This window comes from Salvelinus fontinalis, chromosome 4 (assembly GCF_029448725.1).
Source record: "Salvelinus fontinalis isolate EN_2023a chromosome 4, ASM2944872v1, whole genome shotgun sequence".
Lineage (NCBI taxonomy): Eukaryota > Metazoa > Chordata > Actinopteri > Salmoniformes > Salmonidae > Salvelinus > Salvelinus fontinalis.
This window is the reverse complement of record NC_074668.1, coordinates 68207123-68268070: the sequence shown is the minus strand read 5'-3', so window position 1 is coordinate 68268070 and position 60948 is coordinate 68207123. Positions and strand designations below refer to the sequence as shown.

Below are 60948 nucleotides of genomic sequence, written 5' to 3'. Positions count from 1 at the left end.
GGACCCCCACCACTTATAATTGCTACAGTTAAGTGCTTTGAGAGGAAAATGTACAACTCTGAATACACCTCATTGTCAGCTGGAAAGCTATCATGTTATATAATCTTTAGCTAGTTTTAGCGAGTTCACAAAAATTATATGGGCCTTGTGGGTGGGCTGAAAAAGGCTTCATATGAAGAGAACGGAGTGTATGTGTGGGTGTCAAATGATTTTAAAACCTGCCCAACACTTGTTGATATTCAGATCATTATAGCATTAGCTATAGCCCTTGTATTGGTATTAAATAGTCTAAAACATGCTGGTTTGTATGTGTGTGTGTGAGAGAGAGGGTGCAAGAGAGAGGGGGCGGAGGTAGCAGAAGGATGAGAGAGAGAGAGAGAGAGAGTATTTCCTGTTATTTACAAGAGTAGCACTGCCTGCGATTAATCTCCATTGTTTCTCCATTAGAGCTCAGTGTCACTTAGGATCCTTAGCTGTCTGGCCAGCCACATCAGGGCGCTCACACACAACATGTTGTGCCATCACCTGAGGATCTGTCCAGTTCAATATCTGCTGTCTGACTGTCAAGTGTCTCCTCCTGTGTTTCCTGGGGTTGTAATTATTGAGCTCTGTGAAAGACAGCAGTCCTTTCACTGATACTAAAAGTCATATCTAGCCACTGGAAGTAATATAATTACATTGTGTCATACTAATAGGCCTATTACTGGAGGGAGAGACTATGTATCTCTTACTTGATGTAATTGAGTGAATATTTCTGGGTGGATTGCAGACACTTATTTTGCCTTTGAGGTGAGCAGATATGATCTGGCAACGGTACTATCTTGTAGAGTTTGATATGCAGAGACAAGCCAGTAATACAAATGCAAGCCATTGGAATTTATTGTGGGGGAAAAGCCTCACATTGTATACGGACAGTATATGTAGCCCATTAGTGTTGAGGAAAACATTTGTGGTTGTATGTGTGTAATCTGTATGCTTTTAATTGTCTGTTGGTCACTGTATTTTATTTGATCTATAGCAGATTAAATCAAAAGGCTAATCAACAAATGCATAAATGCTCTGGTGGTCAACTTTAGCTAAGGCTCATGTGAAAATGAACAGAAAGGTGAGATGATTAGTGTGGAACAGCCGACAAGAGTGTTCTTGTATCGCTATTGTGAACCGCTGTCGCACCTCTACGTCTCCCTCTAGCGAATTCTGGTGACATTGCGAGCTTTATCGGTGTGGTTTGGCAGATCCACTCCCTCGCTCTGCTATCACACACCCCTTGCTTCTACCACTTTCCCTCCACTGTTCCTGAGTTTCGGAAAATCAAGCAGTGTGTTGAAGGAAAGGTAACAACAAGTGTAAGTTCAGGGGACCACGTCAGGTAGGAACAAGCAACAAGAGTTTGGATGTATTAATTTGAAGCATGTGATGCAAGTTTCTGAATGATTGAGGTAATCGAACAAAATAATGTTATTGCAGAGTATTTTTGGAATAGTATACGTTCCTGTTGTATTGTTATATCATTCATTGTGAAATGCTTGGATTCATTCAGAGGTTGTGGAGGTGCATTGATAAACGACCAGTTTAGCCAGTAATGTAGATCAGTTTATATATATTATGTGACGAAAATTGAATGAATAAGGCAGCTGCGCTTCTCTGTCACCCTCAACAAATCATGCTATAGTTATCGTAGGAAATAATTTAGGTTGAGACCAAAGTTGAGAACAAAATCTGTATGAGTTGCTTAGTTGGTTAGAAGTCATCTCAATTACAATTGTACAAGTCTTGAGTAGTCATTTATCAAGCTTAGCTGTCTATAACTGACTCTCTACCAGATATAACACAGATGTATACTAGATAGACACAGTATATATGAAATGCACGTGCTACGCCCGGTTTAACATGACCAGGGAGGGGTGTGTGCCCATGCAGTTGTTGGTTCATTTGTCGGACAACAGGTTGTAGACATATAGGTTATGAGAATCTCATCTTCACATTTTATTTTTTATCTGTAACATTTATAGATCAGCACTCTTATTTTTTGCATTTATCTTCCACCATCATATTAAATGTCATTGCAATATATTTAAAAAATAATTATAAGAACATGGAACCAACTGAACGTTACAAGTGTTGGGCAGATTATTTCGAACTAATTATAACTCTCGGGTTATTGGTTGTTTTATAGTAGCCAATAATCTCAATATGTGTTCTATTTTATGAGTCATATGAGCCCTTATCATTCGTTCTTATTGTTTCTAACTACCTCGTCAAACACTTATGATTGCTGCCAAGGGCGCCTGATCTAATGTAACATAATTGCTTCAACCGAGCCTCACCCCACTGAAGAGCAGCAGCCGAATGACTGAAGGTCGCTGTTCATTGGCGCTGGTGCTGAAATAGGGCAATGTGGATTCTTGCGCCTGGGCAGGCTTTGTCAATATTATCTTTTTTTTACTGAGTAGCAATTCAGCTGTTATTATTCAATCACCTTCATAGCCTACCTCATATGCAAACTTCTTCTGGTCTGAACTTGGATTCTGCTACTATTTATTTGGGTATCTGTAATTTGCTCCTTTAAGATTAGGATGATGCTAAGGTTCAATAACATGTTGTTTGTGGATATATGCTATTTTGCAGATACTTAAAGGCCCAGTGCAGTCAAAAACGTGATTTCCCTGTGTTTTATATATATATTCACACTATGTTGGAATAATACTGGGACATTTTGAAAATGATTATGCCATTTTAGTACAAGAGCTGTTTGACAAGACCGCCTGAAATGTCAACCTGTTCTGTTGGGATTGAGTTTTGGTCTGCCTGGTGACATCACCAGGCGGTAATTAGCCCAATAAGAAAGACAGTTCCAAACCTCTTTGCCAATAATAATCTAGTTTTCAGTTTTCCCCATTCAGACCACTCCCAGACAGTCCTAGCAAAATTATTGCTTGAGAAATTGCTCTTTGTTAAAAAAAGTATTTTTGACCATTTTAATTGAAAACAATCACAGTAAGGTACTTTATTGTTAGTCAGAAATAATTTGATTTTGAGATAAAAACATCTGCATTGGACCTTTAATTTGTGTTTTCTTTACATAGGTACAGTACCTGTGTGGACTTTGAAGAGAAGGATGATTGGGAGCATACTCTTTTTTAACCCAGTTGTGATGCTCATGGACAACTTTTTCATGAAGAACACATGAAAACACACTTTGGCAGATCCTGAATCGTAAATGACTCTCCACAGCTTTCTGGTCATCTAATCAAGACTCCCCAACCTCCATCCAGCTCGGCCCACCCTGTCTGTTATCTCTGCATACATTAAAGGGCACCTGTCTTCATCTCAAATACAGACCTCTGAGAGAATCCATTCTTCTCTTCTATGTATCTAACTCTGTGAGATTTCAGTGCCTCGCTCGGCTTGAATCCCTTAGCCATCCCTAGTAGTTCCCATTACTCTGAGCTCTCGGCAGCACTCACCCTCTCTTGCTCTTTATTGGTTGACTCCTTGGGTCCTGAGCCAGGATGAATGACGTCCAGGATGCTACCTCCCCAGGGGCCGCTCTAGGTGGCCCTGTCACCTGCGTCTCCAAAGTGGAGCTGCGCGTCGCCTGCAAGGCCCTGCTGGACCGAGACACACTGAACAAGTCTGACCCATGTGTCATACTCATGGTGCAGAACCAAGGACAGTGGACGGAGGTGAGTACCCCCCATCCCCTGTATGTCCCCAACCTACTGGCCGGGTAAAGTCTTAACTAACATTGTTCGCTCCGTAATGTACTGATTGTATGAACAATAAGCAATGGATGTTGATGCTAAAACAACTAAGCCTGTGAAGCGCAAACGCCAGTAATGAGCTGCATAAGTATCTCTATGATGTTGACATGTAACATTGGGTAGTATGACCCCAGTTTATTAAAATAACAATGATTCCGTGTCTGACAGAGTTGGATAGCATGAGGCGAACCAGAGTGAGTGCTTGTTTCTACTGAATGGAAGGCATTGTCACCTAGCAGGATATGGCCGGCACAGTGGGAGGGGCAGTCCTCTCTCCCCGCCCTCCATTTCTCCATATCAAAGCTGAGCCATATTTAGAGAAAAAAAGTATTATCTGGAACGGCAGTGGTGGCTTGAAGACAGGAGTGAGATTTAAGGAGTGGGCTGTTTGTGTGAACGTGTCAGACTGAGGATGAAATCTTAATCTTGCTCCCATTATCCCAACAGCTGGGCAGTGCACCAGATCACAGAGAACAAAGTAGAGCCAGGGAGAAGTGACTTATCTGGTGCTGGCTTGGTGGTATTGCTGCCATCTTCTTTTCTTTTGAAATGGATTCTGATTTATAGAGTAGCTACCTGAAACTGAATTGAAATTGTCAAACAGATCACCGCGAACATTGTTCATAGGATAAGGGAGTGGGACAGGAAATCTTACTTTCCTTTTCACGCTTCTTCCTCTACTCTCCGTATCTCTTTCTCACTATTTCATTCTAAGTTGCGGGTCATAGTTTCTTGTCTGCCTTGGAATTACACTGGTACACTATCTGTAATATGAGCTGGGGGTGTGCGAGCTATGAATAGCATATTTTCCATGATGCAGTACTCCACTATATATGACTGATAATCTGTATATCTATAAGGCAGTTCGAATAAAGGTGGTTGCCAAAGAAATCCATCCATCTTTGTTCCTTCCCATTTGAGATTGGGTGATTTGCGATTGGATGATTTGAGATGGGATTCCAGCCTGGCACTGTTCCAGCCTGGTACTATGAACATAAATGCAATGGTTCATTGGATCAGTCTAAAACGTTGCCATCTCAGTCTAAAACTCAGTCATACACTGCTGCCATCTAGTGGCCAGAATCTAAACTGTGCCTAGAATCCTATGTCATATATTGGCCTTTCTCTTGCATTTCAAAGATGAAAATAAATAAATAATAATAATAATTTTTCTTTGTATTGTATTTGACCAGCTCTAATGTGTTATATTCTCCTGCAATAATTTCACATTTCCACAAATTTCAAAGCGTTTCCTTTCAAATGGTATCAAGAATATGCATATCCTTGCTTCAGGTCCTGAGCTACAGGTAGTTAGATTTGGGTATGTCATTTTAGGCGAAATTTAAAAAATAAAAAAAAGGGTCCCATCCTTCCATGACATAGACTGACCAGGTGAATCCAGGTGAAAGCAATGATCCATTATTGATGTCACTCATTAAATCCACTTCAATCAGTGTAGATGAAGGGGCGGAGACAGGTTAAAGACAATTGAGACATGAAATGTATATGTGTGCCATTCAGAGGGTGAATGGGCAAGACAAAATATTTAAGTGCCTTTGAACGGGGTATGGTACTGCAATGCTGCTGTTTTTTTTTACGCTTAACAGTTTCCTTTAAAATGTATTTATCCTTATTTAACCAAGGTCTCTTTTAAAAGATGAGCCCTGAATGACATATATTACAGAAAATAGACATCAATATAAAGACAAAATGCAGAAAGAAAAACCCGTTCATAAAAAACAAACACATACATCAGTAATACGGTCCTCAATCAGCTTTCTGAATCACCCGAGAGGCACCAAAACATCACATTTAACAACATTTAGAAGATTGTTCCACAAATAAGGTGCAAGAAAACTAAAAGCTGAGTTAGCTAAGTCAGTAGAGACCAAAGACATTTCAAGAGTAAACCATCCCTGAGAAACCTTGTAGAGTCCATGCCCTGACGAATTGAGTCTGTTCTGAGGGCAGAAGGGGGACTCAATATCAGCTCAATATCAGTAAGATGTTCCTAATTTTTTTGTACACTCAGTGTATGTTGCAATTATGCCCCAATGTTTTCACCTCTCCTCCAGGCATTGCCAGATAATGATTAACAGTGACAATGCCAAATTGTAGTGCGTTGAGATGGGAAGCATTTATTGAGGCCCAGTTAATGGTTATGAATGAGAAATGTGTTCTGAGGCTTTGGCAATAATGAAGCTTGGCTGATAGTGTTGAGCACACACTAATCAATTTGTCGCTGTGGTAATGCAATAAAACAACATTTCATGAGGAAACTAACCTGGATTCTCTGCAAGCTGAGCATTTGAGTAGTTTACATAACTCCCTGAATTCAGCTCGAGCATTAGGAGGTGATATAATTGATACAACCTAATGCTCCGAATAACCATATCATCCATGTCAGTGGAGAATGCATCTCAAATTGGAACGCAATGGGCTGAAGGTGGGCTGAAGGAACAAAGATGGATTTCTTTGGCAACCATCTATAATTCAAACTGCCTTATAGATATACAGAATATCAGTCATATATGGCGGACTTCAAATTAGGGAATTCAGCTATTTCAGAGGTATAAAATCATGCACACGGCCATGCAATCTCCATAGACAAACATTGGCAGTACAATGTCCTTACTGAAGAGCTCAGTGATGTTCAACGTGGCACAGTCATAGGATGCCACCTTTCCAACAGTCAGTTCGTCAAATTTCTGCCCTGCTAGAGCTGTCCCGGTCAACTGTAAGTGCTGTTATTGTGAAGTGGAAACTTCTAGGAGCAACAACGGCTCAGCCACGATTTGGTAGGCCATACGAGCTCACAGAACGGGACCTTCGAGTGCTGAAGCGTGTAAAGATCGTCTGTCCTCGGTTGCAACACTCACTACCAAGTTTCAAACTGCCTCTGGAAGTAACGTCAGCACAATAACTGTTCTTTGGGAGCGTCATGAAATGGGTTTCCATGGCTGATCAGCCGCCCACAAGCCTAAGATCACCATGTGCAATGACAGCGTAGGCTGGAGTGGTGCAAAGCTCGTCACCATTGGACTCTAGACCAGTGGAAATGCGTTCCCTGGAGTGATGAATCACGCCTCACCATCTGGCAGTCCGACGGACAAATCTGGATTTGGCAGATGCCAGGAGAAAGCTACCTGACCGAATGCATAGTGCCAACTGTAAAGTTTGGTGGAGGAGCAATAATGGTCTGTTTTTCATGGTTCAGGCTAGGCTCTTTAGTCCAGTGAAGGGAAGTCTTAATGCTTCAGCATACAGTTACATTCTAGACGATTCTATGCTTCCAACTTTGTGGCAACAGTTTGGGGAAGGCCATTTCCTGTTTCAGCATGACAATACCCCCATGCACAAAGCGAAGTCCATACAGAAATGGTTTGTCGAGATCGGTGGGGAAGAACTTGACTAGCCTGCACAGAGCCCTGACCTCAACCCCATTGAACACCTTTAGGATGAATTGGAATGCCCACTGCGAGCCAGGCCTAACTGCCCAACATCAGTTCCTGACATCACATCACACCCCAACACAATGTTCCAACATCTAGTGGAAAGCCTTCCCAGAAGAGTGTTATAACAAAAAGAGGAGACCAACTCCATATTAATGGCCATGATTTTGCAATGAGATTTTTGACAAGCAGGTGTCCACATACACTGCATGACTAAAAGTATCTTAACCAGTAGCGGTGCGTGGGTAAAATCACTAGGGAAGCCAAGCCAGAAAAAAGCCATATTACATCCTATGTGTTGTGATAATTGCGTTGTTTGATCTATAACCTACTAGTTCATATGCCTTGAGACTGTGATATATAAGCCTTAGGCCGAGACAATAAGAAGACACAGTTGCAGAATAAACTGAACCACACCTTTATTTCATAACAAAACCCAAGAGCATCCTCTGTCTGGTCAAGTCCACAAAGCATATTGCATGTAACAAACAGTTACATGACCTACAGCATGGTCAAGAAAGTTCATCTTTCTGACATTTTCAGACTACTAAACAACTACAATCTAGAACCACGGAGAGTTACTGCAAGTCGCAAAGAAAACAGGAGCTGCTGCCACTATTCCAGCACCATTTCAACTTCAGCATTTCAACATCATCAAATCACCTACAGTGACAACTAAAAGATACCAAAAACTATTTAGTCCAATCCATGTAAGGTACATATGACGTGGCTGTCCATGGTTCTGATTTATTTGTGTGTGTATGTGTGTGTGTGTGTGTGTGTGTGTGTGTGTGTGTGTGTGTGTGTGTGTGTGTGTGTGTGTGTGTGTGTGTGTGTGTGTGTGTGTTGGTGAAAGTATTTCATGTCGACTAAGTTTTCTATGACGGTCATACAGTACACTCTTATTTTTTTGCTGTCCTAGTCTACCTGGCTAAAATAATTGGCGCTAGCCCAACTTCCTTTCATGGGCAATGTTAGCCTTCTACATTTAGCTACATATGGAACTTCCATCCTCTCAGTCCAGGGACACAATGTAGTTTATGGTTGGATCATAATTGCCTTTATAATCATTGGCCAGTACAGAGAACTATGTAAAACCACAAGTCCAAATCCCTATCTCCATCTAATTTAGGAAAGGGCCAATTTTAGCTAGCTAGCTAGCCACCGGAGGACAACAACAAAACGAGATACAACAATTCAAGTTGTTTCTATAGATGCCATATTTCTCTATGATAGGACTGAAGCCAAATGCAAACTGGCTTCCCTTGACACTTTATTTTGGTACGCCAGGACCATTCACAGTTGAGTTCAATTCTGATTGGCTATTATTTTATACTTTTAGACCAAACGCTTGCTGGCTTCCCTTGCGTTCAATGCTACGGACAGCAGCAATGTCGTACTCTTTATGACCAGACCGCATCAAATAGATGGCCTACACATACAGAGACAGAGGGGCGCTGTTTCTCTCGCTCTGATGCTTTCTCCGGTGAGATACATTCAGCCTCTTGCGTATTGAAAGTCAATTATGAAACACAGATTGACGAAAGAGACATTATTTTATGTTTTTTTCTTGGTAAATGATTTGGGAAAGCCTGGCTTCCCTTGGCATCCATCAATACATGCCACTGATCTTAACCATATCAGTGCTGTTGATATACAGTGGCTGAAGCCACTTCATAGTTTTACTAAACATAGAATTCAGCAAAACAGAGAGCTGTGTCAAGATAGTTGGGCTGGGGAAGAGGCCTTTGAATGAACACTCCCTTGGGATATGATGTCTTGTACTAATCTGTATTTGAGTCTTTGGTGGCCCACTCATTTGCTCTCATCCATCTGAACAGGGAAGCAACATTGTCATGCAAATAATTTGCTCATCCTGCCGAAGGCTGAGAGAGATCGGGTACAGATCTCGCTTCTCACTCTCCTGCCGAACGAATGGAGCACATTATTTATACATTTTATTCAATATTCTGCCCATATGAATGAATGTATATACAATAATCTGCCACCAGCCAGCCGTCGATCCCCAGCCAATCACGCACGTGTGGCGGGTGTGCAGACAAAAGACTTGCCGACAAATGAAGGCTTCTGCAGCCTTCACTGTAAAATATCATGCGTTGCAGCGGTGCTTCCATGGACACAAGGGAACAAAAAAAACTCATACATTTTTTAGTTGAAGATGTGATTATACTTATTTTATAAAAGTTAGGTATCAAGAAATCGACTCACATTTTTCCTCTCTGAATCCTCCCTCCACCTGTAGCGGTTTTGCATTCTAGTGTTTGTCACTGATACCACCTTCCCTTTATGAAAATGACTTAATGAGAGTCCTCTGTTCTCTGTTGGGTTAAACACATGGTCAAATCATGACATCAGTTATCTTCAGGTCGGGAAGTCGTAGCTCTAGAAAGATGCCCGAGTCTCCGACTTGGAATTCCGAGTTGGATGACCGTTCAAAAAGATTTCTCCCAGTTGGAGCTAGTTTCTTTCTAGAGTTCACAGTTGTTTTGAACGCGGCATTACACCTCTACTCTTACGATAAGTGCCATGGAATTGTTTTATGCCCACAGAGAGTCAGGACACCCATTTTAAAATCCCATCTGAAAGACCCTACTCAGTTCAATGTCCCCTTCACTGCCCTGGGGCATAGAGCCCTACAGTGAGGGTGTCATAATACCCATAAAACCTAGCGGTCAAACAGGGATGAAAGTAGCATGAAAGTAGACGTAATGCAAGACTACAAATCCAAGCTCCTGCACGTCATCTCTAGTTGACACCTTTGCTAACAGGTATTGTGTCAATTTAAAACTTGCACAAGACAGTTCACAGAATTGTAAATTTAAAGACATTTTGCCAAGTTATTCATTCTTAAATTTAGCTAACATTAGATATGTGTTTCTTATTTAACCAGGCAAGTCAGTTAAGAGCAAATTCTTATTTACAATGACGACCTACCCCGGCCAAACCCTCACGACACTGGGCCAATTGTGTGTCACCTTATGGGACTTCCGATCACGGCTGGTTATGATACAGCCCGGGATCGAACCCGGGTCTGTAGTGACACCTCTAGCACTGCAATGTAGTGCCTGAGACCGCTGCACCACCCCAAATTATTCTTACATTTACCTCGATTAGGCAGTCTCGTCCAGATCATCATTTCATTTGTAGTATTTTATGATAGCCACATTAGCAGCTAAATAGCATTATTTAATCCTACACCAAACACAGCCCTTATTTTAAGTATTTCTAAAATCACCTCTGGGAAAAACGATTGGAACCATTTTCTTATTTGTCCGCTAGGTTTTACGACTCGTACTGTGGTACTCTATTGGGAGCTCCTTTGGCCAGAGTGCCCCCTACTGGCCCTCCAACCTCACTTCCAGCAGCATCTGGTCTCCCATTCAGGACCGACTCTGCTGGAAAGCAGGAGAGAGGGAGGAGAGAGGGAGGAGAGAGGGAGGAGAGAGGGAGGAGAGAGTGAGGAGAGAGGGAGGAGAGAGGGAGCTGACTCCCTAGGAACTCAGAGATCCTTCCATACATCAGACAGTCACCTCTCTGTAGACTCTCCCTGCCACCCCAGATGAATGGGCATCACAGGGGTAGGCATCACACAGGCACAGCCCTTCCTCTGTGGCTCTGGGTAGCTTTCTTCACACACGGAAACGAACTTGTCCGTGTTCACAAATATGTCCAACCAGATAGCACAGGAAGAGATCGAGAGAGAGAAAGACTGAGAGAGATGGAGAGAGAGAATGAGAGAAACAGCGAGAGGAGGAGGGCTAGAGAGTCTAATTAAAACATGTCTCAGCTGTTATCTCCTGAGAAATTAACCACTCTTTGTACTGTTTGCAAGGTCAATAATGAATAACAAGACAACCCACCCCCATTCCTCAGGTCACCTGTATCAGTATACTTAATAACATTGTCTTTAACACTCTTGAGGTGTCGCTAATTAGGACGGGCAGAGTAGACACTTTATTCTACAGTGATTGTGAGTGAGAAAAGGTGGATGCTTTCTCTGTTGCTTCTCATCAACCATTGTGAGTGTGTGTGTATGTGCGTGTTCTCGTCAGCTCAAGGCCAACAGCATGAGGCAAAGCAGTAGGATTAACTCCTGAATATCTGAATGTTAACGTGGAAGTGCATGTGTGTACTATAGTGTTCCATGTATGTTCATGGCGTTTGGTGTGTGGGGCCCATGTTGACTCTGACTTTAGAGAGCTTTGACAGAGCTGCTAATCAGGGAGCTTCATTCTTGATTTGCGCTCTATGGACATGTGGGATTTTGCTTTGCTATGGTAAGGTTGTTAGTGAGATTGATGGCTAGGCCTGTATTGAGATTGATGGCAATCTCTAGAGTATTTATTTTTTAGATCAAACTATGGAGATTATGTAAATTTGCCTTTCATATTTAATTACCTGTGTTTGAAAACTTTCTGACTTTATCTTCTGTTTTACCATCACAACTTTTTCCTCAAATTAAATTAAATGGAAAATTAGTAAAACATTTATGGCATTTTAAGTTTCTACCAGATTTAGATTGACAGATGCCTTAGGCTTGAATTATTTTTTAATATGCCTTTTCAATAACTCCAGTTTGAAATCCATTGATTCACTTAAACCATGAAACACTTAAACCATGAAACACTTAAACCATGGTTCAAACACAGCTTTTTAGGTCACTTTAATTTACTGATGGCATCTTTAGGGGACACATGTGCTTTTGATGATGAGTTGACTCCACTCAGAATACCTAGCTTGGAGAAAAATAATTTATCTGGTACTGGACATAACTGGATGCTGGATGCTACTGGATGGGACATCATTTGTCTGGGTGCTAGATGGGTACACTGGCTGGGTTTACATAGGCAGCCAAATTCTGATATTTTTCCCAATTATTGGCAAAAGAGCCGATCTGATTGGTCAAAGATCAGAATTGGGCTGCCTGCGTAAACACAGCCTCTGTGCTCCACTGAAAGCAGGTGGCAATGTGGAGAGTTCAGGCATGAACCAGGTGTATTAGATAAACAGGTGTATGAATGTCCAAGCATGGCAATGGATGAGCTGTGTGTTTGCTGAGCTCTCAGCCCTCAGTCCACTAAAATCCTCTCTGCTGTCACTGTCTGAACAAGAGCTTCACAAGATTTACATTTTGGTCTAATCAATAGGAAAACAAACAAGAACGCCAACAGTGGCTGTAGCGGTGATCCAGGTGCAGATGGGTATTTGGCTGTAGTTCCTGCATTCCCATGTGCCCATGAATGCATCATCATGTCCCATACATTAATTAGAATTGCAAATGAACTGATACAATGTACATTGCATATAAAACTGCACTTTGTATGTTTAATTGGTAGGAAGCTCTCATTAGAGAGTTGAGTTGGAGGTCCAAGTTTCTCCAGTAATATCCAACAACGTGTCCACATTCTAATGCTGTGCCTTTTTCTCTCCTCTTGTCGCTTCAGCTTGACAGGACAGAGGTGATCAAAAGCAACCTGCACCCGGTCTTTGCCAAGGTCTTCACCCTGGACTACTACTTTGAGGAAGTGCAGAAGCTGCGGTTCGAGGTCTACGACATCCATGGCACCCACAGTATTGGCACCCGCGATGACGACTTCCTGGGTGGGGTGGAGTGTACGCTCGGCCAGGTCCTGTACTGAATGTCTGACCCTTCCACTCAGTTATCCAATGTACCATCTGTTATGTCTAATCAAATCACTCACCACACATAAACTGAATGGAACAGTGTGCCGAGTTGCTGCTCACCAACAGAGGTCAGAGGGTAAAGGTTAGAGGTCACCAGTCCTCGTCATACTCTCAAACTTCTTTAATACTTCTCACTGCTTCACTAGTCACCAGTCATTCATAGTTTTCCTGTGTTCCACAGATTGTAGCCCAGAAGAAGATGGTGAAGCCTTTATTCCTAAAGTATGCGAAGTACGCCGGGAAATCCACCATCACGGTAAGTTTCCCCTATTCATCATCCTATTGATCTCGCTCAGCAGTAACAGTGGCAAGCAAAATCAAATGCAATGACTTGTTAAATCAATTCAAGCAAGTAGCTGATGTGAATCCTGTGATATAAGGATGCTTCTCTGTACAAAGAATCATGACTCATATACAATATCTGTCATGACAAAGAGAGGGGGACGTTAAAGCCCAGAGTGTTGTTTCTGTTAGGTGGTCTCAACACCATCTGTCAGGCCAACATTACATTGCCATACAAAAGGGAACAACACAGAGAAATTGTTTAACAAGCCTGCAAATCTGACCTTTAGTGGAGTGGGAGGAAGAGTCAGTGTTCCTCACTGCTCCTGTTAAATCAGAGGTGCAGAGTCTCTGATCTCTCAGTGCCTTCTTCTACTGCAGAGATGAGAGGAGAAAAGAGAAGGGGTTTTAACCAAGGAGTGAATCCGATACCGTCAACAACAGACCTTTTGCCTTATTGATACTTATCTTTATTGATGGTACCCTAACAAACTACGCATTAATTGCCCTTGGAGAGAAGGGCTGAGAATTACTTGCTTGTGATGGAAATGGCCAAAGTAAAGATGGCATTTAAGGATCTTTCCCTTTGGGCTAGTGTTGCCATTATGACCATTGATTGGATGTGATCACATGACGCCAGCTTGCTGTGAGGCGGTTATGGGGGATATAATGGGTTTGTTTAAGCACAGTCCTGTAGCAGTGTGGGCTTAATGCGTTCTAGTGAATTAGTGCTAACCTGTGTCATGGTGTTTCTGAAAATGGCTTTTCCTGATATGATAATGGGCCTGGGCTTTGTCAGGTCTGTCCGTGAGATGGATCCCAATGACATGGCGTCTGCCTGTAATGTGCCTGCAGGCTAATCTGGAAGGTGGCAGAACAACAGACAAGTGTTGTGTTTTGTGTGAAAAATCCCTCCCCAGTGTTTGTAACACATCTCTCAGATGTCCATCATGCATATGGGGACATGGGATGTGGAGAAAAGTTGGTCAAATGGTAGGGATTAAGGTACTGTTGTATGCAGTTACTGTGGCTCCTACTGGCAAGCATCACATTACAATGGTCTTCTGACTGGAACGTTCATTGCCGGGCCACAATCCAATACACATTATGCCTACACAACACTCACCAGGACAATGGCACCATGACATGAGATATAATAAATCATATTAATCCAAGATGCATACTGTACGTACAGAAAGCTTGACAAGCTGCACCAAGTGTTATAGCGTGCTGTGTTGTATTATTGATAAGCTGAGAGACCCATAGAGTTTGTTACTGGGTCATTGCCACACTTCTGTTTGAATGACAGAAACCATACACTGTAGAAATGTTGTTGTTGTTTTGAGTCAACAGATGTTGTTCATTATTGTAGTAGTCGTGCATTTGAACACAGATAAAGTCCTGTTAGATAGACAGCACTTGATTCACTGGCTTACCGGCGTATAATGACACTTATTTAGCAGGTGAGGGGCAGTAAAGGGCCAATACAATTTGTCCTAATGTGTTGAGATGACTTGTAACCTTCTAATTGTTCGTCAGGAGTGGTTCTGAAGGTGAGCAGCACTCACTGTAATGGGCTCATTGTAGTGTATATGGAACTCTTTGGGCTCTGACCACACCATTAGCTATGCAACACTGTGTCTGCTTTTAGTGTCTACTTTTAGAGTGCTCCCTTCTCCCTAAGTTCCTCTCCCCTCTCCCCTCTTCCCTCTCCTTTCTCCCCTCTCCCCCCTCTCATCTCTCCTTTCTCCCCTCTCCCCTCTCATCTCTCCTTTCTCCCCTCTCCCCTCTACCTCTATTCAATTCAAAGGGGCTTCATTGGCATGGGAAACTTGTTACATTTCCAAAGCAAGTGAAATAAACAATAAACAAAAGTGAGAAGACACAAAACAACATCAACCAAAAACGATTAGAATTGAACTGAAAATATTGAACTCAAAAAGGTTTAAAAAAGATAGACATTTAAAGTGTTATGTACAGTGTTTTAGCAATGTGCAAATAGCTGTAGTATGAATAGTAGGGGAAGATAAATAAACAGATAAATATTGGTGGTATTTACCATGTTGCTTGTGCTCCACTGGTTGCCCTGTTTTCATGGCAACGGGCCACAAATCTTGCTGATGTGACTGCACACTGCAGAATTACGCCTAACAGATATGGGAGTTTATCAATGTTTGATTTGTTTTCAAATTCTTTGTGGGTCTGTGTGATCTGTGGGAGATATGTATTTCTAATGTGGTCATATGTTTGGCAGAATGTTGGGAAGTGCAGCTCAGTTTCCACTTCATTTTGTGGGTAATGGGAACATAGCCTGTCTTCTCTAGAGAGCCAGGTCTGCCTATGGTGGCCTCTCACAAAAGCAAGGCTATGTTCACTGGGTCTTTACATTGTCAAGGATTTTCTTAATTTTGGGTCAGTCACAGTAGTCAGGTATTTTGCCACTGTGTACTCACTGTTTAGGGACAGATTACAATTTGCTCTGTTTTTGGTTGATAATTTACAGTGTGTCAAATAGTTCTCTTAGTGTTTTCTCATAATTTGGTTGGGTCTGATTGTGTTGCTGTCCTGGGGCTCTGTGGGGTCTGTTTGTGTTTGTGAACAGAACCCCAGAACCAGCTGGATGAGGGGACACTTCTCTAGGTTCATCTCTCTGTAGGTGAGGGCTTTGTGGTGGAATTTGCGTTGTACACTAAGTATATTTTTGGGCAGAATTCTGTATGTAGAGTCTCAATTGGGTGTTTGTCCCGTTTTGTGAATTCTTGTTTGGTGAGTCGACCCCGGACCTCACAACCATAGAGAGTAATGGCTTCTATAACTGATTGAAGTATTTTTTGCCAGATCGTAATTGGGATGACCGGTTGTATATTCACTTTGATGGCGTAGAAGGCCCTTCCTGCCTTATCTGTTAGATCCTTCACTGCCTTGTGGAAGGTAACTGTCGTGTTGATGTTTAGGCCGAGGTAGGTATAGTTCTTTGTGTGCTCTAGGGCAACGGTGTCTAGATTTCATTTGGATTTGTTGTCCTGGTAACAGGAGATTTTTTGGAACACCATTATTTTTCTCTTTACTGAGATTCATTGGGCCCAAGTCTCACAGAATATTTGCAGAAGATCTAGGTGCTGCTGTAGGCCCTGCTTGGTTGCGGACAGAAGCACCAGATCATCTGCAAACAGTAGACACTTGATTGCTGAGTCCAGAAGGGTGAGGCCGGATGCTGCAGACTGTTCCACTTCCCTCGCCAATTCATTGATATACTGTACACAGATTGTACAAAACATTTCCAGGATATAGACTGACCAGGTGAATCCAGGTGAAATGTATGATCACTTATTGCTGTCACTTGTTAAGTCCTTTCCTATCAGTGTAGATGAAGGGCAGGAGACAGGCTAAAGAAGGATTTTTAAGCCTTGATACAATTAAGACGTTGACTGTGTGCCATATATAGGGTAAATGGGAAATATAAAATATTTAAGTAACTTTGAAAGGGATAAGTGCCAGGCGAACCGGTTTGAGTGTAGTCAAGAACTACAACACTGATGGGTTTGTCATGCTCAACAGTTTACTCTGTGTATCAAGAATGGTTCAGCCAACTTGACACAACTGTGGGAAGCATTGGAGTCAACATGGGCCAGCATCCCTGTGGAATGCTTTCAACACCTTGTAGAATCCATGCCCCGATGAATTAAGATTGTTCTGAATGTAAAATGGGGTGCAACTCAATATTAGGAAGGCATTCCTAATATTTTGTACACTCAGTGTATATGTTGAATAGGGTGGGGCTCAAGATGCATCCCTGTCTCACCCCACGGCCTTGAGGAAGGAAATCTGTGTGTTTATTGCCAATTTTCAACTGAACACTTGTTGTTTGTTTACATGGATTTTATCATCTCTCTCTCTCTCTCTCTCTCTCTCTCTCTCTCTCTCTCTCTCATACTATCTCCTGCTTTTTCACAAATATGCAGAATAATACACTTTTTAGCTATTAGTGCATTCCTTTTGGGGGCCAACCAAACAGTCTTGGGGACTAAGTTTGGACCCAGCTCCTATGCAGTCGTTTGGCCAGCTCTGCATTACAGTAATGGAACCACATCCGTTTCTGGGCTTGAGTGAGCTTTCTGTTGAAGTTTTAAAGTAATAACACTCATGGTCCTGTCCACATGTCATACAACAGGCTGTCTGCCTGCGGAAAATAAAATATTCTCATTGGCAAAAATGTGACTTTTTTCAGGTACATGCTGAAGAAATTTCTGGCAACAATGGATATGTTGAACTGTTCTTCTGTGCTAAGAAACTGGATGATAAGGTAAGGGATTAGGGGCCTTCTCCTGATGGAAATGTCAATATAGTTCATGGGTGAATTTGTGCTTATTGCTGGCTGTTGAACCTCTCTCCTGTAATTGTGATTTCAAGATTGGATCTATCTCTTTTTGACATAATCAGTCATTAACAAGACAAGAAAGATATACAATGATGATATGGATTTTCTACACTTATAAATGTAACATTTATTTAGATCCATATCCTTTACACTGTATTTACTGGAGGATATGACATAAAGGCATACAACATACATTTCAGCATTCGTTCTATTAAGTCTGAATTGAACTTGGCTTTCTGTAAATGCTGGTTCCCCGTTGAGACAAGCATTGTGAGAATGGTGTGTCATGGACCTTTGACAGATAGCCAGAGGAAGATGAGGGTGAGATCAGTGTGTGCGTGTTTGTTTGTGTGTTGGTGTGTGTGTGTGCTAAAGCGGTGTTACGGTGTGGTTCTCTGTTTGCAAACAGCCCCTCCACACAAAGCATCCCACAATGGCCCTGAAGCTCTGCAGGTGTCTGTTCTTCCTACAGCAGCAACAAGCCGTACCCGAACACCTCCACACTTATCCTCTCTCTATCTCTCTCTCCTTGTCTCTCAACTAATATCTCCGCCTTTCTCCTTCTCTTCCTCCTTTACTCTGCATTTACTCTCTCAGGGTCTTCCTCCTTTTCTCTGCATATCTCTCAGGGTCTTCCTCCTTTTCTCTGCATATCTCTCAGGGTCTTCCTCCCTCACTTTCTCTCCCTCAGGCTTTAACATAATCTTAGTGATTATCTGCAAAATATCGTTTCTCCCACTTTTTCCTACCATTCCATTTTTGTCTGTAATTTATGAATTCATACATTTCAAGTATCCCGGCTCTGAAAGGCTGCCTTGCAATATCCAAAGGACATGATCGACCTGTCCTTTTCAACTCTAAATTCCTGCGCCCTAACACAAGATGAGGAAATCAATCCAACACGGGGCTCTCTGTGCAAAGACAGCACAGACAGCAGTAGTTTTTCAATAAATGGCTTGACGGAGAAAAGCTATGGAAAATGCATGGTGAGCGCAGAAAGAGGGCGTTTGTTGTCGGTAGAGCATTTAGGAGGGTTACGAAAGATATTTGGCAGCAGATCTTGGGAGCTGGAGCACTGAGGCACCTACAGTAGAGCTGGCACACCCACACAAGGCTCAAGGCAGAAGGTTCATATCTCAGTCAACAAGACTGGAATAACTCTCTGGCATCATTGATTATAGCAGAAATCTTCTTCCTGCCTCTCTATGCTCTCAGAATGCTACTAAGCAAAGGGTGCAATTGGCCTCTGACTCTAAGCTGTGTTGGAGAAAGTTAACAGGGAGTGGCGGTAAAGGTCTGCTTGGTGTGTATTCATCAGAGCAATTTACAGTCTTTATGATTGGCTGATTGGACCTAACCCAGTAGAAATAGGGTCATGATGAGCAATTCCATGTGGAAATAAAAACAGATTTCCAATTGCACTGTTTGTGATTTAGACACAAGCAATATAGCTAATCGAATCTTCAGTGTACATTGGAGGCAGGGAAACTCATCAATGGTGGTAGGGTGTGCTTTAAAACGTTCTCTTTCCTTTTCTTATTGACATAATTACATTTCAGTTGCCCAACCCTGTCAGCAAACTACTTTAACTCTTAGAAAAAGGGTTCCAAAAAGGTTATTCGGCTGTCCCCATAGGAGAACCCTTTTTGGGTTCCAGGTAAAAGCACTTTTTGGTTCCTGTTGGAACCATTTTTGGTTTTATGTAGAACCCTCTGTGTAAAGGGTTCTACATGAAACCCCAAACAGTTCTATTTGTAACAAAAATGATTCTACCTGGAACCAAAAATGGTTATTCAAAGGGTTCTCCTATGGGGGGCATGGCCACATGCTCAGGCAGATTAATTGCCAGGCTACTATCTTTGTATGGAATCTGTCCGTTCCAATGACTTTGAGGATCCCATTACACTGAGAAATAGTACTCTAATAGACTATGCACATGATCTATACCACACAGGCTATAAATACTGCCTGCTTCACAATGGTGATCAGATGTGATGAGGCACTTTAATATTGTAGTTGATTTACCAGCACAATGGTTGATGGCTCGGACAAAGTACCTTTTCAAAGGTTTACATTTAAACTTCTTGAATGTTTAACCTTTTGTTTTCAAAGTACTCGAGAAGTGAGATACGTAGAAAATATATATAATTGTAGATGGAAAGAGTTGCTGTGACAACCACAGTATGACCAACATGAATCAGGCAATGAAATATCCCCCATTTATTTCCAATACTGTAATGCTGCCTGAAACGCTATCCAAGGTACTGAACAGACTGCTGGAGGACATTATGGAACTTGTAACATTATGGAACTTGTAACATTATGGAACTTGTAACATTATGGAACTTGTAACATTATGGAACTTGTAACATTATGGAACTTGTAACATTATGGAACTTGTAACATTATGGAACTTGTAACATTATGGAACTCAGTAGACCGTGTTGGTCAAAGGTATAGGTAACTTAATGAATGGTGCTGATTATATAAGTGGTGAGAGCTGTTATTGCTGGACAGGGATTAAATGTTGACAGACAAATGCACTTGTATTGCACGTCAGTCCACAGTGACGCCACTGGCAAGGGGTTGCCGTGACAACGATATTGGGGGCTACCTCCCTCTCTTTCCTCCCTGGCTGTCCCTGTGGAGCTGTATCAGGCTAATGCAGCGAGAAATGGGGACATTAAATATCTTGTTTTGTGCCCCCCTCTCACTCTCTCACACACTCGTTCTTTCTACCTCCATTCCTTTCTCTAACACTCTCACACAGATACACTACACAATGTACAGAAATACTGTCTGTTGAGCCCTAAACAATCAATTGACCCAAACAAGCTGTAGTTGCGCTCAGGCTTACCTTGAGACTCAATGTCAAATTACTCTTTCACGCCCTTTTCCTGATTTGATTTATCACAGCAGTGAACAATACACCACATGCACAGGCAGGGGAAAAGCTGTGTCAAATTTAGCACCAGGAGGACCAAGCTAACATGATGACATCTGTGTGTGTGTGTGATTTCAACAACTTGTTTGTTATTTGATTGTCTGAGATAAATGACTGTACATTAATGGCTCAACCAGAATGTGTTTTTTTTAATGTTTGATTGGTTTGTATATTTGGCAGGATCTCTTCAGTAAGTCAGACCCATTTTTGGAAATATATCGAATCAACGATGATGGGACGGAACAGCTCGTTCACAGAACCGAGGTAATAGACACATTCATTCCTCCTCTCTGTATCTACCTCTCCTTCTCCATGTGTGCTGAAAGTTACTCATGTCTAATGTGCTCTTGCTGTTGCAGGTAATCAAAAACAACCTGAACCCCGTGTGGGAGCCCTTTAAAGTGTCTCTCATCTCCCTGTGTAGCTGTGATGAGGACAGGAAGCTCAAGGTAAGAAACACAGGAAGTCATAGTGTGATGGTTTAACATTGCTGCTGTGGTATTGATTGATGAATGAATGAACGGAACTGGTGAATGAAGTAACTTACTGATGAATGAACAGTCAATACCAGAGGGTTCTGTCTGTCACTGTCTGGTTGTGTCACAGTGCCTAGTCTGGGATTCTGACTCCAGAGGAAAACACGACTTCATCGGAGAGTTTTATGCCACCTTCCGGGAAATGCAGAAAATTGGCGGTGGAAGCAAGGTCAGTCGAAAGGAGAGAGAGTGCTGTCAGTCACTGTTGAATGTTTGATGTGTGTCACTGATGTGTCACTCATCTCTGACAAAGACAGAAATAGATTAAAGAAATGTCGCGCTGCTCTTCTATGTTCTGCAAGTCACACCACAGGTCTGTAGCAGAAGTCACGACTCATAACTGTGTTTCTGTATGTATTGTCTACCTCTTGTGTTGAAGGTCACATGGGATTGCATGAATCCAAAGTACAAACTGAAGAAAAAGAACTACAAAAACTCTGGGGTGGTCATCCTCAGTGATCTCAAGGTTAGAGCCAGCCGTTACAGCTCAGCAACTCTCCACTATTGAATACATAGAGAATCATCCCTGTCTCTTTGATATACGGTTCTACTCTCTCACAACATGTACACATAGTGCTGATAAATTAGTACTGCTCCTTTCAGAAATGCGATTATCCTCAGTTTACTGTCCACCCCCGCTACCCAATTCTGTAAATGACTACATCTGTGGGTGGCTGTCACCGTGTTTTTAGTTCGGAGGTCTTTTAAAAATGAAAAGTTTTTCAAATTGGTATAGTTGTTTTGGTGTCTCTCAGGCCTATTGTTTAGGCAGCCTGTCATTTGGATTATTTCATTTGGATTCATTAGTTTACTGCGCCCAGCTCATGTGATTGCTGCTGTGTCTCAGTTTGAATCCTCTGCCGCCCCACTGGGTGTGTGATCTCTAACTGGCATGGAGAGAACACACTGCACATCACAGAGCTGCTGCCTTCAGACTAAATCATCACCATTCTCCATGTTCATGCTACTGAGTAGTGGTTTAATAATAGTTTTAAAATACATACTTCTTCTTTTGTAAATGGAACAGCCATTGTTTAAAACTGGAACTCATCTAAAAACATTGATGAGTGCTCTACCAAGCCCAAACCCCCACCCTCTGGGGTTTAGTTTAAAAGCTTCCTCTCTGTTCTGCAGCTTCACAGAGTGTATTCCTTCCTCGACTACATCATGGGAGGATGCCAAATTCACTTTACAGTAAGTTGAGCAGCCGATGCATGCACTAGCATGTCATCATCACTTAGCAGCATGGTACAACGCTATGCTAACCTTCAAAGGTGTACGATCCACTGACTGCCTACACATTCTATACATGTTAATGGTTGCTTGCCTTCATTAAGGTGTTGGAATAGACAATAGGCGTAGTATTTTAACCTGCCTTTGAAATTTAAACCAGTGTTCCATTTCCAGGCTAAGTGCTGTCATCAAGGCCAGTGTTTCGATTAAATGCTACATTCTCTAAGTGTGAAACATTACATTCTGCATTTTTAAATAATTAAACATTACCCTGCTGACTGGCATTTTCCGGTGTGCCCGGATGCTTTTCTCACTGAAGGCTAGCTCCTTAGAAGGAGGCAATAATGAATATTAATTTAGGGGAACTGCTATGTTAGGAGCACTGCTTCATTGTTGCATAGACAGCCTTAGGTATCACTTTCCACAGATTAAGAACACTATAGAAGTCCTTTGATAATGCACTCATGATTAAAAGAATACCTGCAGAATATTTGTATGATCATTTCCCTTGTTGAGAAGCTGCAGTTCTCCCTGTGCCCGTATCTTTAGCACTGCTGACGTCAAATAAGTGAACTATCTATGTCCTTTGTCACTCCTTTTTACATGCCCTCAATGCATCCTGCACATATGTTGGTCGTATAAATTGCTCTGAGAACATCTGCGCAATGACTGGACATAAAAATAGAAATTTTCAGCCATGTTCATTTACGTATCTTAGATATTTATGTTTTCACCATATATTATACAGATTAATTTGCGTAAGCAGTTATGCAATTATGCTTGAGGACATGATTGCGATGATATTACAGTATTTAAGACCCTGTGAGGCCGCTCCCGGGTTGAAATGTCACTCAATGGCGCAGGCTCCAGACACTTACACAATGGAAGTCAATTGATTTGTCATAATCTTCCTCTATAGAATCACAAGTTTGACAGAGCACTGTACAGAATAGCCTGCTTCAACACAACCTGCATGGACAGGAAGACTCTAGGTCTAGTGTTTATGGTGTTTGGTTTGTTTACAGTCTTCTATGAATCTGTCATTGCTCTAGGTGGCCATTGACTTCACAGCCTCCAACGGAGACCCACGGAACAGCTGCTCCCTACACTACATCAACCCGTACCAGCCCAACGAGTATCTGAAGGCTTTGATAGCAGTGGGGGAGATCTGTCAGGACTATGACAGGTTAGTCAGCACCACGCCTCTCTGCCCAGCCTCATCCTGATCTCTATCTGTAGGGCTGCTCTCTGTATGTCTATCAATGGGAAATGTAACTTTTTACATTCCATTTGGTAGATGTCTCATAATGTACCGAGACAGTGGTCATACTCCATCTAATTCCCAGCTATGAGGAGGTAATGGAAATCATGGAATGCTGAAATAGAATAGAATTCAGAGGATTCTTTCTACAACTCACTGAAGCATGAGTTGGAAAATGAATGACAGAGTTGAACAATTATTACAATGATAAGGCCTCGATTCAATCAGATCGAGTGATAACTCACGGTGTTTTGCCGGTGTTGAAGGTTTAACTGCGGTATGAGCCCGCAAATCGTTGAGTGGCTGTTCGTGTGTGTTACAAATCACTCCCTTCCTATTATCCCTACCGCGTTAGAAGTTCAAAACTGTGATAGAAAGTGTGCATGTTTTCATGTAAATTTGGATGGGGATAGGCTATCAGTCTAATCAAGGTGTAGACAATATAACATCACACGTTTGAGTGTCTGAACTTGTAATGTGACTGCATGAACTTCTAACACGGCTGCATGAGATTTGTCCCATATAAAGTCAGGTGTGGTTTTGCTGCATCCAGTGGCAGTGTCCGAGATAAGGTAACGCAAGGAGATGCTTGTGGATTTGACACTGCCAAAACAAAAAAAACTGTCATTTTCATGCATTAATTAAATTAAGGTCCACCTGCAATTCTCATGCCCACTGCCAACACTTTCATTAAATCCCCATAGTTCCAGCTTACTAGGAGGATATTAGAGCAAACAAATTGCCTTTACACAGACATTAGCAATGCATGAGGAGGCCCTGAGGAAATCTCAGATGAAGTTGCTTGGAGGCAGAATCAGTGTTAGAGATGAGGCTGGTCTGCTTAGATTTACTGCCTCCTCTGCTGTTTCTGCTGCTGTTGTTGGAATGGGCACAAAGCGAAATGGTTCCAAGTGCAGTAGACAGCAGGTCTTGTTCCATTCGTGGTGGCGGATGCAGCATGTCCTCTGTCCTGTGGTGCTCACTGCACCCTGTGATATCCTATTCTGTCTCAGCAAACTGCTTGTGCCTGGCGGAGCGGCCAAATCCCCCTCCACGGCTGGCAGGGGATCATTACCCCAATCCAGAGGAGAGGACACCCAACCTGGCGCAGTGGCACAGCAGGATTAGCAGAGGCAGGGAGGGACAGTAGCAGGATGGGTAGAGACAGGGAGGGACAGTAGCAGGATGGGTAGAGACAGGGAGGGACAGTAGCAGGATGGGCAGAGACAGGGAGGGACAGTAGCAGGATGGGTAGAGACAGGGAGGGACAGTAGCAGGATGGGCAGAGACAGGGAGGGACAGTAGCAGGATGGGCAGAGACAGGGAGGGACAGTAGCAGGATGGGCAGAGACAGGGAGGGACAGTAGCAGGATGGGCAGAGACAGGGAGGGACAGTAGCAGGATGGGCAGAGACAGGGAGGGACAGTAGCAGGAGGGGCAGAGACAGGGAGGGACAGTAGCAGGATGGGCAGAGACAGGGAGGGACAGTAGCAGGATGGGCAGAGACAGGGAGGGACAGTAGCAGGATGGGCAGAGACAGGGAGGGACAGTAGCAGGATGGGCAGAGACAGGGAGGGACAGTAGCAGGATGGGTAGAGACAGGGAGGGACAGTAGCAGGATGGGCAGAGACAGGGAGGGACAGTAGCAGGATGGGCAGAGACAGGGAGGGACAGTAGCAGGATGGGCAGAGACAGGGAGGGACAGTAGCAGGATGGGTAGAGACAGGGAGGGACAGTAGCAGGATGGGCAGAGACAGGGAGGGACAGTAGCAGGATGGGCAGAGAGGGACAGTAGCAGGATGGGCAGAGACAGGGAGGGACAGTAGCAGGATGGGCAGAGACAGGGAGGGACAGTAGCAGGATGGGCAGAGACAGGGAGGGACAGTAGCAGGATGGGCAGAGACAGGGAGGGACAGTAGCAGGATGGGCAGAGACAGGGAGGGACAGTAGCAGGATGGGTAGAGACAGGGAGGGACAGTAGCAGGATGGGCAGAGGCAGGGAGGGACAGTAGCAGGATGGGCAGAGACAGGGAGGGACAGTAGCAGGATGGGTAGAGACAGGGAGGGACAGTAGCAGGATGGGTAGAGACAGGGAGGGACAGTAGCAGGATGGGTAGAGACAGGGAGGGACAGTAGCAGGATGGGTAGAGACAGGGAGGGACAGTAGCAGGATGGGTAGAGACAGGGAGGGACAGTAGCAGGATGGGTAGAGACAGGGAGGGACAGTAGCAGGATGGGTAGAGACAGGGAGGGACAGTAGCAGGATGGGTAGAGACAGGGAGGGACAGTAGCAGGATGGGTAGAGACAGGGAGGGACAGTAGCAGGATGGGTAGAGACAGGGAGGGACAGTAGCAGGATGGGTAGAGACAGGGAGGGACAGTAGCAGGATGGGCAGAGACAGGGAGGGACAGTAGCAGGATGGGTAGAGACAGGGGCAGAGAGGGACAGAGGAAAGGGAAGAGGAGAGGCAACAGCAGAGCCATAGGCAGAAGTGGAGAGATGCCAGAAGATGGATGCACAGGCCTCTTAAGGGTTTGGGGAGATAATGGTTTCAATGGCTGGGGAGAGTTGGAGAGACAGACTGTATATTTTAATTTGTGTGTGTGGTCACATGACTTTCTGTATACTGGATTTGTTAAGGATATGTCATTGACTGGTTATTATATTATTGTTATACTCCTCATTTATAAATGACTAATTCAATATTTATTCAATATACACCAGGGCTATCGGAGGCAGTCTTGTCAGACACTGGTTAATTCGAAACAAATTATTTCAAATTGGGTCTATTTTAGAGGAAAGATCCTCTTGTCTGTCGGCACAGAGCCAAATGAGGATTTACACTGTGAGTCATGCCAGTGTTGGCTCCACCTCTTGAATGTGTGGAGAACGTTGGCTGCCTAATTAAAGAATGCAAGAGATAACTCTAGAACAGCAGAAGACCTGTTGGAGAGACACAAACTCCTGGAAAAGGGATGTGTAGGTAGGTGACTCAGTTTGGGTGTCACAAACATGCCTTTAGGTGTTGCGCCTACATTACATATTGTGGGTTATCTCCTCCCACGTCAGGCTGTTATTCAGGTGCACAACGTGGGCATGCAGGCCTCTTCTGGTGAACATCAGGTGATGTGTGATCACATTTACACAGTAGGAGCTGGATTAGGAGCCGGGCACCTTTTGCTCTGTGTGGGAAGTGGCTGGTTCTCCTACTGAGAGGGGAACGGGGCTCAGTGAAGACACCCGCCTGCAAGATCCGCTCTCACACCATGTCACGTGGAAGTGCAAAAGAGGTGCCAACATGGAGCCCAGACATTGGTGCCATCCTCATAAACAGGCCTGTGAACAGCCTCACATTTGGCTCTCCCACTCTTCTTATTGGTGCCACGTTGAAATATGGCTGTCTACCGGGGTGGTAGTCCTCCACAGCATAGCAGTCTGTGAAACATAATTAGTTCTCTACTTGGGACTTATCACTTAGTACAGCCATGTGCTGCTTAAGAAAAGACTTGAGAAAACTAGACACAGAGGCGGACCACTACTCCACACACACTGAACCAACCTGTAGGTTGTGATGTTCAATCCAGGCTCAATTGGAAAAAGCCATAAGAATCCTAAAACGTTGAGCACAATCAAAGAGAATATGTATACCACTACACAGAAAGGCTACTTCCCAGATAACGTCTATTTTATCTGGGGAAACCATAGTCAGACTTGAAAGCCACTTCCAGTGGAAGTATTTGTACAGCCTCTTCTCTTGATACTACAGGAGCTTTGGAACATATTGACTGCATTTGCGTCAGAGGAGAAAAGTAAGATAAATCGCTGAGGCAACTTTGAGAAGTTGTTTCAGGTCGATCTCGCCGTTATGTTAAAATGATAAGTCTGATGTATTGTAATGAGCTTTCTGTTTGGACAAAACACCACGGACTAGATAGAATAGAAAGATACAAGACAAACAACAGCGGCAGTATGTCAAAGATGGTTATTCAAGGCAGCGATATCAGACATCAGTGGTTGTGTGGTTTGAATTGTATTATAGAATTTGAAACTGGCTTTGCCACCGCCGAGCAGAGAGTATGTTGTATGCCCATTTCTCATTCGCCCGTTGTGATGGATCTCCCTTGCATTACAGACAACAATTAACAAAACTATCCGCCCAACTTGACCCTGCATGTAGTATATTCACTCATTTGTCATGATTTGTTGTCAGAGAAAATGTGTTTTTGGCACGTTGTGTTGCAGCCAATTTTGTTCTCGTACACCTCCATTGCTCCTGCACGTTATTCCTGTCCTTTCTCCTGGATAGCACTGTCCTGTGGGATTCATTAAACGCAGGATTAGCCATTGACAGAATCTGTGTAAATCTCCCCATGGAGGGTGGTGGGAGAGAGGAGGTCCACTTTCCCCTCTTTCTTCATCTGAGGATTAAGGAGATTAAGGACCAAAGTGTTGATGGAGGGAACAAAAACAGAGCATTTCTATAACTCGACTGGGGGCAGAGAGAGAGAAATCACGTCTGCTGCTTTCCTTCATTGATCCAAGATGTTTTACCAGCTCTCTTTTCCCTGGGTTGATAGAAAGGGAAATGGAAAGGGAAAGGGGATAGCTAGTCAGTTGTACAATTGAATGCATTCAACTGAAATGTGTCTTCCGCATTTAAACCAACCCCTCTGAATCAGAGAGATGGGGCCTTGAGTTTCTGTGCTTAGAGGGCAGTCTGAGCATCTTCCTCTAATGGACAGAACGGAGTCTGTGTGTCTGTGTCTGTGCGTGTGTCTGTGCGTGTGTCTGTGCGTGACCTCATGTAATACTAGGCCTGCTAGAGCAAAGGACTATGGTTTTGGGGATGACGTTTCACATGTGTTGTACTGTACATCCACCAAGCCCAATTTGATTTGAAAAAATAAATATAATTTTGATTGGCTTGCTTGTTAGATGCTCCCCTGTCAGTCTTTAGAGAGAAAAGAATGAGCAGCTGTAAGCAAACCGTGAATATCGGGGATGGCAGCAACCTTTGCGCATTTGGAAACCAGTTGCCTTTGTAGTGGCCTTGGTTGTGCGGGCAGCTTCTCTCTTTCTCGTGAGAGAGCGGCATCCTGAGAGAGTATACCATCTCCTGAGACAGAGGAAGCCCAATTGAAGATTACTATGTTTAGCACAGAGATGATCATTCTTAATTCCCAAGGGTGGATGATGAGACCAGAAGGGTTTCATCATCTGTTTTTCAATTATTTTTTAATGTGCTGGAAAACATATCAATCAGCCAGAGATGGGATATTAAAGTTTAGAGTAAAGGGGACCCTTTAGTTGTCTCTAATGAGGGCTTACAGGCAAATCTTCAATTGAATGCTTATTACTTCCTGCTTTAGTGTTCCCAGCCCATGTCATCACTCTCTCCCCTTCCTGCTGCAGTAAATAAATTAAAACAGCTCCTTTCAAATGCTGATGACTGAAACCAAGATGTTATTATGGAGATGTTCATTCAGATTGCCACGGTGCTCGAGAATCCACTTTTTTTCTGCATGAAAGCAGAGACAAAATCATGTATTTAGGCAGTATTACTAATGTGATGGAAAAGAAGCTAACACAGCCCAGCACACATGTTCACAGTGCCATGGATTGGAGAGTGATAGATACACACATTCCCTGTCAGAGAGAGAGAGAGCTGTAACTCACTAATCATTCCATCTCATATTTGAATCCTTTCTTCAACCCTCCCTTTTTGCCGTTGCACTAAGAGGACTCGTGTTCTGTTTCTTGTCTCGGCTCGCATACTGCTCAGTGAGCCCCACAGCTCACCGTGTGATCAGATCTACTGTATGTCTAGTGGTATTTCCCAGCAGGCATTGCTTCTGTCCTACTGTGTCTTACACTCTCATTCTCCCCCACAGTTACTGCTTTCATTCCTCTAGTGCAGTGCTCTCCTGCCCTCCTGACAAAGAGTAATGCTTTCAATATGGCAGAGCATATAGTACCACATCAGCTCATCATATTACAATGATACCGATAATGATGTGGGGAATACAGCAATTGTGACCGCACAATTACCACTTGGTGGTGGAGAGTAACAGAATCTCACCCCATAGGTGCAAACTGACAGCTGGAACATAGAAGCAATTCTTAAATTGCCATTTGAGTGTCCTAACTGGTTAAATTGGAAACAAGTCTTAAAAGGAGGGATTTGCAGTGTAGTTTTTTCTGTGTGAAAGAGATAAATTACAGTATGTTCTTAACAATTATCTTCCATTTGATCAGTGACAGTGTGTTCTCTATTGTAACAGCGACAACAGTATGATTGTATGACTGATTTACTTTACATTTTAGTGACAAAAGATTTTCCGCCTTGGGATTTGGTGCCAGAATTCCACCCAATTATGAGGTGAGTATTATCTTGTTTAGTTGTTATAATATTTCCCCACACTGCTTATTTTCCCTCCATCCTCTCTCCTCTTGTTATTTGCCCATGCCCTGAGTCTATATATTGAACGGGCTGATTGCCCTATATCCTGACACCATTCGTCACTCTGTCAAAATCTCACATTTCAAATTGATAATTGAGTTTATTTTTATTCACAAGCCCCTTCTCTGGAAATACCAACCTGTCCCCGAGAAAATAACATGTTCTGAGGAATTAGAATAATGGAGCAAGGCTCCTTGGTGTTGATGGCCACTTGTCAGAAGGTTTTAGGAGCGAGAGAGGGGCGTTGTTTTAGCAGATTTGGCATGGAGAACAGAGATCTGGCTGTTGTTTTAACTAGCACCCTGGGGAGAGGGTTTGAAGTGCCGCGCACACACACACACCGCTTCCTTCGACACACACGCACGCACACGCACGCACACGCACGCACACGCACACACACACACACACACACACACACACACACACACACACACACACACACACACACACACACACACACACACACACACACACACACACACACACACACACACACACACACATCGCTTTCAGACACACAGACTGCTTCCAGAGATGGAGAGTCACAGGCACAGTGAAGTACTGGCAGGTCAACAGACCGAGAAAATATAAAATAAGGCTATCAGGATCTGCTTCTGTTCTGTTCTGTGCATTGGCTTATAAATAGTCTTGCCTACTGTAAGTTCTGTAATTATGACTTAAGGACATCTGTCTTGTCAAAGGTATAGAATAGAAAAGGATAGAAAAATGCCACGTCTGAACACTTTCTGTACCCCAGGCTGCTAAAATGCTATAAAACCAAATCTGTAAATTCTCTATTGTTGCTGTCACTTAGAATAGTCCAAGAGCCCAAAGCTGTTGTATTTACCCAAAATAGTAAAAGCTCTCAAAAGGCTGTGTGGCTGTGGCTTTGTTCAATAAGATAACTGGACCACTTTGTATCAGGAACAGGGTCATTCTCATACTCAAAGTAACCTTTATGTGGAATTATGGTCCTATATTTTCATTTATTCCACCGCTACTCCAGACATTCAAAAGATCGTAAAATGTGGACTGAAATAAATGAGTGTCCTTGAAGACCCCAGTTGTATTTCGAATGAGGGATTTTGTGTCTACCCTAATTTCCAGTACAACAGTATCTGACCTTGTTTTATTTCCCAACAAACAGGTGTCCCATGACTTTGCCATCAATTTCAACCCAGAGGACGATGAATGTGAAGGTAACAGAGATGAAGCCTCCTCTGGGTACCTTATACTTCTGAACATCTCAGCAGCTCTGCTCGACCCTCCATCAATCTCTACCGCTGACATTTTACAATGAAACATTTGCATACTGGATAGCATGTGGAGCATGAGAGTGCTTTCCCCGTTCTCAGAATGCATCTTTAATGGACACAGAGCACTACAAATGTACATTTCCAGTAATACTTTGTCCCTTAGTTATTTTGCTCCAGCCCACCCGTCTCCCTCCTTTCCTTCCTCAATGTGCTACTTTAAGGCGTGTATCCACAGTAGAATGTCTGTGTGTGTGATCAGAGATTCAGGGGGTGGTGGAGGCCTACCAGAACTGCCTGCCTAAGATCCAGCTGTATGGCCCCACCAACGTCTCTCCCATCATCAGCAGGATAGCCAAGCTGTCAGCAGGAGAGGAGACCATCAAAGATGCCTCAGTAAGTGTCCCTTTACTGTTGTAATGGAGTGATGTACAGTACAGGCCTGCATGATATGGAGAAAAATAAAAATGTCCATAACTGATATCCCATCGATAGAGCCTCCTTGGATGAGCTATCCCAAGCTCAGCTCAGCTTTTACACAATTAATACCAGTCAGCCGAGACAGACCATGTAGGTGTATGATTGTGTAGAAATTGAAAACATGATAGTCATGTCATTCACTATTAAATGTTTTTGTCTAATTAAGTGATAATGCCCGATAAGCCGTGTTTGTAGGATATTGGCACGGGTGTTAGTCTCGGGCCTGCAAACAGTGCCAATATATCCGCCAAACACCGTATTTGAGGGAATTATCTATTGACATTTGTTATAAACGTTTTTATCCACTTATTGCTAGCTAGCCAACTTGGGCTAACAGTCACAAACAGTGCAGCCAGAATGACATAAGTAGCTGCATTTGTTTATTTAAACTGTTTTCTAGTGACATTTGGATACAGCCATACCAATAAGCGATTTCGCCTGGCATAGAACATTTGCTCTCTCACCAGTACACTGTTTGGAGGAGCTAGCCAACGACACAGCTAGCACAATTACTTCAAACTGAAGCTGGAAAGACAAATGTAAACGATGTACGCTGAGAGTCGGGAAGCAAGTTCAGGGAGTGAATACATTTAATAAATGACAATACAGCGCACCGATATGGAACAGGAACAATGACGACTGGGGAAGAAACCAAAGGGAGTGACATATGTAGGGCAGGTAATCAGGGAGGCGATGGAGTCCAGTTGAGTGTCATTATGCGCAGATGCCCATAAGGCTGGTGACAGGTGTGCGCCATAACAAGCACCCTGGTGACCACAGACAGCAAGGTTTATAAAAATATCTGCTCTTGAAAACCTAAAAGAAATGGGAGATAATGTCTAGATGCTTTTTACAGTGGAGATTAAGTTTATAAATTGTCTGGCTGGGCTGATGAGACAGTGGATTGCACAGTGAGATGGAACAGTAAATAGGCATTTCATAGCTTTAACCGGTGGTAACTTGTGAAATAGACACCGGCAGGAACTCGATTTTAACCAATCAGCATCCAGGATTAGACCAACCCATTGTATAAATCTGTTATAATTTATTGAGGTTCTGCATAAGCACCTTTAAAATCTCTCAATGAAACATGGCAAGGATTGAGTGAACAAGAATGCCCAAGGCCTTTAATATCAATGTTTTCCTACATTAGTTTGCCCTCTGGCTATTCCCATTACATTTGAAACACTTTTCCTTTATTCTGTCCGTTTCTTCTTCTTCGTCCTTATACTGATCTTCATTTATTATTCAATCATCCCTTCTTCTGATCAGTAAATGAGACCAAAGGATCAATGCAAAAAGAATTCAGGACATTAGTTAAAACTGCAGCCGGGGCACTTTAATCCCTAAGGACTCATGGGGCATCTGAGAGGAGAATACATAGGAATAGGATGATACCCAGTCAGTTAGGAAAGCCAAGGCTAGCTTTTTCAAACAGAAATTTGCTTCCTGTAGCACTAATTCCAAAAAGTTTTGGGACACTGTAAAGTCCATGGAGAATAGAAGCACATCCTCCCAGCTGCCCACTGCACTGAGGCTAGGAAACTCTGTCACCACCGATAAATCTATGATAATCGATCATGTCAATAAGCATTTTTCTACGGCTGGCCATGCTTTCCACCTGGCTACCCATACCCCGGCCAACATCTCAGCACCCCCTGCAGCAACTTGCCCAAGCCCCTTCCCACGCTTCTCCTTCACCCAAATCCAGACAGCTGATGTTCTGAAAGAGCTGCAAAATCTGGATCCCTACAAATCAGCTGGGGTAGACAATCTGGACCCTCTCTTTCTAAAATGATCAGCCGAAATTGTTGCAACTGCTATTACTAGCCTATTCAACCTCTCTTTCGTATCGTCTGAGATCCCCAAAGATTGGAAATCTGCCACAGTCATCCCCCTCTCAAAGGGGGAGACACTCTAGACCCAAACTGTTATAGACCTATATCCATCCTGCCCTGCCTTTCTAAAATCTTTAAAAGCCAAGTTAACAAACAGATCACTGACCATTTAGAATCCCAACTTACCTTCTCCACTATCCAATTTGGTTTCCAAGCTGGTCATGGGTTCACCTCAGACGATATCATGGTCATGGGTGCATCTAAACGGTATCATATCCGCCATCGATGAAAGACAGTACTGTGCAGTCGTCTTCATCGACCTGGCCAAGGCTTTCGACACTGTCAATCACCTAATTTTTATCGGCAGACTCAATAGCCTTGGCTTCTCAAATGACTGCCTCACCTGCTTCACCAACTACTTCTCAGATAGAGTTCAGTGTGTCAAATCGGAGGGCCTGTTGTCCGTGTCTATGGGGGTGCCACAGGGTTCAATTCTCGGGCCTACTCTTTTCTCTGTATATATCAATGATGTCGCTCTTGCTGCTGGTGATTCTCTGATCCACCTCTACGCAGACGACACCATTCTGTATACATCTGGCCCTTCTTTGGACACTGTGCTAACAAACCTCCAAACAAGCTTCAATGCCATACAACACTCCTTCCATGGCCTCCAACTGCTTTTAAATGCTAGTAAAAAAAAGTGCATGCTCTTCAACCGATTGCTGCCCGCACCCTCCCGCCCGACTAGCATCACTACTCTGGACAGATCTGACCTAGAATATGTGGACAACTACAAATACCTAGGTGTCTGGTTAGACTGTAAACTCTCCATCCAGACTCATATTAAACATCTCCAATCCAAAATCAAATCTAGAATCAGCTTTCTATTTCGCAACAAAGCCTCCTTCACTCACGCCTCCAAACGTACCCTAGTAAAACTGAATATCCTACTGATCCTCGACTTCGGCGAAGTCATCTAGAAAATAGCTTCCAATACTCTACTCAGCAAACTAGATGCAGTCTATCACAGTGCCATCCATTTTGTTACCAAATCCCCTTATACCACCCACCACTGCGACCTGTATGCTCTAGTCGGCTGGCCCTCGCTACATATTCATCGCCAGACCCACTGGCTCCAGGTCATCTATAAGTCTATGCTAGGTAAAGCCCCACCTTATCTCAGCTCACTGGTCACCATAGCAACACCCACCCGTAGCACGCACTCCAGCAGGTATATTTCACTGGTCATCCCCAAAGCCAACACTTACTTTGGCCACCTTTCCTTCCAGTTCTCTGCTGCCAGTGACTGGAACGAATTGCAAAAATCACTGAAGCTGGAGTCTTATATCTCTCTCTAACTTTAAGCATCAGCTGTAAGAGCAGCTTACCGATCCCTGTACCTGTACACAGCCAATCTGTAAATAGCACACTCAACTTTCTCATCCCCATATTATTACTTACCCTCTTGCTCTTTTGCACCCCAGTATCTCTACTTGCACATCATCATCTGCACATCTATCACTCCAGTGTTAATGCTAAATTGTAATTATTTCACCTCTATTGCCTATTTATTTTCTACCTCCCTACTCTTCTACATTTTCATACACTGTACATAGATTTTTAATATTTTTTTTTCTATTGTGTTATTGACTGTACGTTTGTTTGCTTGTAACTCTGTGTTGTTGTTTTTGTCACACTGCTTTGGTTTATCTTGGCCAGGTTGCAGTTGTAAATGAGAACATGTTCTCAACTGCTACCTGGTTAAAAAAAGGTGGGGTAAAAAATACAATTAAAATAAAATACACTTATAGACCTCATATGTAAAATTCTTAGGCAAATGTAGGATATCTGTAGACGTTGAGGATTTTCTCATTCATATTGATATCCTGCAGGGAGAGAGAGAGGTGTTGATGGGACTAGAGATGAATACATTATTACTTTTCTCAGTGGGAGCAGTCAGATTTCAGAGGATAACGTGTTACACACAGACAAGCCAAGGGCACTGAAGTGTGTGGTGACCAAAGGTTAACACGCGACCGCAACCCTCTCCTCTTTCCTCTCTCCACCAGCGTTACCACATCCTGCTGATCCTCACGGACGGCGTGGTGACAGACATGGCAGACACACGCGAGGCCATCGTGCGTGCCTCCTACCAGCCCCTGTCCATCATCATCGTTGGCGTGGGCAATGCAGACTTCACAGACATGCAGATCCTGGACGGGGATGACGGGGTGCTGCGCTCACCCAAAGGAGAGCCCGTCCTCAGAGACATTGTGCAGTTTGTGCCATTCAGAGACTTCAAAACGGTCAGTATAGCCCTCCTTCCCTTCCGCCGTCTATACCTCCATCCCTCCAACTTCCCTACCTCCCTCTACTCTGCTATGCCGTAGTCATATTCCAACCAAGACAAAAGAACAGAAAGGCGCGGGTCTCCAAGGTCTCAGAAACTGCAGTACTTTTTATAATAGCGATGCGGCGGCCATTAAGTCTCACAGTGTGACCTCCAAAGCCCCTTCAGTAATAGCGTTACCCTCCAATGGGGCTTTGAAGACATGCTAACAGCCAGGCAGCCTTTCCTCTGCTGGCCTTGCCAGTGCTACAGATGGAGGAGCTTCAGAAAACCCTCATAAGAAAATCATTTTTTGTCACCAGGAAAGAAAATCCATTAATTTAGAAAAGTAATGATGAAAAATGCAAAAAATGCCTTGATGTGATTTGTCTGTGTGCTCCCCAAAGCCCTCTTTCCTTTTGACCGCTGCCCAAACAACGGAAAACACAAATCACTCTTTCCATTCTTCCTTTGTTAGGTTAAAAAACAATTTGCCCGGAGTTTCATTGGATTTAGGTGCCACTGAAAATGATTGCTTTAACCCTTTGGGGTCTTGTGCCAGAACTGTCCAGACTTAAGCTGTGTTCTGTTTTTCACAGGCCTCGCCTGCTGCCTTGGCCAAATGTGTCCTTGCGGAGGTGCCCAACCAGGTGGTGGAGTACTACAGTCACAAGGCCATCTGCCCCATGCCGCCCGTCCCATCATGTGACTCTCCCACCTCCCTTGCCAACACCCCTACAGAATCATTGCCAGCAGTGGGGACCACGGCCTGACCACATCTCAGTCCAGCAGAGAGAGAGAGAGAGAGAGGATGCAGATCGCTGCTCTGGACCAAGAACCATGGTCATTAATATTAGTGTTGTTATCATGCCTTTTTCATTCGTACAGTGTTCACACACAGACTGGAATCTGAAACCTTTGGATTGTTTTCTCTCTCCGTTCGGATCATGTCCCTCTGCCTGGCTGTGCATCCATCTGCCTGTTCAGCATGATGCTGGAGGATGCATGCAGGTGAATCCCTCCCAGAGTTGATCAACTATGGTCACAGGCTTTCTGTCCCCTTCTGCCCTGATACTGACACCTCGGCCCTCAGCTGATTTTTTTATGACCTTCAAGGCTCTCCAAGGCTTCAGTCTGCTTCTCTTCTGTGTTCATTTTGCTCTGCTGTGTCACTCTTAAGTCTTACTGCCCATCACTGGTATTGTCTGAAGAGCCTGTCAACTGAAGGATTGGGGCAGGGGGGGATCTAAGCATATCAAACCACATGAGTCTTTCAATTACGAGGAAAGAGATTTAGGTAACACTTTATTTTACTTTTCCTACATGATTCCTGCATAGAAAAAGTAGTCATATACAGTACAGGTCAAAAGTTTGGACACACCTACTCATTCAAGGGTTTTTCTTTATTTTTACTTTTTTCTACATTTTAGAATAATAGCGGAGACATCAAAACTATGAAATAACACAAGGAATCATAAAATAACCAAAAAAGTGTTAAACAAATCAAATCAAAATATATTTAATATGTTATATTCTTCAAAGTAGCCACGCTTTGCCTTGATGATAGCTTAGCACACTCTTGGCATTATCTCAACCAGCTTCATGACGTAGTCACCTGGAATGCATTTCAATTAACAGGTGTGCCTTGTTAATTTGTGGAATTTCTTTCCTTCTTAATGCGTTTGAGTCAATAAGTTGTGTTGTGACAAGGTAGGGGTGGTATACAGGAGATAGCCCTATTTGGTAACGGACTAAGTCCATATTATTACAAGAACAACTCAAATAAGCAAATAGAAATGACATTCCATCATTACTTTAAGACGTGAAGGTCAGTCAATCCAGTAAAATTGCAGTCGCAAAAAACATCAAGAGTTAACTGCACTTCAGATTGCAGCCCAAATAAATGCTTCACAGAGTTCAAGTAACAGACATCTCAAAAACCACTGTTCAGAGGAGAATGTGTAAATCAGGCCTTCATGGTCGAATTTCTGCAAAGAAACCACTACTAAAGGACACCAATAAGAAGAAGAAACTTGCTTGGGCCAAGAAACACTAGCAATGGACATCAGACCGGTGGAAATCTGGCATTTGAGATTTTTGGTTCCAACTGCTCTGTATTTGTGAGAAGCAGAGTAGGTGAACGGATGATCTCTGCATGTGTGGTTCCCACCATGAAGCACGGAGGAGGAGGTGTGATGGTGTGGCGGTGCTTTGCTGGTGACACTGGCAGTGAATTATTTAGTATTCAAGGCAGACTTAACCAGCATGGCGACCACAGCATTCTGCAGTGATATGCCATCCTATCTGTGTTGCGCTTAGGGGGACTATCATTTGTTTTTCAACAGGAGAATGACCCAAAACACACCTCCAGGTTGTGTAAGGGCTATTTGACAAAGGAGAGTGATGGAGTGCTGCATCAGATGACCTGGCCTCCACAATCACCCGACCTCAACCCAATTGAGATGGTTTGGGATGAGTTGGACCGCAGAGTCAAGGAAAAGCAGCCAACAAGTGCTCAGCATATGTGGAAAATCCTTCAAAAGCATTCCTCATGACAGCAAAGCTGTCATCAAGGCAAAGGGTGGCTACTTTGAAGAATCTAAAATATATTTTGATTTGTTTAATACTTTTTGGGTTACTACATGATTCCATATGTGTTATTTCATAGTTTTGATGTCTTCACTATTATTCTACAACTTAAAAAATAGTAAAAATAAAGAAAAACCCTTGAATGAGTAGGTGTGTCCAAACTTTTGACTGGTACTGTACATGCAAACTTGACATTTTGTAACATGACTCACACTAATATTACATTACAGTACAACGTTTTAAAGCTTAGTGATTTTTTACAGATTATGCGATGTGACTTCCATACATGTTATGTCAATCTTTATAATAACCTTATGCAGGCATGATGGCAGAGCATTCAAATAAAATGTTACAGAAGTGTATACATGATAAATAAGTCAACAAATGTAAACAAATATACGTACAGTGTAAATGAATGATAAAGTTCTACATCAAGATAAATCAGATCTTTATCAACTGTCATGCCCATTACCTCCATATGAAGCAAACCTTAGGGATTTATCTTATTCTCAACCTGACCTATCTGGAGCCTTAGCCAGTTACTTTTCTTAACTGAATTACCCAGGAACATTTTAAATAGGGCTCTTCATGGTGTTTGTATCACAAGGCTGTACGATATTGTAGGTCTTTCAAAAAAAATCTTATTCCAATGAGATAACCCTGCATCTCATTACTCATGTGAACGACCTCACTGCACTGTCTAGTAAAGAATCTAAATACGGTGGAATGTATATGATTTATATTGTTTGACGAGTACAAATGTCACAGGAGTACACTTTGACATTAATGAGAGAAGACCAGAGAGTGGGATCATGGCCTTGTATTCATTTTTACTTGTTAGGATGAGATGCTGCTGACTTATGGTAAGCAGCTTTACATGCACATCCCTCCATGATTAATATGTACTGTAACCATTTTTTTCCATTTAGGAACTATTTTGTTCTCTCTGTTGACACTTTGACTTGTTGATTGCATAAATCATGGGTAAGAAGTCTTGCACGTAGTTCCATAAACTTCTTCTGCTAAACATTCTACTGACGTAGTTTAGGTGCATCAGGTATCCACGTCAGATATGATGCAAACAGAGGTAACCTGAATCACTGAAATCGTATTATTTTGTCTGCCCATATTTTTACATACACTAAGAATAACACCTAAAAACAGGTTGCATTCAGTATAAAGATTGCAAATGTTTGCTCATAATGGAGAAATACCATGAAGATTACATCACAGTTGTCTGGGATATTGTAAAACTATCCCTAATCCTCATCAGTACATTTCTCTGGACTGTGACAACCACATGCAGGCTGGAATTCAATTGAACCCGCCATAGATGGTCAATTAGCATAATATGGGTTTCTAGATTTTGATGCCAGTCCGTTCCATTGCCTCTGTCTCCTTTGTTGATGCGACTTTGTAATTATCAAGTTCACTTTGGCTTCTCCCTCAATACTTGCATTTCTCCCAGATGGCCCATGTGCTCTTATGTACATAACCGTGGCTAAACTCCCCCGGTACAGTGCTCCTGTGTGCTGTGCTCTGAGCTCCTTTGAAGAACAGTGAGTGTGTATCTGTCACTAAGGACCACACGCTTCGGCCTATTGATTCAGGACGCCCAGATCTGGAGTCCTCCTTGATCAGCTGAATGTAAATAACCCTGGATGGACTTTCATCTACACACTGGGGCTCTGCAGTGTGACGTGTAGGACGGGGAAATGGATGTAGAACATTTGCCAATTTTCTGTTGGAATGAGTTCTGACATCAATGGTAATATATTGAAGTACTTTATATTTATTAAATTAATGATTTGTTTGTTTTTGTTTGGATATCTATTATGTGTTTGTTTGAATATGATGACACCATTTCTCAAGATGGCACACTGCCATGGATTTATTCATCACATGGATGGATATCTCATTTTTAGGATTACTGTTGTGCAATGGCAGGAAACCTTATCTATCAGATCTATATTGAGAAATGTATGAATCATTGGCAAGATGATGGGGTACACGGTTATCCGTTACAGCCCCTTGGTCCATATCTTTATTGCACAAGCTAAAATAGTGTGCATTTTCATAAAACTGGCTTGTGTGCAGCCCAACATATGCGCACACTAAGACCATACGTACATTACACACTCAGAGCAACAGCAAGTGATATCATGCTGACATGAATCAGTATTCCTGGTCCTGAAGGGGAACGGGATTTCAATATCATATGCTCAAGTCACAAGTATCAGCACCTTTCTGATGTTTCTTTGCTGTGCTGTACTGTTGTTCCCACCCTGGACAACATGGCCCTGGACAACATGGCCCTGGACAACATGGCTCATTATGTAATGTTGCCCTCAGGCACAAGCCAAAGCACTCTCCATCAACTCAAATCAACCTTTGCTTAGTTCATTTTCAGAATAAACCCTTTAGACCAAATGCACAGTCAGTTGCAGGTATTGCTAACCCTGATGCATACTGTATCTAGCAGTATTGATTTCGATTGTGGATGTCTCCTTTAAAATATTTATGCAGGGAGAATTACTGTTTTTAAATGAGCACTGCAAAGAGTGCATAATCTGAGGTATTTATTTTACATTCACCACTGACAAACATGGGCTTTAAACACTACTGTACTATGGGTGGAAGGTAATAGAGGCTAGTCTATTGCCCTGCTGTGTATTCCCTAAACCACTGGATGATTTTGAGGTCATAGATATATTTTATTTCTAAAAAGAGAATTCATTGCATGCTTACTTCTGTTGTTAAGATGTGTTGTACATTCCTTTGGAGTACGATATGCTGATAGGCAAGCCTGCATTTGCACAAACGTCTGTTCATGTTGTGGATGCTCTCTTTATCTTGCATTTAGGCCAATAAATCCAGTCAACTGCATGATAGTGTCTGTGATGTCTCATCCTTGTGAAAAAAAAGTGGAAATATTCGCCTCTATTCTTCTTCCATGGTTTTTAAGTGGAAAAACTAAATAAAGATTTAGTACTTATTGCCATTTGATTTGATCGTTATTCTCTCATTCGATTCAGGTTATCAGGTTGTGGGAAATTACAGCATATCTTTTGGGGGTAGTAAGACAATATTGGATAATATGTTGCTACAATAGGAATTTATCACAGATTTCTATTACATTGGGCCCTGTGAGTCCCACCTCTGACTCAAAGCACTTACTGATGCCTTTAAACCACCAGAGAGATGGAGTGACATCCCCTGTTCATTTTCTGTGACCTATAACATGTTTTTTGCCTTGTGGTTCAATTTAAATGGGAAAGAGGAATACAATTGAGAGAGGAATGCAGCAGTCTTTTGAGAGACGCAATCTCTGCTCTCGTATGATTTCCCCGGTGTGGCGGAAGCTTTGGACGGGATACTCCATGCACACGCTCACCGTGGCCGGGTCAGCGAGGATGAGGCTGTATAGCGTCAGTACATGTAATGGGGGTGAATACTGCTCCTTCAGACAGTTTCTTTCATTCAACGGCTATTGTGCGAGAGCGCTGCATAGCGGCTGTTTCCATGGTGACAGGGATTTGTGAGAATACCTATGTTTGGAGAAAACCAGGGACAGAGATGGGGGGGGAGTGGTTGAGGGCTCGGTGCGGAATAGAGTGAAGTTTTCCTTTAAATATTTTTTTTTAAACAGAAGCCTTGACTGACTGTTGTTCAGTGCCCTCACAAGGCCAGACAGAATCCACAAGCCACCCCAGCTGAGCTCTATGCTCGAGGCTAAGGCTTTGCTGGATAAAGATGCTTCTTAAAGTCTTACAGTAAAAACCCTGCTCCTTCCATCACATGGTTGTAAAGAAGTTTATTTTTAAACCTCACAACGGCAGGGCAAAGTGGTGGTAACATTGATGAAACATAATGGTGGGGTTGAAGTGATATCCTGGAAAACTGATATCCCACAATCCTGATGCTGCTCTGCCCACCATTTGAGGGGTATTGGATTCCTCCAGCAGGCATGGCTATAGGGAAGAGTGGGGTAAGTTGAGCAATTTTTTATATTCTGCATCACTCCGTCAAGGGAAATATAATATTCTTTCCCACAAAGATATATAAATATATTTCATGATCTTGTGTTCCTATTCGGAAAGTATTCAGACCCCTTGATATTTTCCACATTTTGTTACGTTACAACCTTTTTTTCCCTCATCAAACTACACACAAAAACAAAACAATTGACAGTGGCAGCTCTAGCAGGGCAGAAATTTGACGAACTGACTTGTTGGAAAGGTGGCATCCTATGACGGTGCCACGTTGAAAGTCACTGAGCGTATGGGGTAAGTTGAGCCGCCTACCTAACAAACACTTTGTTCTTTTTTTTTACACTTTTAACATGACCTCATATCTCAGCGATAATGCCTTGCATTACACCTGAAAGAAAACACTTAAATTTGCTCAACTTGCCATTGGCTCAACCATTGGCTCAACTTACACCAAGGCAAACAATTTGACTATATTAGCTCAGACAGCTACTAGGATGCACTTTCATGTTAAGTTTAGGACCTCATATTGAAGCTTATAGAGACCCAACCTTATGTATAGAACAATCTTAAAAGTATCTATTTGGTTTAGATACAAGCATCATGAAACCTCTAACACAATTAATTTGACTTGGTTAAAATCAGTTTTTTGTTTTTACCTAACTTGTTTACCACTTTTACCATGTGGTTTCTACCGTCTCGGACTCCATGAAATGATGACCTCTTCCTAAATATCTGGTAATGATACATTTTGCTTCCTAGAAACAACGGTGGCTTACCCCTTTGGCTCAACTTACCCCACTCTCCCTTACTGTTCTCCTGTCTATATTAGCATGGATAATGAAACTGAATGGACCCATTCCTCTGTAATGGGGAAACACTCTAATCTCTCTGCAGACCCTTTGTGCCCTGATTTACAGCCACAGATTCTTCAAAGTAGGGTGGCTTTGCCTTGATGACAGCTTTGCACACTCTTGGAATTCTCTCAACCAGCTTCATGAGGTAGACACCTGGAATGCATTTAAATTAACAGGTGTGCCTTGTAAAAATAGATAGCCCTATTTGGTAAAATATCAAGTCCATATTATGGCAAGAACAGCTCAAATAATCAAAAAGAAATTACATTCCATCATTACTTTAAAAAATGTCAAGAACTTTTAAAGTTTCTTCAAGTCCAATTGAAGAAACTTTCTCTCATGAGGACCGCCACAGGAAAGGAAGACCCAGAGTTACCTCTGCTGCAGAGAATAAGTTCATTATAGTTACCTCCGACAGAGATGGCCGCGTTCCTAGGAGACTATGCAGTATTTCGTTTTTTATGTGTTATTTCTTACATTGTTACCCCAGAAAATATTAGGTTTTATTACATACAGTCGGGAGGAACTATTGGATATAAGAGCAACGTCAACTCACCAACATTACGACCAGGAATACGACTTTCCCGAAGCGGATCCCCTGTTTGGTCCACCACCCAGGACAATGGATCGGATCCCAGCCGGCGACACAAAACAACGGCACCGCAAAAGGGGCAGACGGAGCGGTCTTCTGGTCAGGCTCCGTAGACGGGCACATCGCGCACCGCTCCGGAGCATACTACTCACCAATGTCCAGTCTCTTAACAACAAGGTAGATGAAATCCGTGCAAGGGTTGCCTTCCAGAGAGACATCAGAGACTGTAACGTTCTTTGTTTCACGGAAACATGGCTCACTCGGGATACGTCATCAGACTCGGTACAGCCACCTGGCTTCTTCACGCATCTCACCAACAGAAACTAACATCTCTCTGGTAAGAAGACGGGCGAGGGTGAATGGATTATGATTGACGAGACGTGGTGTGATCATAACAACATACAGGAACTCAAGTCCTTTTGTTCACCTGACCTAGAATTCCTTACAATCAAATGCCGACCGCATTATCTACCAAGAGAATTCTCTTCGATCATAATCACAGTCGTGTAAATCCCCCCCATGCAAACCCATCGACGGCCCTGAAATAACTTCATTTGACTCTATGTAAACTGGAAACCACATATCCTGAGGCAGCATTTATTGTAGCTGTGGATTTTAACAAGGCTAATCTGAAAACAAGGCTCCCTAAATTTTATCAGCATATCGAATGCACGACCCGGGCTGGCAAAACCCTGGATCATTGTTATTCTAACTTCCGCGACGCATATAAAGCCCTCCCCCACCCTCCCTTCGAAAAATCTGACCACGACTCCATTTTGTTGCTCCCAGCCTATAGACAGAAACTAAAACAGGAAGCGCCCGTGCTCAGGTCTGTTCAACGCTGGTCCGACCAATCGGATTCCACGCTTCAAGATTGTTTCGATCACGTGGACAGGGATATGTTCCGCATAGCGTCGACACAATAACATTGATAAACACGCTGATTCGGTGAGCGAGTTTATTAGCAAGTGCATCGGTGATGTTTTACCCACAGCGTCTATTAAAACATTCCCCAACCAGAAATCGTGGATTGATGTCAGCATTCGCGCAAAACTGAAAGTGCTAACCACTGCTTTTAATCAGGGCAAGGTGACTGGAAACATGACCGAATACAAACAGTGTAGCTATTCCCTCCGCAAGGCAATCAAACAAGCTAAGCGTCAGTATAGAGACAAAGTAGAGACGCAATTCAACGGTTCAGACACGAGAGGAATGTGGCAGGGTCTACAGTCAATCACGGACTACAAAAGGAAAACCAGCCCCGTCGTGGACCACGATGTCTTGCTCCCAGACAAACTAAGCAACTTCTTTGCTCGCTTTGAGGACAATACAGTGCCACTGACACGGCCCGCTACCAAAACCCGCTGGCTCTCCTTCACTGCAGCCAACGTGAGTAAAACATTTAAACGTGTTAACCCTCGCAGGGCTGCCGGCCTAGACGGCCCAGAGGCTTTGTCTCAAAGAAATATGGCAAAAGTCTTAGCAGCCAAGTCAAAATTTGAAATTGATGGACAGAATTATAGAACATTGCGTAATTATGCAGTTAAATTGAATCGAAAGGAAAAAAAAGTTATTTTACAACAATGCTTTTATTGATTGTAAAAATGATTCTAAAAAGGTATGGAACACAGTTAAGGGCTTACTTGGTACATCTATCTCATCATGCCCATCTAGTGTGGAGGTTGACGGGAGAATAATAACAAAACCAGTTGATATTGCCAATCATTTTGCAGATTTTTTTACAAAGAAAATGTATTTACTGAGCAACAATGTAAAAATACATTCTTCCAAACAAGCTATTGTCCAATGGATTGATGATCATGTTATGAGCAACAAGATCTGCTCTTTTAGTCTGCAAACGGTGTCAGTGGAGGAGGTGTTAAACCTATTGAAGTCATTACCTGATGGTAAATCTACAGGTTATGGTCTTATGGACAATTTTTTGCTTCGCTGTGCTGCTCCCCAGATTGCAGTTCCACTGAGATACATATTTAATTGGTCACTGGAAAAGGGGATGTTTGCAAATGTATGGAAGCATGCGAAACTGTGTCCTATTCTGAAAGACTGCAAAGAACCCATTACTCCTGCCAATAGTCGACCAATTTGTCTACTCCCTACACTCAGTAAGATATTGGAGGGTATTGTGAGTAGACAAATATGGGAGTACATGGAAAAGAATGATCTGATTACAGCCAATCAGCATGCTTATCGCAAAAAACATTCCACTACCACTGCATTGGTTGACATGACTGACCAGTGGCTCAATGCTATGGATAATGGCAAGTTTTGGGTGTACTATTTTTAGATTTCAGTGCAGCATTTGATTTAGTGGATCATGAAATAATTTTGACAAAATGAATGCATTATGGCACAGGTGTCAAACTCATTCCACGGGGGGCCGAGTGTCTGCGGGTTTTCGCTCCTCCCTTGTACTTGATTGATGAATTAACATCACTAATTAGTTAGGAACTCCCCACACCTGGTTGTCTGGGGCTTTATTGAAAGGAAAAACCAAAAACCTGCAGACACTAGGCCCTCCGTGGAATGAGTTTGACACCCCTGCATTATGGTTTTAAGGAGGTAGCATTGAATTGGGTACAGTCATATCTAACTGACAGGAAACAGTCCACCTATATCAATGGTTCATTTTCTTCCCCTCGTGTTAAACTGTGGAATACCGCAGGGCAGCTGCCTTGGGCCACTTCTCTATTTAATATATACCAACGACCTTCCCTATGCCTTAGCTGAAACTCAAGCTACTATATTTGCAGATGATACTACAATTTATGCAGCAAGACAATCGGTTCAACAGGTACAGCAAGCTTTACAAAGAGATTTGGAGAATATTAGGGAGTGGGTTTGCCAAAACAAACTTGTTTTAAACACCAAGAAAAACAAAATTATGTTGGTCTGTTCCACTAGGAAAAGGCCAAAACAGCATGGGATACAATTAAGTATGGGAGAGGTACAAATTGAAGAGGTGGCTTAAACCAAACTATTTGGAGTGGAGCTAGACAACTGCTTACCATGGTCGTCTCAAATAACTAATCTATGTAAAAAAAAATATTAAAACAGCATGCATAATCAGAAGGATAGCTAAATATTTACCAGGAAACATTCTTCAGCAAATAACACAAGCATTAATTGAGAGTCACGTGAACTACTGTTCTGTGGTCTTGGGAAATGCATCATCAAGTGAAGTTAGGAGGCTGCAGAATGCACAGAACAAAGCAGCAAGGATTGTTTTAAGGTGGAGATATGGTTCTTCTGTTGCAGTCATGCGCAGTGTTCTTGGTTGGTCATCAGTCGATAAGGTAATTGAAAGGAACATGCTTATTTTATTTCATAATATACATCATTTAAAACGGCCAAGTTCTATTCACAAAGGTATTCAGTTGGTAAGAGACAGACATTCCGTAAATACTAGGAATAGATTGTCCTCCATCTATGCGTTGTCCAGACAGAAAAGAGAAATAGGCAAAAGAACATTTCGATTTAGAGCAATAAAGAAATGTAATAAATTAACTGAGCAAACCAGAAACCTTTCAATATATACATTTAAACATTATTTTAAAACAATTTAACTATAATACATAGAAATGTTGTGGGACTATAGTAGGTGAAGAATCAATATTTCTTTAGATTGAGTATTTATTGGGTCATTATGTTAGTATATTATGTATGTTTGTAATCGTGTGTTATATGTGGAAACGTGTTCGTATTATAAATTGTATTTTACTGTTTAAGGACTCTTGGAAGATTAGTCCAAATGGGGACTAAAAGAGATCCAAATCAAATCAAATCAAATCCCCAGCCGCGTCCTCAGAGCATGCGCAGACTACCTGGCTGGTGTGTTTACGGACATATTCAATCAATCCTTATCCCAGTCTGTTGTTCCCACATGCTTCAGGAGGGCCACGATTGTTCCTGTTCCCAAGAAAGCGAAGGTAACTGAGCTAAATGACTATCGCCTCGTAGCACTCACTTCCGTCATCATGAAGTGCTTTGAGAGACTAGTCAAGGACCATATCACCTCCACCCTACCTGACACCCTAGACCCACTCCAATTTGCTTACGGCCCCAATAGGTCCACAGAAGATGCAATCGCAATCACACTGCACACTGCCCTAACCCATCTGGACAAGAGGAATACCTATGTAAGAATGCTGTTCATTGACTACAGCTCAGCATTTAACACCATAGTACCCTCCAAACTCGTCACTGCGTTCATCCACCTCTGGCCTGCTCGCCTCCCTACCACTGAGGAAGTACAGTTCCCGCTCAGCCCAGTCAAAACTGTTCGCTGCTCTGGCACCCCAATGGTGGAACAAACTCCCTCACGACGCCAGGACAGCGGAGTCAATCACCACCTTCCGGAGACACCTGAAACCCCACCTCTTCAAGGAATACCTAGGATAGGATAAAGCAATCCTTCTGCCCCCCCCCCCCCCCCCTTAAAAGATTTAGATGCACTATTGTAAAGTGGCTGCTCCACTGGATGTCATTAGGTGAATGCACCAATTTGTAAGTCGCTCTGGATAAGAGCGTCTGCTAAATGACTTAAATGTAAATGTAAATTAAGGCCCGCCCTGTGCAACTGGGTCCTGGACTTCCTGACGGGCTGCCCCCAGGTGGTGAGGGTAGGTAACAACATCTCCACCCCGCTGATCCTCAACACTGGGGCCCCACAAGGGTGCGTTCTCAGCCCTCTCCTGTACTACCTGTTCACCCATGACTGCGTGGCCATGCACACCTCCAACGCAATCATCAAGTTTGCAGACGACACTACAGTGGTAGGCTTGATTACCAACAACGACGAGACGGCCAACAGGGAGGAGGTGAGGGCCCTTGGAGTGTGGTGTCAGGAAAATAACCTCACACTCAATGTCAACAAAACAAAGGAGATGATCGTGGACTTCAGGAAACAGCAGAGGGAGCAGCCCCCTATCCACATCGATGGGACAGTAGTGGAGAAGGTGGAAAGATTTAAGTTCCTCGGCGTACACATCACGGACAAACTGAAATGGTCCACCCACACAGACAGCGTGGTGAAGAAGGCGCAGCAGCACCTCTTCAACCTCAGGAAGCTGAAGAAATTCGGCTTGTCACCAAAAACACTCACAAACTTTTACAGATGCATAATCGAGAGCATCCTATCAGGCGATATCACCGCCTGGTACGGCAACTGCTCTGCCCACAACCGTAAGGCTCTCCAGAGGGTAGTGAGGTATGCACAACGCATCACCGGGGGCAAACTACCTGCCCTCCAGGACACCTACACCACCCGATGTCACAGGAAGGCCAAAAAGATCATCAAGGACAACAACCACCCGAGCCACTGCCTGTTCACCCGCTATCATCCAGAAGGCAAGGTCAGTACAGGTGCATCAAAGCAGGGACCGAGAGACTGAAAAACATCTTCTATCTCAAGGCCATCAGACTGTTAAACAGCCATCACTAACATTGAGTGGCTGCTGCCAACATACTGACTCATCTCTAGCCACTTTAATAATGAAAAAAATTGATGTAATAAATGTATCACTAGCCACTTTAAACAATGCCACTTTATATAATGTTTATATACCCTACATTACTCATCTCATATGTATATACTGTACTCTATACCATCTACTGCATCTTGCCTATGCCGTTCAGCCATCGCTCATTCATATATTTTTATGTACATATTCTTATTCATTCCTTTACACTTGTGTGTATAAAGTAGTTGTTGTGAAATTGTTAGGTTAGATTACTTGTTAGATATTACTGCATGGTCGGAACTAGAAGCACAAGCACTTCGCTACACTCGCATAACATCTGCTAACCATGTGTATGTGACAAATAAAATTGTATTTTATTTGACAAATAAATGCTTCACAGAGTTCAAGTAACAGACACATATCAAAATCAACTGTTCAGAGGAGACTGCGTGAATCAGGCCTTCCTGGTCGAATTGCTGCAAAGAAACCTCTACTGAAGGACACCAATAAGTAGAAGAGACTTTCTTGGGCCAAGAAACACAAGCAATGGACATTAGACCATTGGAAATCTGTCCTTTGGTCTGACGAGTCCAAATTTGAGATTTTTGGTTACAACCGCAGTATCTTTGTGAAACGCAGAGTAGGTGAAAGGATGCTCTCCGCATGTGTAGTTCCCACTGTGAAGCATGGAGGAGGAGGTGTGATGGTGTGGGGGTGCCTTTCTGGTGACACTGTTGGTGATTTATTTAGAATTCAAGACACACTTCCCCAGCATGGCTACCACAGCATTCTGCAGCGATACGCCATCTCATCTCTGTTGCGCTTAGTGTGACTATCATTTGTTTTTCAACAGGACAATGACCCAACACACCTCCAGGCTGTGTAAGGGCTATTTAACCAAGAAGGAGAGTGATAGAGCTGCATCAGATGACCTGACCTCCACAATCACCCGATCTCAACCCAATTGAGATTGTTTGGGAGGAGTTGGAACGCAGAGTGAAGGAAAAGCAGCCAACAAGTGCTCAGAATGTGTGGGAACTCCTTCAAGACTGTTGGAAAAGCATTCCAAGTGAACCTGGTTGAAAGAATGCCAAGAGTGTGCAAAGCTGTCATCAAGGCAAAGGGTGGCTACATTGAAGAAATATAAAATATATTTTGATTTGTTTAACACTTTTTTGGTTACTACATGATTCCATATGTGATATTTCATAGTGTTGATGTCTTCTGGGCAGCTCACGGCTTGGTTTACTTTTGTAATCCGTAATAGTTTGCAAGCCTTGCGACATCCGACGAGCATCCGAGCAAGTGTAGTAGGATTCGATCTTAGTCCTGTATTGATGCTTTGCCTGTTTGATGGTTCGTCGGAAGGCGTAGCGGGATTTCATATAAGCATCCGGATTAGTGTTCCCCTCCTTGAAAGCGGCAGCTCTAGCTTTTAGCAGATTTTTGTGCAGATGTTGCGTGTAATCCATGGCTTCTGGTATGTACGGACAATGTGGAGATTGTCAATGCCAGTGACTCATTTGGTATACTTCTTAATGCCATCAGATGAATCCCAGAACATATCAGTCTATGCTAGCGAAACAGTCCTGTAGCTTAGCATCCGCTTCATCGGACCACTTCCGTATTGAGAGCGTCACTGGTACTTCCTGTTTGCGTTTTTGCTTGCAAGCAAAACTATTAAATACAGTTTAGAGTAAGGCTGTAACGTAACAAAATGTGGAAAAAGTAAAGCAGTCTGAAAACTTTCCAAGTGCTCTGTATGTAAGAACGCTGTTCATTGACTACAGCTCAGCATTCAACAGCATAGACCCCGGGACTGAACACCTCCCTCTGGATCCTAGACTTCCTGACGGGCCGCCCCAGGCGTTGAGGGTAGGCATCAACACATCCGCCACGCTGACCATCAACATGGGGGCCCCTCAAAAGGGTGTACTTATTCCCCTCCTGTAATCTCTGATGTGTTGGGGAATTATTCAGATATGGATCATGTTTCAATATTGTGGGTTATGTCTTGTCTTATCAGAAAATGGTATTCTGTTGGCTATTGCGTCATTGTGGATGTTTTACAAGAAGTGTATGGGTCTGATAAACTCACAATATTAAAACTAATTTATATTCATATTTGAAAGACCAACCTCATTTGACATTTCAGGAGCAGGCGTATTTGCCCATAAAAAATAAAATGGTGGCGCATCTTTGTTGCTTTATCTTCTAAACTGACTTAACCTTCCCTTTCAAATGCCAGAGCAGCAATAAGCCATGGAAAAGATAGAAAGACATATTAGTGTGGGGTCTTAGATAAGCGCTTTGAAAGGTTAATTTTATTTCCCATCTTAAAAGTTCAGGGTATTCATTTCTTAATCAGGGGGCTGAATCCCGGGACATATAATTAGCCCTATTAACCAAGCCAACCAGCTATGGCTTCAATAGAAATGACTACAGGGCTGTGGAGGTTGGTTATTAGACCATCACTAGATAGCAGTGTTCAAAGAGAGAAAGACTGGTTCTATTCCAATCAGTAAAGCACAACCTGAATTCATGATGTTGTAAATACAGTACACTTGTCTGACCTCTCTCCATCGATCTCATTCCTGCAGGCAGCTCAATACTGGCAATCATTATGTACTGAACAAAAATATAAACGCAACATGTAAAGTGCTGGTCCCATGTTTCGTGAGCTGAAATAAAATATCTCTGAAATGTTTCATTTAATGCACAATTTGTTTACATCCATGTTAGTGAGCATTTCTCCTTTGCCAAGATAATCCATCTACCTGACAGGTGTGGCATATCAAGAAGATGATTAAACAGAATGATCATTACACAGGTGGACCTTGTGCTGGAGACAATTAAAGGTCACTCTAAAATGTGAAGTTTTGTCACAAAGCACAATGCCACAGTTTTGAAGGAGCGTGCAATTGGCATGCTGACTGCAGGACTGTCCACTGGGATCGTCTGAGACCAGCCACCTGGACAGCTGATGAAACTGAGGAGTATTTCTGTCTGTAATAAAGCCCTTTAGTGGGTAAAAACTCATTATGATTGGCTTGGCCTGGCTCCCCAGTGGGTGGGTCTGGCTCCCAAATGAGTGGGCATATGCCCTCCCAGGCCCACTCATGGCTGCGCCTCTGCCCAGTCATGTGATATCCATAGATTAGGGCCTCATTTATTTATTTTTATTAAATTATTTCTTTATATGAACTGTAACTCAGTAAAAAGTGTTGAAATTGTTGCATGTTGGATTTATATTTTTGTTCAGTATATTTGTTCAGAAGCAAATATAAACCTTTCTGTGGTCTGCAGTTAGGTGGGATTGAGGGCTGGTCATGGGTTAGACAGAGGGATTTTAAAAACTTTTTGGACTAGTCATTACAGCTATTGCATTCGTGTGGCTGTAAATAGTGGATATTGAGAAGAAAAATGGAGGGTATACTTTTCCCACAGCACACGGTGCATAAGGGAGAGAGATGAACCGGTCACAAGAAAGTACTAATGTGTTGTAACACGGCCATTCTGTCTTTTTGTGAATAAATAATCTAATGGAGGTACCAAATGAGATTCCCCTCCAATGGTTTTCTGTCTCTGTTGGTTATAAATGGGCTTCATTTTGTCTGTCCTGGTCCTATTCCCTCACCAGATGACTAACACTACTGGATGCATAACGTGGGCAGGCATTGGAAAAATAATTTGTTGTAATCAACAATAAACAATAGTATTCGCATAGGTAACTTGAGAACCGATGTTCTGAGCTTCTTGTTGGTCCCGCAGCACAGATAGTTGTCATAGTGTTGTAAATAGTAGGAGAAAAACTCACCTTTCAATCAAATAAATGAATGTAATTCAAGGTTGCTGTTGCTGTAGGTTTGTTACATGATAAGCAATTTACAATCAGAAAAAGAAAGCCACTTTAAGGTGGATTTACAGTCTACAGTAACTGTCTGTATAGTATGCATGTAGGCTTGTTGTATGTATGTATGATTGGACTGATCTGATTTTTAGAACTATAGTAATTGGGCCTTGACTTGTGTGATGGACATATAGGATACATCTTTCCCTCAGTTGACTCACAACATGCCTCTGATATTCATTGATTGCAACTGCAGCAAAATGCTCCCTGTTTTCAATACATGGAGGTTCACCTTGTCACATCACTGTTTTGTATGTTGGTTTTTTATTAGGACCCCTATTCACTGCTGCAAAAGCAGCAGCTACTCTTCCTGGGGTCCACACAAAACATGAAATATGGCATAATACAGAAATCAATAGACAAGAACAACTCGAGGACAGAACTACATACATTTAAATTATTAACAATGATTTTGCAATATACATTCTATCTGCTGAGTAAACAGCGCATGGTTATAGTCCTACTGGAATTGGTTAGCTTACAGTATGCTGTGGAAGGCTGCATGTGATGTGTAGACCAGTATTGTCAGTGTGCATCTCCCTTGGTTTGTAGAAAAGCCCTGACCAGTAGCAGAACCCTCCCTGAAGAGTCAACATGAATCAATAACCATATAACCTTAGCCAATTACAGTCTCACCTCTGCCCTTAGACTAGCCTCATCCCCCTCCATCAGCTCTTACTGTGACCTAAATGAAGGCCAATCCTGACCTGTGACAGAATTTTAAATGAAGGTACTGCACTCACATTAAATGAGCATTTCTGGTTGGTTACAATATGCTGCAGTACGTGTAGTAATGCATCCCAGAATAAGCCACATTTTCACTATGCTTAGTTGGGAAGAGGTATTACGTATTTTTTGTTGAACAATCCTATCATGATCAACTGATGAGAATATTGAGCAAATGTAGGTAGTCCCAGCAGGTAATCCATTGTGTCCACATGACAGCATTCAATGTGATCTTTTTCTCTGAGTCAAATGTGTTTTGTGGCAAAGGGAAGGAGTGGGGAATAGTCATAGTTATTACAGCAAACAGGTCCTGTGGTAGTGATAAAGTGTCAGGCGAATATCCTAAAATGTCAGGCACATCATGAGACGCATGGGTGGAGGTCTGTTGGAACCAGAGGGAGGCAGCCTTGCTGCGATAAGCCTGAGGGGCTGCCATTCTCACTACTGTGAGTGACATCAACCTGCCTTTTAACACTCAGGCTTGGCCTGGCTTCTCATATAAGGAGACAGAGTGGACTGGAGAGAAGTACAAATAGAATTTAGTAAACGGCAAGAACGTCACTCAGAAACTAGGGGGTATTATTCCTTAGCATTTCAGAGGCATATGCTGTAGGAGTTACAATTCCTGGATTGTTTGATATTGAGACCATTTTCAAGTGTTATATTCATTCCCCACAAATCCCATGACCGTCTGTACTCTTGATGATGGTTTACATTCAAATGATGTACGGTATCATTCTGCATGTCCTTTCTTGTTTTTTTATGAGTAATAGAGAGATTCAAATAAATGGCAACATACAGTAGGCAAGGACACCTTTTGTGTGCCTACTGTACACTTGACTTGTCCAATCTGTCTTTCAGTTGTCACCTGACAGGAGTTATGAATAATATTACATCAAGTAATATTACATCTATGTACTTTGTTATATCATTTAAAACAGTGCTAAAGATCTTTCAGTGGTAAATCTCTTTGTCTAAAAAGAAAGTCTTTGAGAAACTTCCCAAAGTGAAAAGCCTAATTATTCACAGAGGGAGGTAGCAACAGTATGAGCATTTTGTGATATTTTGACAATCGCCCAACAGTCCCCAGCTGGCTGCCTCCATGTCACTTCTGACCCCTTCCTTGACCGCCACACAGGCTACCTGTCAGAACACAAACTGCACAGAGGTATACAATTGAGCATACAAGATAATAGTCCTGCTGGCTTCACGTCCCAAATAAGACTTATTTTCTTGTCATGACACTGTCATCTCCTGTTACCCCTGAACCATTCCTATTTCTGTCTTGTTTTAACCAATTTACCTACTAAACAGAACTACGTTCTAATGCTTGGTACAGGTTTGTTTATTTTTTGGTTGTCATTAAGCAGACGCTCTTATCCAGAGTTACTTACAGTACTGAAATGTTTTATTTCTTTAGTTGTTTATTCACATGCGGTATTTATGCCACTGTTCTACGTTGTTGTTTTTGATGACACAGTTGTCCTTTATCTTGTGCTCAGTATTCATGACTTACCCCAGACACTTATACACACAGATCAGATTCAGGATTCACCTTTAACGCATCATTGCATTGTCCTCAAGTGGTTGCTGTCAAACGGCAGACATACCCTCAGGTACTGGGACACAAGCAAACTATTCAGGAGTCAATTTGACCCTGCAAAACAATTAACCCTGTTATTATGTTGTGCTCTGCGTGACGAAGTGGCTTCAAGCCCAAGCTATGTGTAGAACGAACTCCCAAGCTGACCCTTGTTTTCAAGATTGACGCCCAGGCAGTGAGCTGTGGAGGGAGGCAATTGACTCACTGAGACCGTGGAGGTAACTGGGCTACATAAGCACTGGCATAGAAATCATGTTCTCCTGCCAGAGCAATCACAATGCTCCTGCTCCAAATCACTTGTTTTGTCTTGTTGCCGTGGTGAAGCTGTATGACCTGCAGGCCGGTCCACTGGAGTCACAATCATTCGCTTTACCCCTGTGCTGAATATTCCCCCAGCAGCCCAGAAGGTACTTAGAGACTGACAGTGTAGAAAAGCCATCCAACGACCAATAATGAAAGCCATCATTCGCTCTAATTCTCTGCCTGTGTATCTATGTATGCACTTGTGGGTATGTGCACACGTTCGTGTGTGTCTAAAATAAAGGTAAATGCTTTGCTTCTCAAGTGTTGCTCATTGATAATTGCCCCCCTCCCCATTCTGTGATTTTGTGTTTCAGACTTTTGTTGACATGTTTGCAAATATCTGAACAATATTACAAAGCTAACTGAATGTATGGTAGAATATCTTACCAGACAACTCCATTTGGCTGTAGTTTTGTCTCACTTTCACAGAAGCCAGGAATTTCAAGGCTGTTTGTCTACTAACCTTGAAACAGTCTGCAGGCCTGTGGTCAATGTAGCAGGCCGATAGGGACACCAGTAATGACGCAGACAGGCAGGAAGAGGCGTTAGAGCCGGGTCCACATCTGATCTCCTCCACACCACAGTGGACCTGTAGAGGACCAATGGTCATTAATTACAGCCTACATTCTAGTATAGACAAGAGATTCTGGGTGGGCGTCAACAATGGAGCATCATCCAATTAATGGAATGGCAAGAAACTAAGGTATTTTACTCTTCAGTAGCTATAAGGACAGTTTTTGTTTGTTTTTTCCAAGGACATCAAAAAACATAATCGGCATGCCACTTAGGCTCAACATGGCTCTACATTTCCTGTAGTGGGCTGTCCTTAGTGTTCACTATGATGGGTGGTACCTTTGCAGGGTTATGGAGTTTATCGATGTTGATGCCGTAACAGAAAATATCTTGAGATTCTGTATCAGACTAGTCACACAAGGTGTAGACATACGTATCTCCATAGTGTAGACTGCCTGTCGTGACGTATTTCTCTGTAGTACAGCCAAAATCTGAAAATAATGATTACACCTAACTGAGACCTCAGATTACTAAAGTCTGAAGATCTGCATCCGAGTCAACCTCCATCACACTGCAGTTCCACAAGAAGATCTATAAAACGACAGGAAAACATGTTCTTATTTATGTTTGTTCGCTACTTCAGCTCCCCTGGAGTAAGACTCCTCCGTGTAGTTTATGTGAAAGTTTCCCTCCCATGACAGCATATGGCCCTGGAACATGAGTTGAGGTTGCATTACACTAGAGCTGCAGTATCAGCGGTAATAATCTCAGTAACTGTATTCCCTCATTTGATATTCATAGACAGCAGGGTTTGGGTGGGTTACTTTATAAATGTAATCCATTTCAGTTACTAGTTACAAGTCCAAAATTGTAATCAGTAATGTAATTTTTGGATTACTCAAACTCAGTAACCTAATCTGATTACAGATTACATTTAGATTACTTTCCCCTTAAGAAGCATTAGAAGACAAAAATGTATGTTACCAATTGAACGACATCTATTGCAAGATAAATCAATGTTAAAGTTTACATAGCTGGCCATATATGGATGTTACATTTTACTTTATGGGTTGGTTATGTAGGCTTTTTCTAACTCATCACTATCTACTACATGTAATAATATGATTAAATTATATCTTTAGGGAAAGGGAAAGGGGGATACGTAGTCAGTTGTACAACAGAATGCATTCAACAGAAATGTGTCTTCCGCATGTGTCTTCCGCATGTAACCCAACCCCTCTGAATCAGAGAGGTGCGGGGGGCTGCCATAGTCGACATCCATGTCTTCGGTGCCCCGGGGAAAAGTGGGTTAACTGACTTAATCAAGGGCAAAACGACAGAGTTGAACCTTGTAAGCTCAGGGATTCGATCCAGCAAATTTTCGGAAACTGGCCTAACCACTAGGCTACCTGCCGCCCCAGCTTTACATTAAAAACCAAAGTCTTTCAGTATTCCAGTCATTCCAATAAATGTTATACCCGTTGATCTTCAAGAATAGGACTTGGAAATATGGAAGTATAGATTAGCCAAATTGTTTTACATGAGCATGACACAAAAACGAAGGACTTATTAGCCAGCCCTACTCTGTTGTTTATGATTTTGTTGTCACGGAGGACTGATTGGGCTCATTGATTTGAAAAATAAATGCTGCGCTCATGGAATGGCTTGCTTTGATCGCTACTGAAAAGTGCTATTTACATGTGAAAAATGAATGCCATATGCTGCATTTGCTATAGGCCTATTGTTTACCTTTTTGTTGGTGACACTTTGATATCTTGACAATATGCAGCTGTTTAAAGGGCAAATCCACAGATGAAACAATAACAAAACGTCCGCCCAGCCTCTGTTTTGGTAAAAAGCTGAGGGATGGATCTGGAGAAATATAACCACTCTCAGATTAATAGACAGAGCTATGGATGCAAGGACCGACCATTCATGATATCAAAATGATTGTTTTAACCATGTTATGAGGCTATACAGTGTGTGTTTACATTTACAAACATTGGGGGAAAACAAGCTTATATTTTAGGTTCTCATGGAGTGTGAGGCATTTATCTCATAAGGCATTTATAAGTTATATTCTTCAAGAATCAATGGATATACAGTACCAGTCAAACGTTTGGACACACATACTCATTCAAGAGTTTTTCTTTATTTTTTTTGTTTTCTACATTGTAGAATAATAGTGAAGACATCAAAACGATGAAATAACCCACATGGAATCATGTAGCAACGAAAAAAGTGTTAAACAAATAAAAATATATTTTTTATTCTTCAAAGTGGCCACCCTTTGCCTTGATGACAGCTTTGCACACTCTATGCATTCTCTCAACCAGCTTCATGAGGTAGCCACCTGGAATGCATTTCAATTAACAGGTGTGCCTTCCTCACCATTGGAAGACATAGCTTGGACTGTAGCCTACAAAAGCCTATTCCTGCTCTTATCCCGTGATCCATCAAACCCATTTGTTGTGTCATCATAGTTGTCTCTGACTTTGGTCAGACTCGCTCAGGTGGAACAAACTTAAAGTTGTACCTTTTTTCAATGCTGATTTGAATGGCATTGTGAAAAGTGTCAAATATTTTTTCTCACAAACATCCTTTCTGAATTTAAAAGTCAGTAATCATCTAGTTTTTCAAAAGTATCTGTAATCTGATCACAATATTTTTGCTGGTAATGTACAATGACCGTTTTTTGTAATCCCTTACATGTAACGGATTACATGTAATAACTCCCCAACCCTGATAGACAGCAGTTGTCATATCTATTAGTAGACGTGAGTAATGTGCTGCAGATACAACAGTCCGCAGCAACACCACATTGACAAGTAATAATTCAAACCATCCTGTATTTAATTCAGTGTGCGGCTAATTATTTCCTGTTTAAAACGTGTGAGAGTGTGAAAGATTAAGAAACATTTGGAACAGACCATGAGGGAAGTAGGCTTAAGTGAGAGTAGCTGGAAGACTGCTGGCTATAATGTGCTCATTGGATTTTGATTCAAACAGTTTGGATGACAGAACCCCTATCAACTTCTGCCAGGTGTTTGCACCCAGATTAGACTAGTTCTCATTTCCCTGCCAACATCCCTGCCTGGTCAAATCTGTCTCCCCTGTTTCCCCAGTCTCTTAGCTCTCCCTATGGACTACCTCCCTGGCCCATTCAGTACTCTTTCTGAGTAGGCCTATGTAATGCTGCTGTCTCTGACTATATGGGCAGTTTTTGGTCTGGAGTTTAGAGTTTTCACTGTGGTCAAAAAAACAGATGCTCTCGCAGGTTCTACTGTCAGCTCAGACAATGTGTGTGTGTGTGTGTGTGTGTGTACACGCGTTTGTGTTTGTGCGTGCGTGTGTGCGAATGAGCGGGTTTGTGTTTGTGCGTTTGTGTGTTCTCTCCTAACCAAACTGACGCACCCCTTGTGGCAACAGGACAACGATAATAATTATACATCAAGATTCATTGCACACTCCATCACAAAGAGGTAATGAGAAAGTAGTATTGTTATCCAGCGCACAGCACATTCTGTTCTCCCTCCAGCAGTGAGGTTAAAACTGTCATTAAAATTACATTTTCCTCATAAAATCAAGGGCATCATTTCCTATTTGTAAAACAAGCATAAGCTGAAAATGTTAGTAAAGCAATAAATCATGGCCAGGAGGCCTTAGCAGTGAGCAGTGTAGATAGGCAGATGCGTGGATGACAGAGATATTGAATCTCAGTCTCAAGTGAAACGGAAACAAACAGTAAAGTAAACAACACAGAGTGCCCAGGGCTGATGGGGAGATTGGGAATTACAGGCCTGTTAAGAGACCAAATCTATTACACTACACACAGAACTCAGCAGGAACACCAGTGCTGGAACAGGATCCAGAACCTCTCAGTTTAGGACTGTTTTGTTCTGGAACCTATTTTCCCAGATCTGGTAACTCTCCTGGCATGAAGCAAAATGTTCACTGTTGTAATGGCTGTCGTCGGTGGAAGAAGGAGAGGACCAAAGCGCAGCGTGGTTAGTGTTCATCTTAATTTAATAATAAACAAAAAAACGGAACACTTTAAATACAAAAACAACAAACGTGAAAACCGAAACAGTTCTATCTGGTGCAGACACACAAAGACTGTGCCCAATATTCTAAGAAATTATTTGTGTTGAGCCGGCCCGGGATTATAGGTTGCACAACATTGTAGCCTAGAGACCAACGTCTAGCCATTGCGTTGGTGAGAGAGAGAAGAGCAACTGAATCTTTCACATAACTAGAGTGAGATTCACTGAAATTACAGTACATCATTCAGAATGCTACACCACGGAGTAGGCCTATAATTTAGCCCTAGAGGATCAATAGTTTATATAAAAAATTGCAAAGTTGTGGTTTGTAGCCTAATCACAAGGTACAGCCTACAGTCGGGAACGCTTGGCAATCTGTCAGTGAAAAGCATGCAGCCAAAACAAGGCCTTTCTGTCACGCCTGCT

The 60948-nt window shown here is 42.6% G+C and overlaps 1 protein-coding gene across 3 annotated transcripts; it reads left to right on the top strand.

Moving 5' to 3' along the window:
* Positions 1-1232: 1232 nt before the first annotated feature.
* Positions 1233-41512, top strand: LOC129854276 (copine-7-like). 3 transcript variants are annotated; one of them, XM_055921138.1, is made up of 16 exons: positions 1233-1369; positions 3087-3686; positions 12682-12864; positions 13104-13178; positions 17433-17507; positions 20707-20790; positions 20886-20975; positions 21133-21231; positions 21442-21528; positions 22197-22256; positions 23348-23481; positions 29882-29936; positions 31165-31216; positions 31533-31666; positions 35658-35894; positions 36517-41512. In XM_055921138.1, the coding sequence occupies exons 2-16, from the start codon at positions 3513-3515 to the stop codon at positions 36688-36690; spliced, it is 1713 nt and encodes a 570-aa protein (XP_055777113.1). In that variant the 5' UTR covers positions 1233-1369; positions 3087-3512; the 3' UTR covers positions 36691-41512. The 3 variants fall into 3 exon arrangements, with proteins under 3 accessions (XP_055777113.1, XP_055777114.1, XP_055777116.1); XM_055921139.1 differs by having other exon boundaries at positions 1233-1439; XM_055921141.1 differs by having other exon boundaries at positions 1244-1346.
* Positions 41513-60948: the final 19436 nt, after the last annotated feature.

Excerpts from the sequence above, each read along its gene's own strand:
- LOC129854276 (XM_055921138.1), top strand. The coding sequence starts at position 3,513 with ATGAATGACGTCCAGGATGCTACCTCCCCAGGGGCCGCTCTAGGTGGC. Across the intron at positions 13,179-17,432 it reads CCGGGAAATCCACCATCACG|GTACATGCTGAAGAAATTTC; the intron begins GTAAGTTTCCCC and ends GACTTTTTTCAG. Across the intron at positions 23,482-29,881 it reads ATCTGTCAGGACTATGACAG|TGACAAAAGATTTTCCGCCT; the intron begins GTTAGTCAGCAC and ends TTTACATTTTAG.